Source organism: Dasypus novemcinctus, chromosome 27 (genome assembly GCF_030445035.2).
Source record: "Dasypus novemcinctus isolate mDasNov1 chromosome 27, mDasNov1.1.hap2, whole genome shotgun sequence".
Classification (NCBI taxonomy): Eukaryota; Metazoa; Chordata; class Mammalia; order Cingulata; family Dasypodidae; genus Dasypus; species Dasypus novemcinctus.
Window position 1 is genome coordinate 31,654,200 of NC_080699.1, and position 60,948 is coordinate 31,715,147.

General features: G+C 36.3%; 1 protein-coding gene and 2 pseudogenes across 1 annotated transcript; all 3 read right to left on the minus strand.

The window, feature by feature from the left end:
• Positions 1-3,854: 3,854 nt before the first annotated feature.
• Positions 3,855-4,772, minus strand: LOC101420649 (olfactory receptor 8B3-like; annotated as a pseudogene).
• An 18,780-nt stretch (positions 4,773-23,552) lies between these two features.
• Positions 23,553-24,485, minus strand: LOC101446666 (olfactory receptor 8B3-like). The gene has a single exon (XM_004475953.4). The coding sequence runs from the start codon at positions 24,483-24,485 to the stop codon at positions 23,553-23,555; it is 933 nt and encodes a 310-aa protein (XP_004476010.2).
• A 30,634-nt stretch (positions 24,486-55,119) lies between these two features.
• Positions 55,120-56,183, minus strand: LOC131276279 (olfactory receptor 8B3-like; annotated as a pseudogene).
• Positions 56,184-60,948: the final 4,765 nt, after the last annotated feature.

Below are 60,948 nucleotides of genomic sequence, written 5' to 3' on the forward strand. Positions count from 1 at the left end.
AAACATTTTCATTACAATAAGGAGAAATTGGAAGGGAAACATGAGTCACAGTTTCTCTGCAGTTCAGCAAACCTGCAGGGCATCATCTATTCGACTTCAAAATCTGAGAGTCATTCTTAAAATGATGGTTTCTTCTCCTTGGTGCCTCATGCGAACCCACCCTTCCCACATGCTTACCTAATTGCCATTTTCTTGGTTCCACCCTCATCAAGCATTTGGGTGTCCACCAAGCTCCAGACCTCACCCTCCAAGAGTGTTGGTGTGATTGCCATAACTTACCCAAACTTTGGGTTAGAGTCTTAAGCCCCCTTGTACAGTGATGTGAAGAGAAAATTCACCCTAAACTTTGGCAAACAGGCTCAATCCTCTCAGATCAATGAGTGGACCACCTGGCTGTTCCTAAACTTTGGCATACAGGCTCAACCTTTTCAGAGCAATGGATTGACCACCTGGCCTTCCCTAACCTTTGGGGAACAGACCCACCCCTCTCAGACCTGTGGGATGCTGACCTTAATTGCCCTAATCCTTGGGGAATGTGCACCACCCTCTCTGTACCTGGGACAGCAAAACTCTCCCAGAACATTGGACAGGAACACCCACCCTCTTCAACTGCTGGGACAAACTCTTCTTCTCCGTACACATGGGTGGGGTTCCTATCTTGAACCAAGGTGATGTCCGAATTCTAGATCTCAGCTTCCATGATTTTCCTCTTAAAGCTCTTTCTCCTTCAGTCTCTCCTTTCCATGACCTTTTTATTCCAGGCTGATGGTGGTTTTGTTCATACAACTCTCTTCTAATCCTTGTTGGTTTAGCATGCAGGAAGCAGGGGTCCAAGCCATCAGACAGTAAGACTTTCCACAAGTCTTTCTGACATAGCTGCATCTTTCATCCCGATTTACAAGTTCCAAGTTTACTTAAGTCCTCCATGGGGCATTTTCATCAGGGAGCCTGATTTCCAGAGGTTTGGAATTTCCACAATTTGTTTTCTTTGTGCCCAATTCTAACTTACCTTGCTCATCTAGCATTTTGCTATAAACTGCAAGGAGAAGCCAAGCTTCATTCTCTGAGTTTACTTTGGAAAGTTCTCCAGCTAAATGCCCAGGTTCACCATTTTCAAATTATACTTACAAAAAACACCAGGAGTTAATTTTGATAAGTTCTCTGCAACTTTAAAACACAGATTGCTTTTCCTCCAGTTTCCAGTAATAGTTTCATCATTTACTTCTAGGCATCATTAAAAAATCTCTTAAGCATCCTTATTGCTATCAACAGTCTCTTCAAAGCAATCTAGGCCTTTTCCATCAAGCATCTCACAATTCCTCCAAAAAATAACCCATAACCATTTATAAAACCAATCCAGCATTTTGGTAATTGCAAAAGCACTTCACCACTCCTTGATACCAAATTCTATATTAGTCAGCCAAAGGGTTGCTGATGCAAAATACCTGAAATCAATTGGTTTTATAAAGGATATTTATTTGGGGTGGGAGTTTACAGATACCAAGTAATAAAGCATAAGTTACTTCCTTTACCAAAGTCTATTTCCACATATTGGAGCAAGATGGCTGCCAGCGTCTGACAGGATTCAGGTTTCCTGGGTTCCTCTCTTCCCAGGTCTTCTCTCTGGGCTTAGAGTTCCTCTCTTCCCAGGGCTCCAGCTTCAGCATCAAACTCCTACATCAGAATTCCAACATTAAGAACCCTCAAAGCTGGCCTTGGCCATGGCTTTTATCTTTGAGTCCCCATCCACCAAACGGTAGGGTTCAATGCCCTATTGGCACAAGAGATTTACATAATTACTTAATCAAGCAAACCTATGAATCCAATATAATCTAATATGCCCAGAGGAAAAGATCAGTTTACAAACATAATCCAATATTTCTTTCTGGAATTCATTAATAATATCAAACTGCTACAACATGTAAGAAAAAGACTGAAAAAGCATCCCATATTGAAGAAGACTTTTAAAAAAACATAGCTAAATGAAACATGAGAACCTGGACTGCCTTAATTGGACTGCCATAATTAGAGTGATTGGTAGTAGTTGAATGGTATAATATTAAGCAACATAAATATTCTGGTTTTGATAATGGTACTGTAGTTAAATACGCTTGGAATTCTGTACACTCTTTTTGCAAATATTTATGGAAATAAGTTTAAAATGAAAATGAATGTAAATAAACATTTCAACTGATATTATTTTGGTGACATATTAGATAGGAAAAATCACAGAACTCCCAAGTTACCTATATCTTAATTATTGTTCAAGGTGTTTTTATTGTGTTTTAGTATTATTTGCAATAATAAACATTCTATTTTTCCCAAAATATAATAATTTCAACTACCATTTCTGGTTTACCCAGAATTGTGACTTTCTAAATTTATAAAAATTTATAAAAATTTTAAAAATTTAAAATGTTTTATTTAAAGAGAAGCACTGCAGAAATAAGGAACACAAGCCTCTACCCTAAAGATACTTGTTATCTTATTTAGGTCTAATTAAGCAAGTTCACAAATGTTTATAGGAACATAGGTAATTAACATTAACATACAACTATTTTTTTCACAATGAATCTTACTAAGTAAAGCTAAACATTTCACCTAACTTAAGGTGTAGTTTTCTTTGTGCAAATAACAAAATTCAAAGTGAGAACTATATGCTCTTCTGAAAAATGTTTAACATTTTAATTAGTAATGAATGCAATTTTTAGGATATAAATCATCATCTGCCCTCCTTATAGCCTGAGATACATAATATTTATCCTGAGCAACCTTATTACTCCTGTAATCATCCTCTGTTAATGCTGTTTTTTCATTGTCTCAATCATCCTTTATTTACTCTGGAAAAAATGTGGTGTAATAAGACTCCTCTTCAAAATGAATGCACTGGGATATTAGAAGCTTACAAAGGAGGTAGCACGGGGTACATTTTATGCAGAAGTCAGTTTATATTAGAGTTAATAATCTCCAAACTATACTAATCCTATAACCTCTTCATTTCCACAAAATAAATCATCAACCTGTTTTTAATTTTTAAGAAACTAAAAAAACAAAAATACCAAAACCCTGGAAAGAAATTCATGTAGCCTTCTGGAACAAATAATGGTCAAATTTAGAATAGAAATATATTCTTATATATCTTGTCCACTGAAAAAAAAAAGGTGAAAAAAAAGAGGCCTTGAATTCAAGTCCTTAGAGTTTACTCCAGGCTTTATCATGAAGAAGCTGTGGGTGTGATTTTAACCTCTTTGGATTTCATTTTCCTATGCAAGTAATAAATGTATATTAAGCATCTATTATAGTTTGTTTGGTATATTTTTTTAAAAAACTACTTGAAAAGAAGCATAGTGCATGAAATTCCATGTACAAGTGGTATTAGATTTTATATTCTTTATGGAACCTTGTATCTTAGAGCATCACTGGCATTTGAAAGAGACATACTCCCATACAGTGGAGGATGACAGGCATGAGTGGTAACATATTCTTTGATTCATGCTTCCAAAGGCACATTACAACTGGCAGACAAGAGTTCTCTCCTTTCAATAGCAAAATGTCACCCTTGTGTTAGTCAATCAATTTTAAACCATTTTTTTCCAGAGTAAATAAAGGATGATTGAGACAATGAAAAAACAGATATGATAAATTCCTTCCTTAATGTTATTCTCAAACAGGAATAAAGGTCAGAAGAAGAAACTGCTCAACGGTAGAATGAAGAAGGTGTATGCTAACAAAAGTGGAAATAAATAGAAGACATCTTTAGAAAGAAAAAAGGATAAAGCTTCTTAAAAAATTATAATTAAAAACCCTGAATCTCCATATCTTGAGACTACCCACAGAGGCAATCTTTCTTATAATCAAAATATTCTCCTGCTTAGGGATTTTTTCAGAGCAAGGTTAACGTCTTTACTCCTCATGCTGTAGATTAAGGGGTTCAACATGGGAACAACATTGGTGTAAAAGACAGAAGAGGTTTTTCCTTCACTCATAGACTCTGCAAAAGATGGTTGGAGATACACATATGCACTTGATCTAAAGAAGAGAGAAATAGCAATTATTTGTGAATTGCAGGTCCTGAAGGCTTTGAACTTGCCCTCAGTGGAAATGATATGGAGGATGCTGCAGACAATGAAACCATAAAAGATTGTGAGATTGGGCATGATGAGTTTGATGCCCAATATAATTAACCCCATCAGCTCATTGACAAAGGTGCTTGTGCAGGAGAGCTGGAGCATAGGGAGGATGTCACAGAAATAATGGTTGATAGTATTAGCATCACAGAAGGTCAGTCTCAGCATGCATCCAGTATGGGCCATAGCACCAGAGAATGCCATCAAGATTGAACCAAAAATATGGTTGGAGCACACTTTAGTGGACATGGCAATGTTACACAAAAGTGGATTACAAATGGCCACATAGCAGTCATAGGCCATTGATATCAACACATAGCACTCAGAGATGCCAAAAAAAGCAGAAGTGGAACTCTGTCATGCAATCCTGGTAGGAGATAATATTCCTCTTTAATATGAAGTTGATTAATATTTTGGGTGTAAAAACCAAAGAAAAACAGAGGTCTATGAAGGATAAGTTAAAGAGGAAAAAGTACTTGGGGGTGTGAAGGTGGAAATTCAGCACAATTGAGTTATCAAGCCCATGTTTCCCGTGATAACATATATTGCTAGCAAAAAGAAAAACAAAGGAAGTTGGAGATCTGGGTCATCTTTTAATCCCACCAGTATGAATTCTGTCACAAAGGAGCCATTTCTAACAACCATTCTGCCCTGGGACATCTGTGCAATAAGAAAATAAGGGTTATATCAGAGTGTAAACCACAGCTTCCCACAAGATCTTCTCCTCCCACTGGAGTGGGCTAAACATTGGGAATGTGTCAGACTCTCTCAACATTGACCCATAGAATCTGCTTTTATTGCTGATACCAAATGATAGAAATCTCACAGTCTTGAAGTTACTTATTGTATTGTGTACCTACAATTTACCCCAAAGAGTGAAATCCAATTATGCCAAAGAAATCATGACAGGTGGAAAAAACAAAGAAGAAATCAGAACAAAAGTACACCAGGACAGATATATTCTCTCTCATCTCCTCATCATTTTATTCACCTATGACCCTCTAATCAGTAAAATGAAGCTAAGTCGTTAACAAACTAGAGCTGCCCTTTCTTGCAGATTAGAACCTCCTTGGATGGGAATTATGAAAAATGTACCAGGATCCAAAATAAGGAACCAGACTCTAGGAGAGTTACAGTAGCTGTCTCAATCACAGAGTAAAAGCCATGAATCTATGAGAGAGTTCCCTCCATGAAGAGGCAATGTACACACTGAGATATGGGTATTCTTCTACCATAACCATTTGTGTGTCAGAACTGCACAAAATTGGGGAGAAAGTGGCATGCCTTAATGTCTGGAATTCTATCTCAAAACGAGGAGGACATAATATAAATAAAGTTTAGAAACTCATCCTCCTTATACCAGAAAACCTCAGTTCTTCCTGATCTCAGTTATTCTCTCCCTGTGTTCCTGGAAGGGCAATCAGAAGCTGTGAGACTGGTTCCTTTCATTCTAATTGGAAGACTACCAGATAATTTGTACCATATCCTAGAAATTGTTCTAAGCTTTAGATCATAATTTCTAATTTTAACTTTGAGTTGCTGTGAAGCACCACAGCAATAAATATGCATTCTTCATTATTCACACATTTTCAAATTGATAAGCCCAGAAGATTTAATGAGTTTAATGATAAAATCAATAGGTATAAAGAAGTGAAAATCCTGTTCAGTCTCTTTCCCAAGGAATAGAATCTGTGAGTAATAGGGATATAAGGAGATTGTGTTTATACCCTGGATCATATAATAGCTTTATTTCTTCAGAGACTCAATATTTTCCTCATGATTTCAGTTTTCTCTGGGGATTATACCTCTCCCATAACAGAACTAAAAGTGAAGTCCATGTCTGTTCCCTTTTGTCTGAAGGAAAATCTGTCTATTGCATTGTTCCTTTCCGTAATTTTGATGGTGGGGAGAATGTCACAACTCTGTGAATATACTAAAAATTATTCCATTGTATACTTTAAATGGGTAGATTGTATGGTATGTGATTACATCTCAATGAAGTTGTTACCTGAAAAGACGAAAAGAGACTCTTTATAAAAACTTGGAACAAAAATGGAAATAAAGTTATTGAAGTCAGTGAAACTTAAATAAAACATCTGAAAATATATGCAAATTTGTTATCTCAGTGTTTACAGGGAAATTTATAGCTCCTAAATGCCTGTATTGGAAGAAAGGTCTCCAGTGAAATTCATTAATTAAGTAAGCTTTCTTCTCATATTACATGTATAAATAAATGCAGGTTGAGCCCAATGTAAGCAAAAAAAAAAAAAAAAGAAAAAGAAAAAAAATCCTAATTACAACAGAAAACAATAATATAGGAACCAAAACCAGTATATACAATCAATTAACATAAAAGCTGTCTTTTTAAGATTAAAAGAAGTGATAATGCCCTATATAGATTGACCAGACAATAAAGAGGAAAGGCAAATTATCAGACATCTAAGGCATTACAATGAAGTTAAGGGAATATTATGAACATATTTATGCTTATTATCCAGTCAGCAAATGAAGTAGATTATTTGAAAGTCACTAATTGCCAAAGCTCACTTAAGAAGAAATAGGTAACCAGAATTACCATATATCTATTAAGGAATTGAAATTTCAGTTTAAAAGCTTTCACAATGAAAACTTTAGGCTCAGAGAACATTACTGGTGAGTTCCAGAAGGAACAATACCAATTCTATATAAATTTCCACAGAAAATTAATGAGGAGGGAAATTATTACAAGTATTTCCAAGAAGCAAACATTATTCAGATACCAAAAGCAGGTATTGCATTTAACAAGAAATAAGAACTAAAACTAATTCACTTCATGAATGTAAATTCAAAAATTAATAACAAACTTATACCAAAATTAATCTACCAATAAATAACAAAAATTTTACATCTTTGAAATTAAACTATATCTCAGGATTGACAAATTGGTTTAATTTAGGAACATAAATCAGTGTTATTCATATAATGAAGCATAGCTACAATAACATCTACAGATAATTTGACACTTAAAGGAGAAAGACTGAGTCCTTTACAAAACAAAGTAAGGATTTTCACCCCAATATTTATATTTGGCTTTTTGCCAAAGGTCATAGACAGTGTGGTAAGGCAAGAAAAAGAAATAAATATCATACAAATTATAAAGAAGAAATAAGATTTTATTTATTATCAAATGAGAAGACTGCTTATGAAGAAAATCCTGAGAATCTGTTTAAAATCCTACTTAGTAAATCAGTATGTCAAAGGGACAGAGTATTATATCAATCTTATTTCTATATATTAGTAATGAGAAATTTGAAACTTAAATGTTTAAAAAGCAGTACTATTATAACTGCACCAAAATATGAAGAACTTAGTATAAAATCTAATAAAGTATGTGCATTGCCTGTATACAGGCAATGTTCTACAAAATGTTAATATAAGAAATCAAAGAAGATTTAAATAACTGGGAAGAAGATTATGTACACATATTGAAAAATTCACTATTGGTAAAATGTCCATCCTCTCTAATACACACATTCCATGCAATTACATTAAAATTGTAGCAGGATGTTTTATAGACAGTTGATTCTCAAATTTGCATATAAAGCCTAAGGAACAAGAATAGCCAAAACAATTCCACAAAAGAAAAAAGTTGGAGGACTTACATCACCTATTTTTAAAAACTTAATATATGACACAAAAACCAAGAGAAAATAGCATTAGCAAAAAGATAGATACATGAGGGAGTACTGTATATCGTATATATGAATTACTGTGATCTAAAACTTTTGTGAACACAAGCTTAATAATTAGGGGGAAAAAAGAAAAAGAAAGGACATAGACACTGAGGAAAAGATGGAAGAAGTTGCCTTTCCAATTTGCATACAGGGCAACACTTATTGCAGTGATGAAAGGCAAAACATCAAAAACAAAGCTTTTGCTGTATTAAATTTTTTGATACCCTAATTTATTTTTACCTTAATTTTTCCAAATTAATATGTATTCTATATCTAACCTTTAAACTCATCACTATATTCCATTTTACTATTAATGGAACCTGGCAATATATTGGGTTTCACTTTTGAAGAAGTTTTGGATCAGAGAGAGGTTCAACAATGCAGAGGAGCAATACTAGTGTGGGAAGTTATTGACAGGGGACACATGGTTGGCAGGGAGTTCTACAGGGCATATATCCAGGGTACATAAAAATGTTTGGATATTTTCATAGTGGATACAATTAAAAACAACAACTGAGGGAGTGCTGAGTTCCTAGCCAGGGGAGCTCTATCACAGTCCCTGAAGGAACAGCAACAATCCCCCAAGTGCAATGGCAAAGACTGAAAAAGAATAAATGTCCAACAATGAGCCCTAGATACTAATGACTATGCTTGTGAGCTGTGCACCTGAAATAAGAACACAGCTTAGAGCTGCAGGGTGCCTAAGAGTTACCTCTTGAGAGCCTCCATGTTGCTCAAATGTGGCCAGTCTTGAAGCCAGACTCAGCATGTAAATGCATTGCTTTCCCCTCAGCGTGGGGCATGACTCCCAGCGATGACCCTCCCTGGCACCGAGGGTGCGGCTGGGGCGGTTTGCACCTCGATGCTGACGGGGGGGTTTGGAGGGGTCAGACTAGACCGCAGTGGCGTCTGATGCTACGGCAGACAGCATCAGAGGGGCTCTCAGGAGTGGAGGACGCACGGCAAGGGGAGGAAGAAAGCCGCGGAGACCAGGTCTGTGCGCAAGTCTAGTTTATTGCGGAAGGGGACACAGCTTTATAGGGTTAGGGACTGTGTGGAGGGATTTGATAGGTGCGGGCGGGTACTGCTTCTTGATAGGTGATTGTAAGCGGTTGCTAGGCAGAGGGCTGGCTGAGAGGTTTGGAATAGGGGAGGGGAAAGGGGGAGTGAGAGCTGGCCGGATGTTGGGCTAGGCGGGAGATAAAAAGGGGGAGGGCAGCGCCGGCCAGCCGTTAGCAGCAAAGGCCTAGTCAGGCGTGGTCACCTTATCTAGGCCCAGTGGGCAGAGGCGGTATCACTTTTTGCCGCACCGTTTGCTACTGTGGCAAGCTGGGCGCCCTTCCTCCCACACGAGGGATTACTACCAAGTACCAGCTGATGATATAACTAGAAAATGACCTTGAATAAAAGGGTCAGCTTGGACCAGCAGAATATCTCAATCGATATGTAATACCAGGAGTTAAAAATGCTTTTTGACCTGAATCAAAGAGGGAAATGGAAAGGACAAATGAGTTTATATGGCTATGAGTCTCCACAAAGAGCCAGGAGGTTATCAGAGGGGTTGCCCTTAAGCACACCACAGCATCGTCCCAGAGACAGATAAAGTAGCTACAACCCCGGGTATTGGTTCTTCTGAGGGCTATGGAGACCCACAGGTTCTATGATCATGGCAGATAGAGTTCAGTGCCATGTCATTTGGCCCTCCTTTGAGTTTGTGTTTCTGTGTGATGGAGCTGGACTCAGATGTGATCTTTGTTCACAAGCCTCTCCTGTTAGTTTTACCAGAACTGTAGTTGGTGCTGGGGTTTAATGTATACCCAGGGGACCTGAATCTCTGGACTGACCATTTGATAGCCAGGCCCTGAGCCTCAACAAACTTGCAACTCCTAAACTCTGGTTTATTGGACTTACCCCACTCAGCTAACATGGAGTTGAAAAAGGTCGACCACCACACCAGGGAGGCAAGAATGCCTACAACTGAAAGCAGGGGAATTGCATCCAGCATCCATGTGGAATCTAAGCTCCCTCTTGATATAGATGTGGAGTGGACACAACCATTCCAGGGTCCACAGGATGGAGGAATAGAGTATGGATTAGAGTGGACTTACTGATATTCTATTCATGTACTATTGTGATTAGTAATAGAAGAAAATGTGGCATTGGTGTGGAGAAAGTGGCCATGGTGGCTGCTGGGAGTAGGAAGTGGGAGGAAGAGATGTGATGTGGGGGCATTTTGGGGACTCGGAGTTGTCCTGGGTGGTGCTGCAGGGACAGTTACCAGATATTGTATGTCCTCCCATGGCCTAATGGGTGGACTGTGGGAGAGTGTGGGCTATGATGTGGACCATTAACCATGAGGTGCAGCGGTGTTCAGAGATGTATTCGCCGAGTGCAATGAATGTCTCATGATGATGGAGGAGGTTGTTGTTATGGGGGTAGGAGTGGGGTGAGGGGGATGGGGGGTATATGGGGACTTCATATTTTTTTAATGTAACATTAAAAAATAAAGACAAAAAAAATAACATAATAATTTTTTAAAAAGATAGATATTGGAAGGACGGAATATTGAGTCCACACATGAACCCACAAATAGTCAATTAAAAATACAAAGGTAATTCAATAGAGAAATGACTTGCTTCTTAAATAATGAGGCTGTAACAATTAGATCTCCATAAGAACAATAAAACAACCTAATAGGAGGAGGAGGACAGGAATGTAGACAATAAGGAGTAAGACAACAAAAACAACCACTTTGTGCTTACCTAACACCATTAACAAAAATGATACATAGACAAATGGGATTGAATTGAGATTTCAGAAATAAACCCTCAAATCAATGGACAATTATTTTTTGAGAATGGTGCAAAGTCTGCTCAATGCAGAAAAACAGATTCTTCAACAAATTATACTGGGAAAAAATGGGTTATCACTATGCAAAAAAAGGAAGGTGGACCACTACCTCACACAAATTAATTCAAAATGTAAAAAAGCCTAAATATAAGAATCAAAACTATAAAAATGTGAGAAGAAAGCATAGGGAAAGATTGTCAGAATCTTATGTTAGCAATGTGTTTCATAGACTTTATATCAAAAACATTAGCAAAAACACAATAATAGATAATAGGAACTCACCAAAATTGAAAATAGTTGTCCACCAAAGGACTTCATTATGAAAGTAAACGTATAATCTACAAAAAAAAAATGGAAGCCATATACCCTAAAAGGTTTTAATTCAGAATATATAAAGAAATTCTAACTCAACAACAAAAAGATAACACAATTTTTAAAAGTGCAAAAGACTTGAAAAGACATTTTACCAAAGAATTTATATAAATGGTCATAAGCATATTAAAAGAAGTTCAATATCATTAGCCATTTGGGTAAGGCAGATCAAAACTATTTCACACCCACTAGAATGGCTACTATTAGAAAAAAAAACAAAAACAGATATCTATCAACAGATGAATGGATAAACAAAATGTGGTATATACATCAAATGGAATATTATTCAGGCATAAATAATATTCTGATATATGTGATAACATGGATGGACCTTTAAGACATGGTGCTGAGTGAAATAAGGCAGACACAAAAGGAAAATATTGTATAATCTCACTTATATGAAATAATTTGAATAAGCAAATTCAGAGTCAGAAAATAAAACATAAGTTATCAGAGGCCTGGTTGGATGTAGGGAATGATTAGTTAATGTTTAACTAATACATGGTTTCTTTTTGGGTTGAATGGAAAGTGTTGTAATTGATGGTGGGTATGTTACCACAACATTATGAAGGCAACTATCATGACTAACTTGTATATTTTAAAATGGGTAAAATGCCAAATTTTGAAGGAGCCTGTATCCATTAATGGTAAGATCATGCTGAAAAATTCTAATGCCCAAAAAAATGCCCTATGTTCATCAAGTCTATTCTTCCCTCTACCTCCCCTCAGAGCCTATGTAACCACTAAGTTTCAATTTTTGAAGAATAGGATTTTTAGTAGCTTGCAATAAAATTGAGGGTTTGACATCAAATTTAACCGAAACCTATAAAGGTTTACAATCCAAAATGTAAACCATAAAGTAAATCATTGACCATGGTTGGTAGCAATGGTTAAATATTTGTACATCAATTGTAACAAATGTACCATCCACATGTAAAATGTTATTAATAGGGAAGAGGGGAAAAGGGGGAGGGCATTGGGTATATGGGAATCCCCTATATTATCTGTGAGATTTTTCTATATCCTAAAGCTTCTTTAAAGATAAAATGAAAAACATAAGACACTGGGAGATTATTTGGAAGAAAATGTCACTGTATATCCAAGATAACAAATGTTACAATAATGAAAGATACCATGTTTAAAATGTTTTATTATTTGAAATTTTAAAAAAAAATTGGTATTTTATTGATTATTTTAATATTATTTTATTTTCTTATTAAATTTATTTGGTTATTTTGTTGGCTTCATTTTTGGAGAGGCTTTGAATCACAGAAAGGTGGCAACAGTGGCAGGAGAGGATCACTGGCGCAGGATGTCAGTGACAGGGGGTGAACGGGAAGGGGTTCACCTGGGGCATGACTCTAAGGCATACAAATATTTTCAAGTGTTCATGAGGCATTGTCTCAGTGGATGGAGAGTCACACACTAACCAAAAGAAAATTGTACTTTTAGCCTGGGATTTCTGCTACAGTCTCTAATAGGAAAGCAGGAATCCCCCATGGAAAAGGTCAGTGCCTAGAGAAGGCAAACAGACCAGTATGCCAGGCCCTTGATACTGATGATTGTACATATGAACCTTTTCTCATGAAATTGGAAGTTAGCCTAGTATTACATATTGCCTAAGAGTTACCCCATGAAAGTCTCATTGTTGCTCAAATGTGGCCTCTCTCTAAGCCAAACAGCATAAAAAGGCAATACCTTCTGCCTGATGTGAGATATGATTCCCAGGGATAAGACTCCCTGGCACTGAGTGATTATTACCAAGCACCAACCTGCAATGCATCTGGAAAAAGACCTTGACTAAAGAAGGAAATATTAAATACAAATGAGTTTTTATGGCTAAGTGATTTCAAAGTGAGTTCAGAAGTTATTTCAGAGGTTATATTTATGCACATCTCAGCAGAATCTTATTGACTGCCACAGTAAACAGTTCCTCAAAAAATAGTGGGTCTCCTGAGGGCACTAGAGACATCCAGAAACTATAAACAGGGCAGTCAACCCAGGACTTAGCACGCTGTCAGTGGGCCTTACTTTGAAATTTATGCTCCTCAGTGTAACAGAGTTAGACTCATTTATAGGTTCTCTACAAATGGCTTTTTTTGCCCTTTTTATTTGAATCTAATATTACCAATATATTTGATAAATTCTTGTCCCGGAGACTTGAGTCTTTGGTCTGTCCATTGACCAGTTGAGCCCTGAATCTCAGCAGAGTTGTAAAAGTCTACAGTTCATTGGACTCACCGAGGATAACTCACAAGGAAATAACACTGATCCTAAGGAACAGAGAATGTCTGCAACAGCAAGCAAGACATTTCCATCCATCTCCCCCTTGCGAGCTAAGCTTCCTCTCACTTAGAAGTAGAGTGGGCATCACCACCCCAAAATCCTCAAGACTGGGGAATGAACAATGGGCTAACGCAGACTTATTATTATTCTAGCAGCCTTATTAGTCTAGCAATGGAAGAACTCTTACCATTGATATGAAGGCTACCTTTTTATGTGGCTACCACAGGTTCTGAAGGTTGGGAGAGAGAAGAATAAGTGTAATATGGGAGCATTTTGGGGGCACTGGAGTTGCCCTGCATGACATTATAGTGATGAATACAGGCCATTGTATATTTTGTCATAACCTACAAAATTGTGCAAGACAGTCTGTACGTTATAATGTAAACTGTAATCCATGGTTAGTAGCAAAGCTTCATTATGTGTTGATCAACTGTAACAAATGCACCATGTTAATAAAGGATTTTGTTAATTGGGAAAGTGTGGGAAGGGGAGCGATTGGGATATGTGGAAATCACATATATTTTTTATGCAACATTTGGTTAATCTAAAGCTGCTTTAAAAATTAAAAAAAATTAATTAAACATTCCAAATTTTAGCTTGTTTATAAGTTAACAGAATAAGAAATTTAAAAAGTCACAAAATTCTACAACACAGTGAACCCTAATGTAAACTATTGTCTATAGTTAATAGTATAATTACAATGTTGTTTCATATCACACTAATGCAAAGTGTTAATGATAGGGAAACTGTGTGTGGGGGTATATAGGCAATCTAACTTACTGCGATATTTTTCTGTAAAACTACAACTTCTCTAATATTATGAATGAACCATTGATGTTAGTGAAAAATTAAATCTGTAAGACATTTGGCAGCGAAAAAGAAGAAAAGTCTTTGTAACATTTGTCAAAGATTCTGAAAATGAGATGTCAAAAGCACAATTCATTAAACAAACCAAAAATAAATGTTAAATTGGATATTATAAAAATTAAAGCCTATCTTTCTGAGAAAGACAGTAATAAAAGAAAGAATATATAAGCCCTGAGTCCATGGAAATTCACATACATACATACATACTTTCAGAAAGGAAGCCTATGGGGAAATCCTCAATGTGGCCATCGTGGGCTACCTCAGACCAGAAAAAAAAAAACAACAAAACTTTGTATCTTTAGAGTCACTTAATTCAGCAATTCAAGTGGATATTGAAGAAGCAAAGAAACAACTAAAATTACCAGGACATTTGAACCTCAAAGAAGACAATTTCTTCCAGCTTCCTGAATGAAAAGTAATGAATGGCCACTGCTGAAAAATCATCTTATTTATTCATTTGCTGTTTTGACCCAAAATATTGTTGTGTTCAGGGCATTGTTTGATAGATCCCAGGATGATGTTTCCCCTTTGGCTCAATCTATGTCAAAGGTGAGTCTTAGACACTGTCTAAGTTTTAAAGATGCTTATTTAAACAGTGTCCTTACAAAAATAACTACAAGAACATGTTGGTGTCATGAACACTGTACATTCAAGAGAATCTGCAAAGAGGGTCTGATGCAGATCCAGACACAGGGGAACCATTACCCCTGAAGACTCTGCCACACAAATACCCAAACATGATAAAAGCAAATTTCAACATGAGTAATTTCATATTAACCCTGCATGGCTAATTTGATGTGCCAAATAACAAAAACAAACAAAAAAAAACCTTGAAATTAATTTAAATCCAGGTAGGCAACGAATCAGGAAAATCCAATCCATATTAAGGAAAATATCAATTGTTATAGAGATACCCAGAAGAAACAAATATACAGAAGTTAGTAGACAGGGCAATAAAGCACCTATTATCAATATAGTCCATTTTCAAGGAGATAGAAGAAATATGTAGTATGCTGAGTAGTGAAAGAAAGTAAAAATCCAAATTACAATTTCAAGTGATGAAAAATGTCACGTCGGAAATTTAAAAATACATTGAGTAGGGTTAAGAACACTTTAGACACAGCATAATAAAATGTGCAATTTGAAGGAGTAGCAATAGGAAAACAAAGAAAAAAATACTAATCTTGAACAGAGCAATGTGGCAACTTCAATTGGCCTAATATATGAGTATTTGAAACACGAAAGGAGGACAGACTTATTATTTAGAAATAATAACCATGTTCAAAATAGATTAAAATTAAAATATTACAGATTTAAGATTCTCAAAGAACTCCATGTAGAAAAGAAACATGAAGAAAACTTGCCTCAAGTTTTCAAACTGCTTAAAAACCATGATAAAGAGAAAATCTTAAAGTGAGCCAAAAGGAAAACAAAAGACACTTGACATAGAGCATGAAGGTAAGAATGACAGCAGAATTATCAAAACAAGGCAAGTCAGAGGACAGTGGAGTAACATCTTTAAATTACTTTAATGAGAAATACCTGTCACCCTAGATTTCTAAAACCAGTACGAATTTTTTGAACAGTTAAGAATAAACATTTTTAGATGTACAAAATGTGACATTTATAAAACCTAGCCAATAGATCATATAAAAATAAAATGGTACAGATGAACGGAATTGATTCATTTTGTATTCAGTATCAAAATGTTCAAAACTCTGATGTGATAAAATGTGAATACATGAAGTTTTCTATTACTTGGTTATGTTAAAACTGTAAACTGAAAGAAGTATAGAGAATAGATTATACCCTCAAGAAGCCTTGAAATAGTACCAAAGGGTAGGAATAGCTTTAACACTATAAATCGTTTTATTATTAACAATGTAAAATTTTTTATTTGAATATTTTACTAGTTGTAAATAAAAATTTTTGCTCATCATCTATTTCAAGGAAACAGTTATTTTGCAAGGGTAAGCCATTGTTTTTGCTGAATAATTCTGTATAACATAAGCAAATATTTTCAGAGAGCTGGGCATTTCATTGCCACAGTTAGTAACTAGTCAAATTATTGTAAATAGAATTACATTTAGGAAGAAATAGCTTAAATGATAAAATAAAGTTATTTCTTCATTAGATAGAACATTCAGTGTTTTCCTGGATTCAGGTCAAGCCTGACCAAGCATTTCAGATTTTTAGACGATGTGAACAGATTTTTAGATGATGTTAAAGACTGGTTTCTCTCAATCCTTTTCTTGGTCCTGCTACTTCAATGAGGGATCCTATCAAAATATGTTTTCTTAATATGATCACAGGATTGGTTCTGACAGGTCCAATGGTTGATAGCTACCCTTAGGCAAGGGTAAACAAGTGAAAAGCACCATAATCAGGTTTGGTGGGCTTGATTGCCAAAACCAGAAAGGGCCAATTCACTTACAAAGATCTTAGAAACGCCTATGTGACTGTTCTTGAAAATCAGTAGTTAACTATTGGAGTCTATCAGGCTGAAACATAGAAATGAGAAACCAGTGGATGGAGACAAATTAGGAAAAGGAAAATTTCAGTTTAGTAAAGAAGAAAAATTGGAGTTTGCAGCAAATACACAAGCTGAGAAGATGGATGGATTAATTTGAGGAAAATAAGATGAAACCAGTTCATCGCTGAGAGACCAAAAAACGATGGGACATGCAGAAAGAAACTGAGATGAAGAAAAGCTTTCTAGGTACTTTCAAAGCTGGAATAGCCATCGGCGCCTACAGAAAAGCACCGAGTTTAGAAAAACTGATTAACTTATGTTGTATGTATTTTTGTTTGCTTCTCCTTATTGCTTCAAAGTTTCCTTTTGAAATATCATCATGAAAAATCTGTTGGATAGTGAAAATAATAATAATTGGATAATCCAGAATTAGAACAAAACAGAGGTAAATCCAACAAATATAAGAAAATTTAGAGGAAAGAATATACACTACAGTATTACGTCATCTCATCTATGTATTTTCTCCACAAAATATTTGTATACATTATTTAAATGATTCTGCATAAAGTTAAAATATTATCAAATATTTAATGAAAGTAATCCTGGAAAAAAGCTAACAAAGCTACAATAATCACCATCTCACAATTTTAACATTATGGTGGTACTACAGGGACAGTTGCTGGACATTGTATTGTCCTTCCATGATCCACTGGGTGGACTGGGGGAAGTGTAAACTATAATGTAAACCATTATCCATGTGGTGCAGGAGTGCTCAAAAATGTATTCACCAAAATGCAATGAATGCCCCATGATGTTGAAAGATGTTGATATGAGAGGAGTGGGGGGAGGATGGAGGTGGGGACATGGGAACTTCATATTTTTTTAATGTAACATTAAAAAAAATAAATAGAAAATAATTTTAAAAAGACTATTTAAAAATATTTTTCCACCTATGAAGATATTCACCAAAATTTAACTGTATACTGAGTGCACACAGCCTACTTACCCCAATTTGGAGCACATTTGATTCAATAAGCTATTTAACATTTTACCTATCTGTAATTGATAGGCTAGATTATTGAAACATAAACAGCTAAAAATACCAAATAAAATGTTCTGACAATCTTTTATTTCATTTCTTCAGTGGAGATGCCATTGAGTTTTTGCATTATTCATTAAAATATATATGTATGGTTCATGAAATTTTCAATGTGTATATTAGGTTAGATGGTAAAGTAAGAAAACTAACTATTTCATTATGTGCCATATTATTATTAATTATTCAAAACCCCAAATTACTCATTTTGTATTTGAAACAAAATTGTGAATATTTTATTTTTTAGATATTTCCAAATCAATCATTATCAAAATTCTTAACAAAAATTTGTTTTGTTTCTGGAACACGTTTGTTTTGAAAACAAATGTTCACATTTTCTGAATTAAACAGTGAACAGTCAATAGTTCTTAATATTATTACTACAACTTTTTTTTAAGGAGGTACCAGGGATTGAACTCCCAATCTCGTCTGTCAGAGGCAAGCACTCACTGACTGAGCTGTATCCATTCTCCCAAACCACAATATTTTTAAAACTACCAACGATAAGTAAGATTAAATGCAAAGGTAAGTAAATTGTTCAAAATCATTTTTTAAAAATCCAGAAATTTAAACAATTGATATCATATTTAAATAATATAATAGCTCTTTTCCTCCTTGGAAATTTTCATGTTGAACCAATTTGGAAACATATTTCACTTTTCAATTTTGTGTATTTCAAAAGAACGAAGAAGCTCTAAATTGCAGAAACCTTGTCCAATGTTAGAGCAGTACACTGCAACTAGATTAGGTGCCACTGAAAGGATATATCAGCTGAAAAAGGAGAGAAGTGCCTGGTATATATGATGGATACTGGGAACTCTGTGCAGAGCAGGGTCATTTGGATCCCCGGCCCAATGCGCATCACTAAGACTGCAATACCTAAGGCTGTGGCATCTGAGGCTGCACAATGAGTTCTTTGAGCCCCTCAGCAGCCCCATGGACCCTTGCCTGCTCATGTGCTGTCCCTTTGTGTGCCTCCTTCAGTTGTGGATTAGCTCTTTGGTTTCACTGTTGAAAGGAGGAGAGAATGCCTTGCTGTCTCATTACTTTTGTTTTTGAAGAATGGAGTGTACTGTGATAGCAGACCACCTCCACTCTGGACCTCCCAGGGGACTTTTTCTGGAGTAGAAAATGCTGGAGGAATCAGACTAGAACTCCTGCTCTACTTAGCCAAACCTGATTTCTTTGGCACCATTCCATAAGAATCACTGTAACAGCTTTCTGAAATTTCTAACTTCACATTTTCCCTGAAAGTTAAATCTAGAAATAATGTCATTTAATGTTATTTAATCTATTTTAAAAAATTATAATTAAAGGAAATAAGCTTTAATGTAAAAACATTTTATATGCCTTTGCAATATGTTAAGATGTGTTTGAATGTGAAACAGAGGTTTTCCAATTTGAATTGTTTATGGAGTAGCTATGATATAACAAGAAGATTAGAATGTACCACATTAATGTAAGATGTTATTAATAGGGGAAAATGTGAGGAGGGGAAGGGGTGGGTTATATGGGGATCCCTATACTTTCAATGTAACATTAGTCATCTAAAAGTTTCCTGAAAATAAAGTTTATTGTTATAAAAAAAGAAAGAAGATATATATAATACTCTTGTCTTTCAGGAATTCATTTATTTACAGATCCAAAACTTCAAGCAATCGATAATTATAGGTAAGCTTATATATTCTAAATTTTTACCTCTAATTTTATTTTATATTAACTTAAAAATCAAGTTTTGATTTGAACAATCTTAGTTATAACTACTATAATATATGACTTTAATAAAAAATTATAAGTGATTAGATTTGCTAGGGCAATACAAGTATGTAAATACAAGCTGTAAAATAAGCCTATAAACTTTGCAGAACAAAGCCAGGTTGTTTGCTGAGTCATACACCACCAGGGAGGGTTTTTGAATATTATATAGGACTCAGATCATAACATGTCTTCTATGTCTGCCATTCACATTATATTTTCAATTACATACCAAGAATTTAGTGCCATACCTTATTTTATATTTTTATTAAAAGGGGGAATTTAAAAGTATGCACTTTAGAGCAAAATTCAACCAAACAATTTTAAGCTATTTAAGCAGACAATTTAATGGATATAGGCAAAAATGAATAGATGTAGATACTGTGTGTTTGAATTCTACTTGGAGAATAAGAATTTTAAAACAATTATGATGGTGACAAAAATATTACAGTACATGTAAATGTCAGAAAATATCTGCTTTCATAGTAATAACTGCAATCAGATTTAACTAATATTCTTAACTGGCATTATTATAGTCTAAGTAGTTTTCATACACTAATGTTGTCAAATTTTTCAGGGCACAGGATTCTGGAACTCAGTATTCAACTCCTCATATATTTAATGGGAGAAATTCCTGATCCCTAGCGCAAAGCATGCATGGCTCCCTTGCCACTATGCTTAGTATTCCCTGGAACCAAAGCACAGCTTTAAAAGAATAAGGTCATGGGCTCCATGGGTATATTCATTTGCCATTTGGCTATTCATATGTGGGTCGAGCCCTGAATCTCAGCAGGGCTGCAGCCAACACCTACTCTCCAGTTCACCAGACTCACCCAGGACAACTAATAAAGTGATAATGATGGATAACCCGAACCCAAAAAGCAAAGCACTCCTATAACTGCAAGTTAAACAGTTCCTTCCATCTGCTCCATAAGATTTAAGTTCCCTCTCAAAATGAATTTTCAAACACTGACTAGCATCTCAGGGTAGGTGGTTAGTGCTCATAACCTGTGAGCCTCACTAAGATAGTAGAGACCTGGTGGCAATTCCATCAGGTTTTATAGTGGGATGATTTGATTACCCATGGAATGGTCTTTCCATCTGCCCAAAGGTTATAAAGCTGGGCTTTTAGTGTATCCTGAGCTAAAGCTGAACAGAGGAAATAGGCTGAGAGTGTCAACATTTATTAGGTAAAACTTCTACTGAATTATCCCATCTTAATGTGTTAAAAGTACCCCCCAAATATGCACCTAATTAGTTTTTAATTAATATTGTTAGAGAAGTTGTAGATTTACAGACATATGCATAAAATATATAAAATACAGAGTTCCCATACATCATCCTATTAGTGAGGTATGTTTGTTATAATTCATGAAAAGACCATTTTTATAATTGTACTGTTAAGTATAGTCTATAATTAATAAAATTCAGTGTGTTGTACAGAACTAGGTGGCTTCATTTAATGCCTATTCTAGTAAAAATATGTGACCTAAAATATCCCGTTTTAACCTCCTTCACATATATAAGCCAGTGCTGTTTATTACATTCACAATATGGTGCTACAATTGCCTCTATCCACTGCCAAATCTTACAATCGACCCCAAAAATTCTTTACAATTTAAGTTCTCTTTTCCCAAGCTGAACCCAACCCCTAGTAACCTATATTCTAGTTTTGGACTCTATGAGCATGTTAATTCTAATTTTTAGTGGTTTGAAATGGTACCTTAATGTGGTAATGTGGTGCTTTTTCTTGTTTGTTTGTTTGTTCTTGTTGTTTCTGTTATATTTTAGGAAGTACCAGGGATTGAACCTGTGACCTCATACATGAGAAGCATGAGCTCAACCACTGAGCTATATCCACTCCCACATTAAGGGGTGGTTTGACTTTTTATATAGGATTTCTTTATATATTCTGGATAATTAACCCTTATCAGATACATGGTTTCCAAATATTTTACAATGTATAGGTTGTCATTTTAACTTCATGATACTATCCTTTGAGGCACACAAGTTTTAATTTTGATGATGTCCCATTTATTTTTTTTTTCATTTGTTGCTTGTATTTTGGATGAAAAGTCTAACACAATGTCCTGAGGAAAACATACAGAAACCAATTAAAACAGGCATGATTTACTTGTTTCTGGATCTCCCAGCACAATTGGTTCAACCTTTCCACAACATTAAATAACCAAAACCAAAATCCTACCCAGATCTCCATGATAACCATGATATTTCTAGGATCTCCGAGAAGGGAAAGGGCATGAGTGGAAAGGGGATTTTGTTTTCCTAGAACTTTATAATCAAAATTCTAACTACAGTTTATTACTATTTTATCTCCTGAAGTTGCTCCCGTTTTTCTGACTACCTCAAAATGTGATCCTCCATTCCCCACGACACTACTAACAATGGAGCTGTTGTAAACTATAACATTCTCACACTTTATGTACACTGGCAGAGAATGGCAGCATGTTAGTACACCAAACAAAAATTCAGGGCGAAATGTGGTTTCTAAACCCTCTTTGACCAGCAATCTCTTATTAATGACCATGTTTCCTTTTGGGTCCTGGCCTAAATACATTGCTATTCTTTTATCACCCATCCTATTATTTTCTAAAATAGAATTACCAGAAAACATTCCAAATTCATTTTACTTTATTATGCAAAATAATTCATTTTTATATTTTGGCCAATCATTTCTTTACTATATTAACCCTACAATCTTCTTCAGTCCCAGAAAAGGAAAGTACAAACTGTTTGTATAATAAAAAACAGCAAAATGGAGAGTAATTCATGTAACTGCCTGGAAGAAGTATAGTCAATTTCAAAATAGAAATGTTTTATCCTATGTCATATCTACAGGAATATAAAATAATATTAAAATTAAAGTATACTAGGAGAAGCACCACATTTGAATTCAGGACCTTAGATTTACTCTAGGCTTTTTCACTGAGAGCTGCGTGACTTTAAATAAGGCATTTACCTTATTTTCACTTTACAATAAATATATATTGACCATCTACTATGTATTTGTTTAAGTACAAATTTAAAAATAATTAATTTGGAAAAGAAGCAAAGTGCATAGTATTACCTCTGCAAAATGGGCTGACTCCTGAAAAGCTTTATGAAACCTTCATTTCAGTAAATCACTGGCATTTGAAGGAGATATATTCCTGCTTAGAGAAGGATGGAAACACAGGAATGGAGGAATATTTTTTGATTCATGCTTTGAATGATACATTACAACAGGCATACCCGAGTAGACCGGCTTCAATGACAAAATGTCTCCCTAGTGTTATTGCAATCCATCATTGCAGAATGATTAATCATAATTCAGGAGATAAAAAAAAAAAGTTCACATAAACAATGAATAAACGGATGAATAAATTCATTACTTAACATTATTATCAAACAGGAATAGAAGAAAATATTGTAAAAATGGTGAGGAAAAGAAGAATAGGGGAAACGGACTTTGGCCCAGTGGTTAGGGCGTCCGTCTACCACATGGGAGGCCCGCGGTTCAAGCCCCGGGCCTCCTTGGCCCGTGTGGAGCTGGCCCGTGCGCAGTGCTGATGCGTGCAGGGAGTGCCGTGCTACACAGGGGTGTCCCCCGCGTGGGGGAGCCCCATGCGCAAGGAGTGCACCCATGGGGAGAGCCGCCCAGCGCGAAGGAGGGGGCAGCCTGCCAAGGAATGGCGCCGCCCACACTTCCCCTGCTGCTGATGACAACAGAAGCGGACAAGGAAACAAGGCGCGGCAGGGAGACGCAGAGAACAGACAACCGGGGAAGGGGAGGGGAATTAAATAAATAAAAAATAAATCTTTAAAAAAAAAAAAAAAAAAAAAGAAGAAGAATTACACCAAAGTATATGGAAATAAATTAGTGAGGTAATTGCCAAATTTTCCTCAGCATGATAATAAAGAAAAGCATATGAAAACTGTAACCTAATATACTATAATAAACACAGTAAATCTCCTTGTCCTGAAACTACCTAAAGAGGAGATACTATTTGTGATCAAAATTTTCTCCTAATCAGGGTTTGGCTCATGGCAAGTTTAACATCTTTATTCCTTAAGCTGTATAATAAGGGGTTCATCATGGGAACCACATTAGTGTAAAAGACAGATGAGATTTTCCCCTCATTCATAAACCTGGAAGAAGATGGCTGGAGATACATAAATGAAAATGACCCAAAGAAAAGAGAAATAGCAGCTATGTGGGAACTGCAAGTGCGGAAGGCTTTGGACCTACCCTCATTAGAATTCATGTGGAGAATGCTGTAGAGAATGAAAGCATATGAAAAAAAGATGGTGACACTGGGCACAAAGATGTTGATGCTTCCCACAATGAACACCACTAGCTCATTTACATAGGTGCTCGTGCAGGAGAGCTGGAGTACAGGGAGGATGTCACAGAAATAATGGTTGATGATATTAGCATCACAGAAGGTCAGTCTCAGCAGGCATCCCGTGTGAGCCATAGCACCAGAAAATGCCATCAAGTATGAACCAAATATAAGATTGAAACACACTTTAGGGGACATGGCAATGTTATACAAAAGTGGATTGCAAATGGCTACATAGCGATCATAGGCCATTGATGTCAGCATATAGCACTCAGAGATGGCAAAAAAGCAGAAAAAGAAGAACTGGGTCATGCATCCCTGGTAGGAGATAATATTCTTCTTTGATAAGAAGTTCATCAGCATTTTGGGTGTGAAAACAGAAGAATAACAGATGTCTATGAAGGACAAGTTAAAGAGGAAAAAATACATAGGGGTATGAAGGTGGGGATTCAGCCCAATTAGAGTTATCAAGCCCAAGTTTCCCATCAGGGTGATAATATACATTGTTAGAAACAGAACAAACAGAGGGAGTTGAAGATCTGGCTGGTCTGTTAATCCCACCAGTATAAATTCAGTCACAAGAGAGCTATTTCCTGAAGCCATTCTGCTGTGGGGGATCTGTGGGAACAAGAGAAAAGTTTCACATTAGAGGCGGACCCAGTTCTTCCCAGGATGTCTCCTCCCACATGAGTTGGCTATGTGTTGGGAATGTCTGAGACTAGCCCCGCATGGAACGATGGAGTATGCTTTCACCTTTGTTACAAAGTGACACTGAATTCCCCCTATTTGAGTTCTTAAATCTATTTATAGTTTTGAGCACCTACATCTTACCCCACATTATGAAGTCAAGTGCTGCCATAGGAAAACAAGTCAGTTGGAAAAGCAAAGGAAAACAGAAAAGGAAGATATGCCAGGACAGTATCCTCTCTCATATAATCATTCCTTTATTTATATAAGCCCTCTCCTCAATGGTAAACTGGATGCAGAGGCACTGGCATACTGGATCTGACCTCTCATGCAGATAGACACTTAGTATATGAACCAGGAACATATTTTCCAGTTCAAAACTAAGGGTCTAAGGGACCTGAGTCTAAGCTGCTAGATTAGCTCCCCATGTCATAGAGAAAAAGCAGTATATAGAGAAGTGAAAGTCTCCATAGAGAGGGAACTTATATACCTAGATATGGGAACTAAGGCTCTACATCTATGAACACTCTCTGCTGCCCCCTCACACAGATTGTTCCACCAGATTCGCTTGCATTTCAGGAGTACACCATGTGGGAGACAAAGCAGCATTTCTTAATCCCTGAATTTCCCTCTCAAAATAAGGAGGACATATACAAATGGAATTCAGGAACTCACCCTCTCTAGAATAGAAAACCTCTGGGTTTCCTGATCGTGTTTTTTTTTCAATAGCAATTTCAAACTGAGATTCTGGTCCCTTTGATTCCAAGAAATGCAGGACAGATTAATTACCAATTTGCCTTGGAAATCATATGGAGCTATAGAGCAAACCTTCTCGTGTTTTCTGTGAGACCCCTCAACCATCAGATGAAAATGAACATTCCTTTAGCGAAGATATAGAAGGTTTAATATTGGCTTAATAATACAATGCACTTGATTATAAACAGGTTGGTAACTTGCTCAGTTTCATCTTTAGGGAATAGATTCTGTGTGTAATGGGGAAATAAGGGGATTGTAGTTACACCCTAGACTATGACATGTCTTCAGTTCTTTAGGGAGTCAATATTTTCCTCAAGTTTTCATTTCCCTCTAGGGATTATACATCCCCCAATGCAGAGTTAAAACTCCCATATCCCTACAGTTTTCTATGTAACTATTTTCTTTCCTTCTTTCTTCCCATTAAATATGTAGTATTTTCACATCAGTTCTACCAATATTGTTCTTTATTTTTTCATTAGAATGTTCTCAAGGATTACAGTAACTGACTTCAATGTCTCTTTTGGTATATTTCCAAATATTTTAAAATTCCTTGTCTTCCTTCCAGTGTCATCATTTATAAATACCTACTGGATAGTTCTACCTGAATTTCCCATGAGTTCTTAAACACAACATTTCAGTAACTGTTGTCAACAATTTCTTCTCAACATAATAGTTAAGAATTTGGACTGTGGAGATAGAGAATGTGTTCTTGATTCTTACCCCCATAATTAGTATCTCTATCACTTTAAGCAAGCTACTTAAATTCTATCTGCCTCAGAGAGTTGGTAAGATAGGGAGAGGAATAATTGCATCTCTTTCATTATGTAGTGATGTTAATTGAGCTGATGTTAGTCAAGTGCATATGAGGGCATATGGTAAATAGTTAATAAAAATCACCTGTCACGATTTAAGTTCTCATACCTTCCACTAGATGTTCCATCATAACACTCAACAGACATTATTCTTTCTTTTCATCTTTGTGCTCTTCTATAAACTATAAGCTATGTAAGTAGAAATATCTATTCTGTCTTATTTAGTATTTACTCCTGGTGCTAACTCCAGTAGAGGTACATAGCAGGGACTCAATAATATTTGTGAAAATTAAGTTTTTCTTTGCTTGAGAACCTTTAGCATATATTCCCATATCTCACAGACTAAGCAATAGAGTCTAACACCACAGGATCCTCCATCCATTCTCACAGCTATCACCCAAATTCAGGAAATTTTTGGTTTTAGCTGACCTGCATTACTGAACTGCAGTGGCTTCTGAACATTACTCTAGAATTTCCCACATACTCTACTTCAGTGATATAGGCACTGCTGCTAGAATAATCACTGAAAATGCAGCTCTGTCTCTTCCTAGTTCAAGACCACGCAGTGTTTTTATTATCAACTTTGTAGTTGAAGCTTATAATAAAAGTGTAAGTCTCCAAAACTATCATTTTGCTTTGATTAAACTTTAAGAAGAAATTAAGAATTCTGGGAAGTTGGAGGATTAGAGAGACACAGAACACACTTCTCTCCCAGAAAAATAGAGGGACAGGCAGAACCTATCCAGAAAGCTGTTCCAGGGCTTAGAGTACCACTGGAGGGCTGAACACCACCCAGAATAGAGGGGAGAAAAAAAGGAGATTCGATGGGAAGGTCTGTGAGTAAATGTGAAGCTGCAGCTGCTGTCACCCAACCTCCCCCCGCCCCCCCAGAGCAGACAGTATTGAGTCCTCTGGCCCTGGGCTGGTGGCTCCAGGGTGTCACAGGAGTCCATCTCCCCTGGCCTATGGCCAGTTTAGCTCTTGGTAAACAAATTTAGCTACTCTGTCCCATGAGACACAGCCTTCCAGGCAAGTGGGGCTCAACCATTGTTTGCCCTGGGAGCTGGCAGGGAACTAAAGAGATCCTACCTTCTCAAACACCCTCTGTACAGACATGGACTGATTGCTGATAATGCAGAGGAAAATGGAATATTTCCTTCCCAGGAAAAGGGAAGGGGTGGCCAGTCAAGTGAGGAGAGCAGTTTCTGAGAAAGTTTGACTTGTCAGTCTTGGCTCTGAAGAGCTGATGAGGGAGAAATCTCCATCACATTGTTTCCACACTCCTGCCACATCTGAGTTACAATATGCACATTCCAAACAGGGATTCAGCAGAGAGGTCTACAAAGAGTACCACCTATTGGCTGATCAAGGAAATGCATGCAAGTCTTATAAAAGTAAATTTTAAAATAAAGCATTTTCAAGCCTTAACAGCCTCCCACCATAAGGCCCTTAGAAACTGGTCTGCAACTTGTTACTGAACCCATGGTCCTGATTTGAGCAACTAAACAGGGACACTCCTAAAGACCTAGAACAAGTTGAACCAAGAATCAAAGAACAGTGGTAACACACAGCCACCCACCACTATATCCCTATGCAACGGAGAGAAACTGAGCATTAGAGTAAACTCACCATGATAGATGAACAGACATCATAAAAAAGTAACAGCCATACTAAGAAAAAGGAGGACATGGCTCAGGCAAAGTATTAATAACAAATCAAAGTATGAGATGAGACACAGGATTTGAGATAACTAATCAATGATGTTTATACAAATCCCCTAAATCAAATCAAGAAGTTGAAAGAAAATATGGCTTAAGAGATAAAGGACATCAAGAAAACATTAGGCAAGCACAAAGAAGAATTTGAAAACTTGAATAGAAAAATAACAGAGTTTATGGGAAATACAACACAATAGGTGCAGTTAAAACATATTAGAGGAGAACCAGCAAGATGGAGGCAGAGTAAGAATCTCCTAGAGTCAGCTCCTGCTACAGGGCAGTAGCAAACACCCACTGCTCTCTGGAGCTAGCTGAAGCACCTGTTTGCATGTCCCAGAAGACCAGAAGAGCATCCTGCAACATCCTTGAAGGAGTGGAAGGAGTCATCTGCAGAGAAGACTCATAAGTAGAGTGCTCCACACCCCAGAGGTCCGTGCCCATCCTCCACTGGAAGCACAAGCCACCTCGAAGCAGTTCCACAGCTGGAATTGAAAGCTCTACTTCCCCAAAATGGGGGAGGAAGAGATGGTTGGGCACCAATTTCAGCTACTGATGAGTAAATTCAGTGGGCTACAGTATAATCCTGAGAACACCTAAAGTTTGAGTCTGTCCAAGTTAGAAAGAAGCTGGGAGCCACCATCTTAACTCCGCACCTGGCATGAGGGGAAGTGGGGCAGAATGAAAATCCCAGTGTTGGTGGTGGCTGGTTTCTTTCCATCCAGATCATACTGCAGCTCTAGCCTAGGCCCCAGTGCCGCCTCCAGCAGGGAGGAAGTTGCAGGGACCTGAGGCAACCTCTCTGGGATTACCATTCAAGCCACGGAGGCTGGTAATTATACTAGGCACAAGCCGCCCCAGGAGTTGCTCTGTGATGGGAATTGGAAGCTCCATTTCCCAGAAACAGGGGAGAAGGAGATGGATGGCTGCCAATTTCAACTATTTATTGGGAGACTTTGCTGGCTAAGAGATAACCCTGGGAACAGCTGGGGTGAGAACCAGCCCAAGTCAGAAAGAGGCCGGCCAGTAGCCACCACTCTGACTCCACCACCAGCTGAGGGGAAGTGGGGCTGACAGTTTTTTTCCTGCAGATCAGCCTGCAGCCTGCCTAGGCTTCAGCCCTGCCTCTGGCAGGGAGAATGCTGCAGAGCCCTGCACAAGCCTATACATGTAATTGCAGTTAATTTTGGCCAGCATAGAGTGAAAATCAGAAGTCTAATAGGGCAACTGCAGTTATCTTGGACCCTCACTGTGTAGACTGCTGTCCACACCTGGAGCTCCACTCCCATACCAGGCAGGGGAGGATGGGGTATGAAGCTTCATCAGTCTCTCTGGGCAACTACAGTTGAGGCCTGCACTTGGATTATTACACACAGCTGTGACTCTGTCCCTAACCCTGGCAAAGGAGAAAGTTGGAAGAAGCTTCATTGGTCCCTGGTGCAATGAGGGCAGCTTGAGTCTCCACAGCTTATAGCACCAACTACATGTTTGGCTCCTACTGCACAAACAGGAAGGGAGAAAGGATAGGAAGCCCTAAATTAAAGAGAAAACTGCAGCCAGATAAAATACTCTATTAAGCCAGATGCAAAGACATCAACAAAAAATTACAATCCACACCAAGAAACAGGAACCTATGGCCCAGTTACAGGAACAAGATAAGCCTCCTGATAACATAAAGGAGTTGAGACAGCCAGTCATAGGTGTTCAAACAAATTTCCTTAATAAATTCAATGAGATGGCTAAAGAGATCAAGGATATTAAGAAGACACTGAATGAGCACAAAGAAGAATGTGAAAGCATACATAGAATAAAAGCAGATCTTATAGGAATAAAAGGTGCAATCAATGAAATTAAAAAACGATGGAATCATGTAATAGCAGATTTGAGGAGGCAGAGAAAGGATTGTCAAGCTTGAAGAAATTGCTTCTGAAAGTGAACATACAAAAGAAGAAATGAAGAAAAGAATGGAAAAAGTTGAACAAGGTCTCAGGGAACTAAATGACAGCAAAAACATGCAAACATATGTGTCATGGGTGTCCTAGAAGGAGAAGAGAAGGAAAAAGGGGAAGAAGGAATATTTTAAGTAATAATGGTGGAAAATTTCCCAGTCCTATTAAAGGACATAGATATCCCTGTCCAAAAAGCACAATGTACTCCCATCCAAAAAAAAAAAAAAAATCCAAATAGACCAACTCCAAGAAACATACTCATCAAAATGTCAAAAGCCAAAGACAAGAGAGAATTCTGAGAGCAGCAAGAGAAAAACAATGTATAACATATAAGGGATATCCAATAAGATTAAGTGCTGATTTCTCATGAGAAACCATGGAGGCAAGAAGACAGTGGTCTGAATATATTTAAGATACTGCAAGAGAAAAACTTCCAGCCAAGAATCTTATATCTAGCAACACTGTCTTTCAAAAATGAGGGCAAAATCAGAATATTCACAGATAAACAGAAGCTGAGAGAATTTCTAAGCAAGAGACCAGATTTTCAGGAAATACTGACGGATATGCTAGAGTCTAAAAAGAAAAGACATGATAGAGGGGCCTAGGAGAGAGTCTAGAAATGAAGATTATATCAATAAAAGTAACTAAAATGTCCAAAGAGTGTTGAAAATAAAATATGAAAGATAAAACTCAAATAGCCAGGAATAAACTTAAACAATTATGTAAAGCACTTGTATTCAGAAAACTGCAACTCAATGTTAAAACAAATAAAAAAAGCCCTAAATAATTGGAAGACCATTCCATGCTTATGGATTGGAATACTAAATAGCATTGAGATGTCTATTCTACTCACATTGATATAGAGATTTAATGCAATTCTGATAAAAATTCCACCAGCATTAAAGAAAAAATTGAAAACACAACCATTAAATTTATTTGGAAGGGCAAGGGGTCCCAAATAGCCAGAAACATCATAAAAAGGAAAAGTGAACCCTTATCTCCAGAATTTAAATCATAGTATCTACCTATAGTGTCAAAAACAGAATGGTACTGGCCTAAAGAGAGACACAATTGACCAATGGAACCAAATTTATGGTTCACAAACAGATCATCAACGTTATGGTCAAGCAATTATTGACTAGCCTGCCAAAGTCACACAGCTCGGGCAGAACAATCCATTCAACAAAAGGTGCTGAAAGAATTGGATATCCATAGCTGAAAGAAGGAAAAAGGATGGCTATCTCACATCTTATCCAAAAAATTAACTCAAAATGGATGAAAAAAATAAAAATAAAAGAACCATAAAACTTCTAGAAGAAATTATTAGAAAATATCTTCAAGCCTCGGTGGTAGGATGTGGATTCTTAAAGGAGATATGAGGAGGACTGAGTGGACTACTGATATTTAACGTATGTATACATTTTAATTAGTTTTACTGTAAAATTGTGGAAATATATAGAGTGGATGGTAACACACAGTGAGTAACAGCTAGTTTATAAATGGGGATGTGACTGAAAATGGTAGTCTAATTATTTAAATTTCAATTGACAGAATGCTAGAGAATAATCTAGGAACTGGATAGAACAGTAAACCAAGAGGTGGATGAGAATTCTGGTTGATGGTACAGATGCAAGAGTGTCCTTTGTTAGCTAGAGCAAATGTATATCACTACTGCAGGGTGTTGGGAATGTGGAAAAGCATGGGAAAAATACAGCTGGAGTGACCTATGGACTGTGGTTAGTAGTAATAATATAATATTTTTGCATCTATGTGAAAGATGTACTGTATTGATACTGAGGCAGTATGGAAAATGTGAGCCAAATGTACACTATGGCCATGGTAACAATCAGAGGATATTATTTTATCTGTAGCAAATGACACACCACATTCTGGGGTGTTGATGGAGGGGTGTTGTTTGGGAATTCTGCACATGTGCATGATTGTTTTATAAGTTTACAACTTCTGTCATAGAAAATATATTTAAAAAATAATAATAGGGTGGGATGAGGAAAATACACACCAAATGTAAGAGAAGGACTATGATTAGTATTAAGATTTTGACAAAATTCTTTAATAATTTGTAACAAATGTCTCATGACAATGCAAGGTGTCAGTGGAAGGTTGATGTATGGGACCCCTGTATGTTATGTATGTTTGTTTTTTAAGTTCACAACTGTTACTACACACTTAATTGTCTATGTATGCTCATATATAAATGATATAAAGATAATAATAATAGGATTGTTTGGGGGAAATACTTCATTTAGTAGTAATATTTTGACAATGGTCATTAATCATTAATTAAAAAGATTTAACAACAATGCAAGTTATTGGTGGTAGGGTGAGTTATGAGAGTCTTGTATGATATTATATATGTTTGTTTTGTAAGTTCACAACTATTATTATACATTTATTGTTTATGTATGGTTATGTATGAGTGATATACTTCAGTAAAGTAAAAAAAAAAATTTAAAGAGACTAACCAAGAAGATGGCAGTGGAGTAAGGAGATCGTAGATTCAGCTTCTGCTACAGGGCAGTTAATAAATACCCAGATCTATTTGGAGCTAGCTGAAGCACCTTTTCTGGGGCTCCAGAAGATCAGAAGACCATCCTGCAACATATTAGAAGGAGAAGACTGCCCATCTGCAGAGAAGATTCATAAGTAGAGTACTCCATGCCACAGTGCCCATCCTCCACTGGAGGCATAAGCTGCCTCAGGAGCAGTTCCACGGCTGGAATGGAAAGTTCTGCTTCTCAAAAATGGGGGAGGAGGCAGTTGGGCATCAAGTTCAGCTACTTTAAAGTAAATTCAGTGGGCTGAAATATCATCCTTAGAACAGCTAAAATTTGAGCCTGTCCAAGTCAGAAAGAGGCCAGGACCCATGATTTTAAAACTGCACCTGGCAGAAGGGGAAACGGGGTAGACTGAAAATCACAGTGCTGGTAGGGACCGGCTTCTTTCCATCCACATCAGATTGTAGCTCTAGCCTAAGACAGAGCCTCAACACTTTTGCACCTCAAAGGACTTTGTCAAAAGGGTGAAAATGTAGTCAACTTGATGGGAGAAAATATGTGACAAGCACACATATGGTAAGGTTTTAATATCCATGATATATAAAGGATACAACCCAAAAATAAAGATAAATTATGCTATTAAAGATGGGCAAAAGACAATTGTCCGAAGAAACACAAATAGCAAAGAAACACATGAAAACATGAAAAAATATTCCAACATCACTAGCGATTACAGAACTGAAAATCAAAACTACAATGAGATATCATTTCATACCTTTTAGACTGGCTGCTACTAAAAAGTGAGAAAAGTGTAAATGTTGGAGAGGATGTGGAGAGATAAAAATGCTTATTCACTGTTTGGCAGTTGCTAAGGAAGTGGAATATAGACTTGCCATGAAAATACCATTACTAGATATATATATGCAGAAGAACTGAGTACAGAGACATGGAGAGACAGCTGCACATATTGTTCATAGCAGTGTTATTCATGATTGCCCAAACTTGGAAACAACCCAGGTGTCCATCAAATGACAAATACGTAAACAAATTGTGGTAAATACACAAATTGGAATACAGTGCAGCAGTAAGAAGAAATGAAGCTGTGAAGCATATAACAATATGGATGGCCCTCTAAGACATTATGTTAAGTGAAGCAAGGCAGGCACAAAAAGACAAATACTGTATGGTTGTGCTATTATGAACGAAATATATAATGTAAACTCATGGAGTTAATGTTAGAATATCAGTCAGCAGAAAATAGAATAAGAGTTTAGAATGGAAAGCTGAGGTTTGATATGTGCAGATTTGTAAAAAGTTTGTTTGTAAATCTTTGGAAATGAACAGAAATGGTGAAAGCACATCTGGTGTTTGTAACTAGCAGAGCTATTATATAGGCATGACAGTGGTTGAAAGGTTAAAAGGGAAAGTCTAAGGTCATGTATATTACTAGAAGGAAAGCTTAAAACTGTAACATGGGACTGTATAAGACAGTCAAAGCTCATGTAAAACACAAATATGGGTGACTTTGCATATATAAAACTGTTTTTAAAAAATATATAAATACAAATATTTGAGAAAGTAGGAAAAAGTATAGCAGCTATGTATGGCAGGAAAGCATAGTGAGATTGGGAGATGATGAATTTTGTTTGGTTGTTTTTTATTATTATTATAGTAATAATGAAAGTGCTCATAGAATACCTGAAGTGATGAATGCACAAATATGTGATTACACCAAAATCCATTGATTGTATACTTTGGATGGATTTATGCTTTATTACTATTTCTCAATAAAATTGATTTGATTTAAAAAATTAAAGTCATCCAAATCAGAAAGGAATAAATTGTCACTAATTGCAGATGGCATGATCCTGTACCTAGAAAGTCCTGAAAAACCTACAGAAAAGCTATGAGAGGTAATAAACAATTTCAACAAAGTGGCAAAATATAAAAGCAAAATGCAAAAACTGGTAGTGTTTCTATATACTAGTAATGAGCAATCTAAGGAGAAAATGGGGGGGGGGGGATTCCATTTACAATAGCAATTTAAAGAATCAAACATCTCAGAATAAACTTAACCAAGGATGTATAAACCCTGTATTCAGAAAAAAAATACAAACATGGTAAAGGAAATCAAAGAAGACCTACATAAATGGAAGGACATTCCTTGTTCATGAATTGGAAAGACTAAATAGCATGAAGATGTCAATCCTATCCAAAGCAACTTTGAGATTCATCAAAATCCAAATTGAAATTCCAACAATCCACATTGCAGAAATAGAAAAGTCAATTATCTAAATTTTTTGGAAGAGTAAGCAGCCCTGGATAACCAAAGACATCTTCTAAGAGAAGAATGAAGTCGGAGAACTCTCATTTCCTGACTGAAAAGCATATTACAAAGTTACAGTTGTAAGAACAGCATGGTACTGGCATAAAGGTAGACATACTCACCAATAGAATCAAATTGGGAGTTCAGAAATAGATACATCTATAGCCAATCAATTTTTTTAATACTTAAAAAATTTTAATGCTGTAGACTACATAAATGTTACAATAAAAATATAGGAGATTCCCATATGTCCCACTACCTACCCCTCCCACACTTTCCCACATTAACAACATCCTTCATTAGTGTGGTAAATTTGTTACAATTGATGACACATTTTGGAGTATTGTCACTAAACATGGATTTTACTTTACACTCTGTCCTGCACAATTTTGTAAGTTATGTCAAAATATGTAATGGCCTGTATCCATTATTGCAATGTCCTTCAGGACAATTCCAATACCCTGAAAATGCCCCCCATATTATACCTATTTTCCCTCTCCATCCCCTCAGAACCCCCAGCAGCCACTGCCTCCCCATCAATGATAAAAGTTCTTTCATTTCCAGAATCAAAATAAGGCCATAGTAGAATAACAGTGTCTACTCTAGTAAATTTTTAACAAGTCTGCTAAGACCACCCTATTGGGACAGATGAGCCTTTTCAACAAATGGTGCTGGGAAAACTGGTTATCCATACCTAAAATTATCCTATCTCACATCTTTTACAAAAATGAACTCAAAGTGGCTCAAACACATACATATATTAATAAAAGCTAGATTCATAAAACTCATGGAAGAAAATGTAGGGTAGCATCTTAAAGATCTTGTGGTAGAAGGTGGTTTCTTAGATGTTGTACCCAAAGCATGAGCAATGAGAGAACAAAAAATAGATAAATGGGTCCCTTCAAAATTCAGTGTGCTTGAGCATCGAAAGACTTTGGCAAGAATGTGAAAAGGCAGCCTACTCCATGGGAGAAAATATTTAGTAATCAAGTATCCAATAAGGATTTAATATCCAGGTTATATAAAGAGATCCTACAACCCGATGATAAAAAGACAAGCAACCCATGTAAAAAATGGGCAAAAGACTTGAACAGACACTTTTCCAAAAAGAAAATACAAGTGGTTAAAGAGCACATAAAAGATGCTCCATATCACTAGCTATTAGGGAAATGCAATAAAAAATACAATGAGATAATATTTCATAACTTCTAGAATGGTCACTATTTAAAAAACAGGAAACTACAAATGTTGCAGAGTATGTGGAGTAAGAGCAATGCCACTCCTCAGGAAGCTAAGTATAGAACTGCCATATGGTCCAGCAATCCCACTACAAGGTATAAATTCAGAAGAACTAAAAGAAGCAATGTGAACAAACACTTACACACTGATGTTCATAGAGACATTATTCACAATTGACAAAAGATATTTTATTGCCAACTTTATTTCAAATTCCTCAAAATGAACAGAAAAAGGCAGCTTAACAAATTATGGAAACATGACTCCTAGAAAGAAAGGTCTTTGTCAGGTACTTTTAATTCATCTACTTCCAATTGCTAAACTCAGTTTGTTCCTCTAGTGTTCAGAAAGATGCACAGATGAACAAAGATTAGTTAAATTACATAGTCAAGATCTCCTTATTAAGGAAACAAAGATGGAAACAACTCAAGGGTCCATCCACACATGATTGGATACACATAAAGTACAAAATGTAGATACATACAATTGAATTTTATTTGGCTTTAAGAAGAGATTTAGTCTAGAGGCATGCAAATATGAGCGAACCTTGAGAAAATTATGTTGAGAGACATACTCAAACACAAAGTATGGTTTCACTAGTGTATGAACTATATATAATGAAGAGGAGAGGGAGGAACAAGATGATATTGGTTTAAAAAAGCCCAAATTTGCTCTCTCACAAAAACAACAACAACAACAAACAGCTTAGAAGGGGCAAGATCCTGCCTGAGTGAGCTCTTTTGGGAACCCACAGAGCAGGAGTCTTTGGGACAGGAGTCCTGGAGGGAACAGGACAAAAAGATAAAAAGCCCAAGGGTAAACCGGTGAGTTTCTAACCCCAGCGGCTGGAAGGAGAGGCAGCTAAGCCCCACCCTCAAGGCAAAAAGCCTCTGTGAAATCCCTGACTCCCACCAGCCACTGAGCAGGAGGAAGCGTTCTCTGAAAGTAAGAAGGTTCTGGTGAAGGGTGAAGAGGGGTTCCTTTCTGTGGGTTTGGTTACCTGGACCCCCTTTGAACTTTGGGGAACATATCAGCTGGCAAGAGGTGACTTCAGGTAGAGCAGAGAGGTGAACCTGGGCAGGAAGCCTGATTTACCTAGCTGATTTATGAGAGAGGAACTTTGGCTGTGAGAGGGTGGAGTCAGACAATTCACGAATCCAGTGCCGTAAGTTACCAAAATTCCAACTCTGCTAAGGGAGGTGGGCAATAAGAAGCACTTAATAGCCTTCCAAGGACTATTTGGGGTCACCTGGGCAGAGGGGGAAGTCTGGAACAGGGTTGAGAGTCGTTTCTCTGTGGCGAGTTCAGATACAAGGGTCCCATTTGCATTTCAGGAGGGAACTCAACCTGACCAGGAGAGGTGAGGGGGGATCCAATTACACAGGCTATCACATCCTGCTGCCCTGGGAGAGAAAGCAATAAGATTAGAAAGGGGGCAGGGACAGACAGGCTCCTAATCTGCAGAAATCTACCCAACAGCAGAGTCAAACCTGATGTAGGGAAAGTGACTGGATAGCTCTCTAGCTAACAGGCTCAATGAGAAAGTTTAGTTCTGTGGAGGAGTCTCTGTTTTGAATATATGAGGTCCTGGTTTGACTCCTGGGTCTCCTTAGAGTAGTGATCCAACAGGTTATCAAACATCCAGTTGATACTTTAGGACAGGGAATATATAGACATAATTTTTTTTGTATTAACTTCTCTTAGGTGTCTTATTTTTCTTAAGAAATGTTCCTTTTTAAAATTTAATTTAGTTTACTTGCTAAAACCCAGTTCAAAACCTGCAGAGGGTACCAGCGCAGGGTAATCGATTGATGAACACCAGCAGCCTGAGAAGCTCGACAAGGGCTCACGAGGGAAGGCTGTTTTTCTGAAGTTTTTGTTTCATTGCTTGGATGAGTGGTTTTTTTTTGCTCTTTTCCCCCCTATTTCTTCTGCCACCCCATTTTTAAAAAATTAGGTGCTGCCGTCTTGTTTCTTCTTTGCTGTTTATTCCCCCTCCTTTGTTTCCCCTGTTTTCTCTATACCAATGTTGTCACCCTATGCTATTTCTTTTCCTTCCTTCATCTTCCTATCTTCTGCTTTCTGTTTTTGTTCTTAAATTCCAACTCTATTTAGTCTTCAATGCTTCTCATTTTTATTTCAATCTCCTCAATTCTCTGTTTTCTTTCTTTCTAAAAATTTTTTTCTTACTGTCTTTTCTCTTTCTCTTCTTATTATTCTGGACTTTTAATTCATTCTAGACATTCTCTCTATTTGTTTGTTCATTTCATTGTTTGTACTCCATATTTTTATTCTTATTCCTCTGCACTTCTTATGTAAGATAATTATTCATTTTCCTAGGTCTTACCCAGTTCCTCTTCTAACTTTTACTATTATTATTGCTATTATCCCTTTTCTCTTCTTACCTCTTTCCCTTTCTCCAGACCTAATACTTTTCTTTCAAGGGAACATAGACAACAGCAAGGAAATAGAATAAGAGGAATAAAGTGTCAAAGAGAAAAATTATCACACATACCAAAAAAGCAACTAAATAACCTTAAAGAGAGAAACTAATCAACTGAATAAACCCACCGAGATAAAGAGATGCCTAAACACCAACCAAAAATTATAAACATACTAAGAAACAGGAAGTCATGAACCAGTCCAATGAACAAACTAAAAACCAGGAGAGATTGAGAACATGGAACAATTAATCAGAGCTATCCAAACATATATCATGAGCCAATTAATGAAATGAAGGAAAAGATTGAGGACATTAGGATCACACTGGGAGAACATACTGAAGAAATTGTAAACTTACATAAAAGAAAACAGATACAATGGTGATGAAAGGCATAATCCAAGAAAAAAATACACTGGAAACACATCACAGCAGATTTGAACCAGCAAGAAAAGAATTAGTGATGTGGAAGACAGTACATTTGAAATCAAACAGATAGTATAACAGATAAAAAGATAGAAAAAAATCAAGCATGTACTTAGGGAATTTTTAGTATTACAACACAATACACACAAACATATGCATTATAGGCATCCCAGAGGGTGAAGAGAAGGGAAAGGGGACAGAAGGAGTGTTGGGGGAAATAATAGCTGAAAACTTACCAACCCTATTGAGGGGAATGGATGTACATGTCCAGGAAGTGCAGCATACCCCAAACAGTATAAATCCCAGCAGGGCTACTCCAAGACATATACTTGTCAAATCATCCAATGCTCAAAAGAGAGAATAATAAAAGCAGCAAGAGAAAATAGATCCATCACATACAAAGGACACTCAATAAGATTAAGTGCTGATCTCTCATCTGCAACCACAGAGGCAGAAATGCAGTGGTATGACATAGTTAAGGAGCTAAAAAAAAAAAAAACTGTCAGCCAATAATTCAGTATCCAGCAAAACTGGCATTCAAAAATGATAGAGAATTCAAAATATTCACAGAAGAAGAGAAATTAAAAGAGTATGCCAATAAGAAACCTGCCATTCAAGAAACACTAAGGGGAGTACTGCAGGTTGAAAGGAAAATACATGAAATACTTGGAGGGAAGTGTAAGAAAAAAATTTAAAACACAAAAAGAGAAATAAAAACAACATATGACATACATAAACCCAATGAAAATATGGTTAATATAAGTAATTCCTTGTTAATAATACTACTGAATGTTAATGGAATAAACTCACCAATCAAGAGATACAGTTTGGCAGAATGGAAAAGGAAATATGACCTATCTATATGCTGTTTGCAAGAAACCCACCTTTGATCCGGGTCAAGGAGGCTGAAAGTGAATGGTCATAAAAAATTTTACTAGCAAACAAAAACCAAAAAGGATGGGAGTAGTTATACTAACACTGGGTAAAATAGACCTTAAACGCAAAACTATTTTAAGACACAAAGATGGACACTATATATTAGTAAAAGGGGTACTTTTTCAAGATGAAAGAACAATCATAAACATTTATGCACCTAAGCAGAGAGCCTCAAAAGACATGATCCAAACACTGGTAAAACTGAGTAGAGAAATAGATGTATCTACAATTATGCTGGGGGACTTTAATACACTATTATCACCATTAGACAGAACATCTTGACAAAGAATCAATAAAGAAACAAAGACTTTGAATAATACATTAAAAGATCTGGAACACAACACCCAAATACAGCGGGATACACTTTTTTCTTGAGTAAACATGGATCATTCTCCAAGATAGATGACATGCTAGGCCAAAACAACTCTCAATGAATTCAGAAAGATTGAAATTACATGAAGTAATTTCTCTGACCACAGTGGAAAGAAGCTGGAAATCAGTAAGGGTCAGAGAACCAGGTTAGGCACAAAGATGAGTAAATTAAACAACACACTCTATACAAACACTTTGTGAAGGAGTGAATTACACAAGAGATTAATGAGATTGAATTAGTCATCAAAAACCTTCCAACTAAGAAGAGTCTAGGACCAGAGGGCTTCACAGGTGAATTCTACCAAACATTCTGGAAAGAACTAATAGCAATCTTTCTTAAACTCTTTCAAAATATAGAAGTAGAAGGAACATTGCCTAACTTATTCTATGATGCCAGCATTACTCTAACACGAAAGTCAGGGAAGCCACAAGAAAGAAAAATGACAGACTAATCATTCTAATGAACTTAGATGCTAAAATCCGCAACAAAATACTTGCTAATCGTATTCAACAACATATCAAATGAATTATACACCATGAACAAGTAGGTTTTATCCCTGTTATGCAAGAATGGTTCAACATAAGAAAATCAATCAATGTAACACACCACAAAAATAGATCAAAAGAAAAAAATCACATGATCACCTTCCTAGATGCAGAAAAAGCATTAGACAAAATACAACACTCTTTCCTGATAAAAACACTGCAAAAGATAGGAATAGAAGGAAGCTTCCTCAACATGATAAAGGGTACATATGAAAAACCCACAACTACCATCACATGCAAAGTTGAAATACTAAAACCTTTCTAAGATCAGGACCAAGACAAGGATGTCCGCTATCACAGCCCATTTTTAACATTGTGTTAAAAGTAAGTGCTTGAGCAGTTAGACAAGAAAAAAAAATATAAAAGTCATCCAAATTGGAAAGGAAGAAGTCATAATTTCACTACAAAAACAGATGACATGATACTATACATAGAAAGCCCTGAGAAATCTATATCAAAGCTTCTAGGGATTATAAATGAGTTTAGTAAAGTGGCAGGACATAAGATCAACGCACAAAAATCAGTAGCATTTCTGTACACCATTAATGAGCAATCTGAGAGGAAAATCAATAAAATAAAAACCCTTTTGCTATAGCAACTAAAAGAAACAAATAAATTTAGCTAAAGCTGTAAACTACTCATACACAGAAAATTCTACAACACTGTTAAAGGAAATCAGAGAAGACTTAAATAAATAGAAGAACATTCCCTGCTCATGGAATAGAAGTCTAAACATCATTAAGATGTTTATCCTACCCAAACTGATCTACATGTTTAATGCAATATCAATAAATGCAACACAGCATTTTTTTTTAACCAAATTGGAAAAACTAACTATGAAATTTATTTGGAAGGGCAAGAGGCCCCAAGTAGCCAAATATATATTGAAAAAGAAAAATGAAATTGAAGGAATCACACTACCTGACTTTAAAACACACTACAAAGTTACAATGGTCAAACCGCATGGTATTCCCACAAGGATAGACATACTAACCAATGGAACCAAATAGATCCTCTCACATACAGTCATCTGATATCTGACAAGGCCACAAAGCCCACTCAACTGGGAGAGAATGACCTCTTCAACAAATGGTGGTTGGAGAACTGGATATCCATATGCAAAATAATGATAGAGTATGGAAAATTGGATATCCATGTGCAAAAAATGAGAGAGGAACACCATCTCACACCTTATACAAAAATCAACTCAAGATGGATCGAAGAGCTAAATATAAAAGCCAAGAACATAAAGACCTCAGAAGATAATATAGGAAAGCAACTATAAGACCTTGTAATAGGAAACAGTTTCATGAACTTCACACCCAAAGCAAGAACAGTGAAAGAAAAAATAGATAAGTGGGATCTCCTTAAAATTTAAAAAAAAAAGCACTTCAAAGGAGTTTATCAAGAATGTGAAAAGACAGCCTACACAATGGGAGAAAATATGTGGTAACCATATATCTAATAGGTGCCTAATATCCAGCATATATAAAATATCTTGAAAATAAAAAGTCAAACCACCCATTTTTTTTCATATCCAAAATATAGAGATTTATTTAGGAATGTAGCATTGTCATACAAAGAAATATTTAGCAACTGTTTGTTTTGATATAGGAACCAAAAGCATTCTATGCAGCCCTGAGGCAAGACTGGCCAGACAAAAGTGCCTCAAGTTTTGGTGCCAAACTCCTATAAAATATCTTACCTGATATTAACTGAATATCAGGTAAATTAACTGAATCATTGAATAGAGGAAAAATATATGCCTAGGTCATATATAATTTGAGTTTTTGGAGATATATATTATGTATATAAATTATATATGTGCATTCTTTCTTTTCGAGATATATAGTTATGTTAATATATATCGTCAAAAGCTGAAATTACAAAATCACATCCAATCAGTGTCTTTTTGAGGAATGCTAATGATTTTGGATTCTGTCTCACGATAAAAATTCTTCACACTGATAATACAATTAGTGATATTGGCTGAAAAGGTGCATGAGATGTGGAATCAGACAAACCTGGGTTCAAACTTGGTCTCTGCTGCTTACCTGATGTGTGACTTTGGGTCAATTATTTATCAAGGTCTCTGTGTTTCCGCTATGAAACAAGGATTGTTAGAATTAAATTCTATGATATATTCCAAGAAATTATGCAAAGCCAAGTAAAATTGTCAATAAAGCTGACTTTATCATTTTTATAACTATTGCATGGTTTCTACATAAGATTTGAAGGAAAATTCTTCGAATTATTTCCTTAGCTAGAGCCACTTGGATTTATTTATTTTTTACTTTACTATCTGTTTTCTTTTTTATAGCAACTTTTCTTTTTTAATTCTTTTTTTAAAGATACATAGATCACAAAAAAATGTTACGTTAAAAAATATAAGAGGTTCCCAAATACCCTCCACCCCCCACTACTCCCACATCAACAACCTCTTTCATCATTGTGGCATATTCATTGCGTTTTTTTAATACACTTTGGAGCACTGCTACACCACATGGATTATAGTTTACATTGGAGTTTACACTCTCCCCCAGTCCATTCAGTGGGTTATGGCAGGATATATAATGCCCTGCCTCTGTCCCTGCAATATCATTTAGAACAACTCCAAGTCCCAAAAATGTCCTTACATCACACCTCTTCTTCCCTCTCCCTGCCCCCAGCAACTCCCATGGCCACTGTTTCCACAATAGATCTATAGTAGAATATCAGTAAGTCCACTCTAATCCGTATTTTATTACTCCATCCTGAGGGCCCTGGGCTGGTGATGTCCACTCCACCTCTAAATCAAGAGGGGGCTTAGATCCCACATTGCTGATGGATGTGATTCTCCTGCTTGCAGTAGTAGACACTCTCATTTCCCTGGTGTGATGGTTGACTATCTTCACCTCTATGTTAGCTGACCTGGGTAGTCCAATGAACCAGAGAGTAGGTGCTGCAACTCTACTGGGGTTCAGGGCCCAACTGGCATATGGACAGTCCAGAGATTCAGGTCTTCTGAGTATACACCAACCCCAGTGCCAATCCAAGGTTCAGTAAAAGTGACAGGAGAGGCATGTGCATAAAGGTCACATCTGAGTCCAACCCCATCACACTCAGGAGCAAAAATTTCAAAGTAGGCGCCACTGACAAAGCACCAAACCTCAGAGCCATCTGCCATGACCCTAGAAGGTGTGTGGCTCTGTAGCCCTCAGGAACACCAGGACCTGGGGCTGTATCTACCATGGCTGACTCTGGGATCCTGCTGAGACATACATAAGCATGACCCCTCTGATGACCTCTTGACTCATTTTGAAATATCTTAGCCATATAAACTCATTTGTCTTTACTATTTCCCCTTTTTATTCAAGGTCTTTTTCTAGTGGCATCACCAGTTTGTGATTAGTAGTACTCCCTTAGTTCCAGGCAAGCTTATCCCCAGGAGTCATGTCCCATGCTGGAGGGAAGGCTTACATGCTGAGTTTGGCTTAGAGAATGGCCAGATTTGAGCAACATGGAGGCTCTCAGGAGGTAACTCTTAGGCACCCTGCAGCTCTAGGTTAGTTGAAATTTCAATCACACAGGCTCATAAGCATTGTCATTAGTATCAAGGTCTGATCATTGGACCATCCTTCTCTTCTGGTCTTTGCCCTTGCATGTGGGGGATAGTTGCTGCTTCATTGTGGGATGTGACAGAGCTCCCCTGGCTAGGAACTCAGCACTCCCTCAATTGTTATGTGTAACTCGACCTACTTTGACAATACCCAATGAATATCTGAACATTTTTATATACCCTATAAACATGCCCTGGAGAACTCCCTCCCAACCATGTGTTCCCCATCAATGATACCCCATACCAGTACACCTCCCCTGCCATAGTTGAACCCCTCTGTGATATAAAAATTCTTAAAAAATGAAGTATAATATATTCCCAAACTCAATTAGTAGGAAAATGAAATAGTAATGATAGGTTTAAAATTAGAAATAGAATACATACTAATTTAGAGAAACTAAAATAAAGTAAAAATAAATTTAGGTACTAAAAATATGAAAAATACCATGAATTTTGTTTTTGATGTTTTCCCTTTCATCACTGAAATAGGTGTTGCTCTGTATGTACAGTGGCAAGGCGATCTCTTCCATTCTTTCCTCAGTATCTAAACTTTAATTTTTTAATTTTGTCTTCAAAAAGTTTTAAATCACAGTAAAGTCACACATGCAATATAGGGGACTCCCATATACCCAACATCAAACCCTTTCCCCCCCTCCCCAGCAATGATATTTTTACATGTGGATGTTACATTTGCTACAGCTGGGGACAGATATTAAAACATAGCTACTAACCATGGTCCATTATGGTTTCCATTATGGTTTATATTTTAGACTGTACAATTTGCTAAATTTTTAGTTACATTATGGTTTGCATTATGGTTTACATTTTAGATTATATACATTTATAAATTTTTAGTGAAATTTAACATGGCCTATCTTCACTGTTGCACAATATTGTGGAACATTTCCATTGCCCCCCCCAGTGACCCCCTTTTCCATCTATTTTCTTACTCTCTCCCCCTCCCTTGGGGCCCACGGTAATATCCAAGCTTCACTGCTTGAAGGTCAAGATTCACAGATAACTTGCAACAATGCTGAGGGCTTGACACACTAATCTGTATTCCCCAAATAGGAGCCACCAACGCTCTTGAGAGTCACACTTCCCTTTGTTTGAGAACATCAGGCCTCCACAGAATGGGGGTAAAACACGTTCCCACTCTTTTATGGTTCTCCACCCAATGATATAATACACTATGATATGAAAAACCCTCACACACACCCTAGAAGCCTGCTCCAGGTGAACCCTGTACCAGATTCCTTAACAAGAACCTTAAATAAGTAACCTTACCTTATGATATTTTCTAAAGAGTTTTCTCAACATTATAGTTTCAACCACATACCTGATGATCTCCCACGTTCATCTGCTCCCCTAGCCACTCCACCACCCCCCCCCCCAAGATTCCATGGACCATCTGACCATCATCCCAAACTTAGGCCCCCTCAAGCCTGCAAAGCCCCACCCAATATTATCCCCATGCCCCCGTCTTATTGCTTCACTGTACAACTACTTACCTCCATATTATCATAGATTTCACCCATGTAGGCATCAGCTCACAACCTTCCTCTCCCCCTCAATTTCCTGTAAGCCTATTGTCCAGTCTCTATTTCTCTGAGACAACTTGATTTGCTTAATTCATATCAGAGGGGTCATGTAGTGTTTGTCCTTCAGTGCTTGGCTTGCTTCATTCAACGTAAGGTCCTCAAGATTCGTCCTTGTTATCCCATGTGTTATTACTGTGTTCCTCCTTACAGCTGAGTAGTATTCCATTGTATGTATATACCACATTTTGTTTATCTATTCATCTTTTGATTGTAATTTGGAAACAGCCCATGTTAAAAAATGGGCAAATGACTTGAACAGACACTTCTCCAAAAAAGAAATACAAATGGCTAAAAAACACATGAAAAGATGCTCAACATCACTAGCTATTAGGGAAATGCAAATCAAAACTACAATGAGATATCATCTTATACCCATTAGACTGGCAGCCATTAATTAACAGAGGATTACAAGTGTTGGAGCTAATGTGGAAGAATGAGAACACTCGTCCATTGCTGGTGGGAATGTAGAATGGTGCAATCATTGTGGAGGACGGTTTGGCTGCTTCTAAAAACTAACTATAGATCTGCCATATGACCCAGCAATTCCACTGTGGGTATATACCCAGAATAATTGAAAGCAAGTATGTGCAGATAACCATTTTGTTATAGTGTGTTGTATCAGTAGGTGGAGACCCACATAATGAGCAGGGAGAAATTGGACTGCCATCCTGGGGAGGCTCAATATTTTCTCAAACAGAGGTGTGGGCTTCTCTCAAGAGCATGGACAGTTCCTAATAGGGGAGGACAGACTAGTGTGTCAAGCCCTCAGTGTTGTTGCAAGTAACTATGAATCTTGTTCTTCAAGGAGTGAAGCCTTGTGGTCACTGTGGAGACTGGAGGGAGGGGGAGGAAGGAATAAAATAGATGAAAGAGGGTATTTAGGGGGCAATGGAAGTGTTCTGCATGATCTTACAATGATGTATGCAGGCCATGTTAAAGTTCATAAATAATTATAAAAGTGTATGTTCTAAAACGTAAACCATAATGTAAACCATTGACCATGGTTGATAGCTAATTTTCAATATTCATATATCAGTAATAACAAATGAACCATCCACATATAAAAAGGTTATTTATATGGAAAGGAGGAAAAGGGGGAGGATATTGGGTATATGGGAATCTCTTATATTCTGAATGCGACTTTATTGTGACCTAAAATTTCTTTGAAGACAAAATGGAAAAAAGTAAGATACTGGGGAAGAAATGGAAGAAAATGCCACTGTATGTATAGGACAACAGATATTACAGTGATGAAAGGCAAAACATCAAAAAAACTTTAATATTTTTCATTACTTTTTAATATCTCAATTTTGTTATAGTTTTTCTAAATTATTATGTATTTTATTTCTTATGTTTAAACATATAATTATTATTTTATTTTCCTATTAATTTTATTTGGTGATATTCTTGGCTTCATTTTTTAAGAAAATGGATCACAGAAGGTTTACAACTGTGGCAAGGGAGGATCATTGGTGTGGGGTGTCAGCGATGGGGGATATATGGGAAGAAGTTCACCAGGGCATATATGTGAGGTAAATAAATGTGTTCACATGTTCATGGGGCATTGCCACATGCACAATAACTGAAAGAATATTGAATCCCATCCTGGGGACCTCTGTCACATTCTCTAATGGAACAGCAACAATCCCCCAAGTACAGGGGCAATGACTAGTGAAGAATGATGGTCCATTGATGGGCCCTTGATTTTGATGACTGTTTACAAGACTTTGCTCTTGAAATAGCAGCTTAGCCTAGCATTGTAGGGTGACTAAGAGTTACCTCTTGAAAGCCTACATGTTACTCAACTGTGGCCTCTCCCTAAGCCAAATTCAGCTTATAAATGCATTACCTTCCACCCAGTGTGGGACATAATGCCCAGGGATGAGCCACCCTGGCATTGAAGGATTTCTACCAAGCACCAACTAGCAATGCACCTGAAAAGAGACCTTAAATAAAAAGGGGAAAGGCTAATGACAAATGGGTTTATATGACTAAACCACTTCAAAGTGAGTTGGTAGGTCATTCCAGAGGTAATGCTTATGCATGTCTCAGCAGGATCTCTTAGACTGCCAAAGTAGATACTACCCGAAAATAGTGGGCCTCCTCAGGAATCTGGAGACACCCACGTTCTACACTCTTGGCAGATAGCTCCGTAATCTGATGCCTTGCCAGTGGACCCTTCTTTGGAGTTTGTACTACCAAGTGTGACAGAATTGGATTCAGTTGTGACTTCTCTACACATGCCTCTTCTGTTCTTTCTATTTGAACTTATAGTTGGTGCTGGAGTTGGTAGGTGTACATCCAGGAGACCTGAATCTTTGGGTTGTCCATGCACCAGCTGGGTCCTGTGACTCAGTGGAGCTGCAACATCTACTCTCTAGTTCATGGGACTCACTCAGGACAACAAGAAGGTTAGGATGGATAACCAGCATGCCAAGGAACTGAGGGAATCTACAACTGCTAGTAAGTAAGTCCCATCCAGCACCTGTAGGGATCTAAGCAACCTCTCAATTAGAGGTAGACTGGGCATCACCATCCCGGAATCCTCAAGATTGGGGAATAAAATATGGAGTAGAGTGGACTTACTGATATTCTATTATAGACTTATTGTAATTCTAGCAATGGAAGTAATTATATCATTGAATCGAAGATAGTGGTCATTGGAGATGCTGAAGTCAGGGAGAGGGAAAAAGAGGTATATTATGAGGGCATTTTTGGGACTTGGAATTGTCCTGAATGACATTGCAATGAGAGATACAGGCCATTATATATCTTGCCATTACCTATAGAATTGAGTGGGAGAGTATAAACTACAATGTTAACTATAATCCATGCTTAGTGGCAATGCCCCTAGACACGTACATCAATTGCTATAAATGTATCACACTAATGAAAGAAGTTGTTAATGTGGGGAAGGGTGGGAGGTGGGGGAGTGGGCTTATGGGAATCCCTTATTTTTTTAATGTAACATTTTATGTAAATGAAGAATCTTTTTTAAAAAATAAAAAATATATTTTAAAAAATATTGTGAACAAAATCATAAAATTAATAGCTCGAATATAGGTCAACAGAAGATAGAATAATTGTAGAGAAAGGAGAGCTGATGCTTAACTTGTGCAGAATTTTAATAAAGTTGATTATAAATGTTTGGAAATGGATAGTGGTGATGTTAGCATATTATAGTGAATATAATTATTAGTTCTGATATGCAGATGTGATTGAAGTTGACAGGAAATTTTAGGATCGGATATGTTGAGAGTATGAAACATGGGACTGTATAACATAATGAACCTTGTTATAGATGATAAGTGTGGTCCAGTAGTACAAATATAAGAATGTTCTTCCATGATTTGGAGCAAATGTGTGTTACTATTATTGGATGTTAATAATATGGTGCTATATGGGAAAAAATATACCCAAAGCAAACTATGGACTATAATGAATAGAAATATATATTCTTTCTTCAATATTAAGAACAAACACTATTATAGTATGTGAAAGAAAACAGACATAAAGTACTAGGTATTGTTTGCCTCCATTCATTTAAAATGTAAATATAAATAAACTCGTAGAGGTGGAATTAGCTTAGCAGTTATGTATGGCAGGAAAAGGATAGAGGACTGAAAGGTGACTGCTAAGGGGAGGAAAACTTTTTTTTGAGTAATGAAAATGCTCTAAATTTGAATGTGGTGATGAATGCACAATTCTGTGATTGTACTGAATGCACAATTCTGTGATTATTTTGAATGTGATGATGAATGCACAATTCTGATCATATACTTTGGATGGATTGCATGGTATGTGAATATATCTCAGTAAAATTGCTTTAAAAATTATGGGGTACACTAAAACAGATATCAATGGAAAAATAACAGCAATGAGCTCTTATGAAATAAGATGAAATATTGAAAAATATGAATTAATGTTTCAGGTTGAAAATATTGAAAATTAAACCAAAGAAAATAAAGAAAGATAAAAGCAGACTTATTTTATTGTGTGAATAGAAAAATTATAGAAATGTTAAAATATTTTAAAATATTATAATTAACCCAATAATAACCCATTAGTTACCCCAATCGAGGAAAATGGAATCAGTTTAAATGTACATTAATAAATAGGTAAGTAGTAAATAACTTTTAAAATAATAAATTTATCAAAGAGAACTATGGAAATAAATTTGTAAACTCATGCAACTTTAGAAAAAATTTTGGCAGTTTTTCAAAAAACTAGGGAGTTACCATGTGATCCAGTGACTTCAGGCTTAAGTATACACAAAAAGAGTTGAAAATGTCTTCACACAAAAACATGCACACAGATGTTCAAGGCAGCATTATTCATAATAGCCAAAAAGTGGAAAAAACCCAAAGGTCCATAAACAGATGAATGGGTTAATAAAATGTGGTGTATCTATAATAAGCATAATATTCATCTATTAAAAAGTCTTTGTCAAGAAACTAAAAAGTTAGCCTTTTCAATAGTGGAAAATATTCGGAAACTGCATATTGGATAAGTGTCTGATATCCATGTTATATAAAGAGGTCATACAACTCAACAATAAAAAGAGAAGCAACCCAATTTAAAAATGGGCAAAAGACTTGAATAGATATTTTTTCAAAAGGGAAATACAAATGGGAAAAGCACCTGAACAAATGTTCAACACCACTAGCTATTAGGGAAAAGCATATCAAAACTAATCACATCTTAAAGAATGAACATTATTTAAAAACAAAACAAAATGAAAAAACAGAACTACAAGGGCTGAAGAGGATGTGGAGAAATAGGAACATTCCTTTACTGTGGGTGGAAATAACAAATGGTACAGCCGCTGTGGAAGACCGTTTGGCCATACCTCAAGAAGCTGAATACAGAACTGCTGTGTGACCCAGCAATCCTGTTACTATGAAAATATTCAGAAGAACTAAAGCAATTGTATTAGTCCGTCAAAGAGGTGCTGATACCAGAAATTGGTTGGTTTTTAGAAAGGGTATTTGTTTGGGGTAGGAGCTTACAGATACCAGGCCATAGCATAAGTTACTTCCCTCACCAAAGTCTATTTGGAGCAAAATGCTTGCCAAGGTCTGCGAGGGTTCAGGCTTCCTGGGTTCCTATGTTCCCAGGGTTTGCTTTTCTTTGGGTTCAAGGTTCCTTTCTTCCTGGGGCTGTTTTCTCTTTCCTCTGTGTGCTGACTTCCCAGGGCTCCAGCTTAAGTCTTCAGCATCAAACTCTGACATCAAAACTTCAACATCAGAAACCCTCAACTCTGTCCTTTGCCATGCCTTTTATCTGTGAGTCCCCACCCACCAAGGAGTGGAGACCCAACGTCCTAATCATAACTCAATCGTGCACAGGTACAGATCAGATTACCAGCATAATCCGATATCTATTTTTGGAATTCATAACCATATCAAACTACTACAGCAAGAATGAGGACTGACATTTGCAAAACAATGTTCATAGCAGCATAATTCACAACTGATAAAATATGGAAACAACCTAAGTAACCATCAACCTAGGAATAAATAAACAAAATATGGTATATACACACAATGGAATATAATGCAGCTATAAGAAGAAATGAAATTAGGATGCATATGACAATATGAATGAACCTTGAGGACATTAGGTTGAATGAAATAAGCCAGACACAAAAGGAGACTATTGTACGGTCTCACTAATATGAACTAAATACAATAAGTAAACTCATGGAGGTAAACTCCAGAGTACAGGTTGCTAGGAGATAGAATGTAGGCTGAAAATGGGAGGTGATCTTAAGTGTAGGTACAATTTTTAATAAGATTTATTGTAAAAATGTGGAAGTGAATAGATCTGATGGTAACACAGTATAGTGAATATAACTAACACTGATTTATAGATGTGATTGTAGCTAAAAGGAGTAGTCTATGGACGTAAATTTCAATTGAATGGAACCTAGAGAATATTCTAGGAACTGTGTAATACAGCGAGTTTGGTGGTAGATGAAGATTGTGGTTAAATAAATATAAGAATGTTCTTTTAAGAAGTGTAAAGAATATGGTAATACATGGAAAAATTACAACTAATATCCCTTATGGACAAGGTTAACAGAAATATTGTAATATTTTTGCAGTAATGACAAAGAAGATATATAAATTTTAAGCGACAACAACAGTAGGACATAAGGGCGCATGGGAGTTTTCATTTAGGAGTAATGAAAACACTTTAAAATTGAGGTGATGACAGCAAAATTTTGTGATGAAAATGGGAGGTACTGAGTGTCCACATTGAATGGAAGGTACACAGCATGGGACTGTGTAACACAGGGAATCCAGTGGTGGATGGTGGACTGTGGCTAACAGAATAAATATGTGAGAATATTTTCTCATGGACTATAACAAATATTTAATACTAATCCAGGGTGTTAATAATTGGGTGGTTGCGGGGGGGAAATATACCAAATGTAAGCTATGGGCTATAATTAGTGATATTTTGATGATGTTCTTTCATAATTTGTAACAAATGTTTCAAAACAATGCAAGTTGATGGAGCTGGGATAAGGTATGGGATCCCTGTATGATGATATACAAGCTTGTTTTGGAAGTTCAGAACTTTAACTGTACACTTCTTGTTTATATATTTTTAGGTATGAATGATGTAATTCAATGAATTTTTTAAAAAGAGAAATAACAATGGTCATGGACTATAAATCATAATTTAAAATAATTATCCATGAATCCATAAATAGTTTCTAATGAATGAATGGATACATGATTGCTAGACAGATATAGAGATGACAGATACAGGTTTAAAGAGAGACAGAGAGCTCTACAGAGAGAGCTGGAGAGATGGCCAGGCAAGCAGTCAGACAGATGGCAGATAGGGAGAAAGGAAAGACTTCATTACAGTAGAATTTCAATTAATGTATGTAGGTTGACAGGTGAAAATAAAACATCACAATTTGAAAATACCCTAAGTAATAATGAATCATTGGTGGATGCTAAAATTAGTGAGCAAAAATGATGAGAAACATGATGTTTGTTTAGCCTCAAAATATATCCCTACAAGATCATGTAAATTACAAAGAGAAAAATAGGTTTATGGTAAAGAAATCTGACCACCTGACCTAAACCAAGTAATCAATCTAAAATTACTGATATGAACTAAGAAAATCTTTGATTTTTTTGCCAAAAATGCATAAACTAAAATTTTGAGAAACTTCATACCAATCCAAACTGAGGAATATTTACAAAGAGATTAGTTAGTATTCTTTTAATGTGTGAAAATCATGCAAGACAAGAGTCTGAAAAACTGTCCCATATTGGAAGAGAAAAAAATACCTAAAAACCACCTGCAATAAACTGTCTTATGCCTCAAAAATGAGGGATCCAATTGGATGAATTGGTAATAGTTAAAACTGTTATAAAGAGTAAGCATTATTAATATTTGGGTTTTGATAATGGTACCGTGGTTAAATAAGAAAGCAGGGGGGAGAGCACAGAGGAATTCTGTACATTATTTATGCAAAATTTTCTGTAAATAAAAAAGTCTAAAATAAAAATCAATTTATTTTAAATGGCATATTTTGGTGAAACACTGTATACCGAAAATCATTAAATTCTCAAGTTACCTGTGCTTTAGTTATTGTTAGTTGTTGCAGATATATTTTATTAAATATTATTTACAAGAATAAACATGTTATTGTTATTGACACAATATAATCCAATTCAACAACTATTTTCTGGTCCACCCAGAATGTCTGACATTCTAAATATATAAAGCAGTGAAAGCACTGGAGAAATAAACTATAGCCTCTAGCCTGCAAATACTTATTGGCTTACTGAGTCACAGTTAAATAAGTCCACAAATGTTTCTGGCAACATGGTTTATTACCATCAATATATAACTATTTTTAATAATAAACCCCATTAATAAGTAAAACAATGGCTTAACTTTCCATCTAACAATGTATAGTGTTTTTTTTAAGTGACAAAATTCACACTATGAACTATATGTTCTTTTACAAGATATCTGATGTCATTTTAAATAGTATTGAATACAATTTTTATGAGGTAAACCAAACTCTGCCCATCTTATAACCTGAGATACATGTCATTTCTCTTGAGATAGATATTCCTGTAATCATCCTTCGTAAATGCAGTTTTGGCAATAATAGGTGGAGTAATCAGTCTCCTTGTCAAATTGAATGCATGGGAATATTAGAGCACCTCAGCGGCATGGCTCATGCAGTACATTTTAAGAACTTGGCTTGTATGTGAGCAAATCATCTCCAAACTATACTTAATCCTACAAACTCCTCAATTCCCACAAAATGAACCATCAACTGTTCACAAAAGTAAAAAATAGCAAAATGGGAGCAGATGTGGCCCAAGAGGTTGAGTCCTGGCTTCCCACATGCAAGGTCTCATGTTCCAGTGCCTCCTAAAGAACAGATAAAACAAGTAAACAAATGAAAAAACCAACTCAAGGGAGCAAATGCAGCTCAGTGGTTGAGTGCCGGCTTCCCACTTACAAGGTCCTAGGTTCAATCCCTGGCCCCGGTACCTCAAAAAAATAAATAAATAAAAGGAAAATTCCTAATAGAAATCCATGCATCCTCTAAGAAAAAAGCATGGTCATTTTAAAATAAGAAATGCCTGATATTTCATGTCCACTGAAATAAAAATAATGAAATAATACAGGTGAAAAGTATACTAAAAGAACAATAGACTTGAATTCAGAAGCCAATAATTTACAGCAGGATTTTCATTGAGAAGCTGTGTAACACCAAATAAGTCTTTAACCTCTCTGGGTTTCACTTTCCTAACCAAGAAATAAGCATATTGACCATCTATTTTGAATGTATTTAGGTGTAAATTAACAAAAATCTCTTTGAAAAGAAGCCTAATGCATAGAACTATATTTGTAAATGGTACAGATGTAATATAAATAAATACTTTTTTTAATATTCTTTATGATACCTTCTACCTCAGTGATGACTGGTATGTGAAGGAAACATATTCCTGCGCAGTGGAGGATGGAAAGACAGGAGTGGTGACATATTGTCTGATTCAAGCTTCTAAAGAGACATATGACTGGCAGTTCACCACCTTCAAGGACAAAATGTCACTATAATGTTACCTTATTCAATCATTGTAGAATCATTCATGTTATTCAATAGAAATAAATGTTCAAACTGATAATGAAAAAAATCAAACATAAGGCATTCCTTCCTGAATGTTATTCTTAAACAGGAAAGATGTGAAAATAAGAGAAAAATTGAACAAATGGTGATGAAGAATTACTCTAACAAACATGAAAGTAAATTAGTGAGATAAATTTACTTTTCTATGATAAGAAATAGGGTAAAAAAGCTATCAACTTATTGTAATTAGGCATACAAATCCTCCTTGTCCTAAAACTAACTGCACAAGAGATCCTATTTACAATCAAATGAGGGTTTTTCAGGGCAAGTTTAACATCTTTATTCCTCAAGCTATAGACTAAGGGGTTCATCATGGGAACCACATTCATGTAAAAGACAGAAGAAATTTTCTTTCCCTCATTCATAGACCCTGCAGAAGATGTTGGAGATAAATGAAAATGATCCAAAGAACAAAGGAACTGCAATTATGTGGGAACTGCAGGTCCTAAGGGCTTTGAATTTGCCCTTTGTGGAATTGATATGGATGATGTTGCAGAGAATGAAGCCATAAGAGATAAAGATGGTGGGACTGGGCACGATGATGTTGATGCCGGATAGAATTAATACCACCAGCTCATTGACACAGGTGCTCATGCAGATGAGATGGAGCACAGGGAGGATGTCACAGAAATAATGGTTGATGATGTTGGTATTACAGAAGGTCACTCTCAGAAGCATGTAGTGTGGGCCATAGCACAAGATAATGCCATCAAGTATGAACCAAAAATAAGGGTGGAGCAAACATTAGTGGAATGTCAACGTTATACAAGAGTGGATTCCAGATGGCCACATAGTGATCATAGGCCATTGATGGTAACATGTAGCACTTAGAGATGGTAAAAAAGCAGAAGAAGTAGAACTCTGTGACACAACCATTGTAGGAGATAATATTCTTTGATAAGAAGTTGATCAGCATTTTGGGTGTAAATACAGAAAGATAACAGAGGTCTATGAAGAATAAGTTATAGAGAAAAAAGTACATGGGTGTGTGAAGATGAGAATTCAGCCTAATTAGAATTATCAAGTCCATATTGCCCAGTTCAGTAAACATGTACATTGCTAGAAAAAGGAAGAACAGGGGAAGCTGGAGAGCTAGGCTGTCTGTTAATCCCAATAGTATGAATTAAGTCACAAAAGAGCCATTTCCGTAGCCATTCTTTCCTGGTAGGTCTGTGGGATACAAAAAATGGGTTACATCAGAGGGCATCCTAGAGCCCCCTCAAGATCTCATCCTCCTGGAATGGCCCAACACAGGGATCTCTCAGAACACCCCAACATTGACCCACAGAATCTGCCTTTACCCCAGATACCAAGAGACAGAAATTTCCCCTTATTAGAGTCCTTAAAGCCAAAACAGGGAAGATCAACTATAACTTACCCACAGAGTAAAGTCCATTGCTGCAATAGGAGACTGTGAGGGGTGGAAAAAACAAAGGTAAAGAGAAGAAAAATGGACCAGGAAAGATTCGTTGTCTCCCATGTCCTCATTTTTTTATTCACCCTAAACAGTAAAAATGGAGACAGAGACTCTAACAATCTTTAGCTTGTTTTTCAAGCAGATTTGACCCTCATGGAGTGGGAAACATGAAAAATGTATCAGGATCCAAATTAAGAAAGAGGCTCTAGGTGATATTCAGTAGCTGCTCCAAGTCAGAGAGTAAAAGCCATAAATCCGCAAGAGTAAGAGTTGCCTTCATGGCAAGGCAGCTTACACATTGAGGCATGGAAACTCTGAGGCACCAGCATTTCTGAACATTCCCTGTTCCTCCTCAAATTCTTCCACCATATTTATTCCAGTGCCAGGATTGCATAAAATGGGGGAGAAAGTGGCATGTCTCAATCCCTGGCCTACATCAATATAAGGAGGACATGATATGAATAAATTTCAGAAACTCACCCTTATTATACCAGAAAACCCTGGTACTTCCTGATCTGTTATTCTCCCCCATGTTCCTGGAAGGGCAATTTGAAGCTCTGAGACTGGTTCCTATGTATCTAATTAGATACACATCAGATAATTTGCAACATGTCCTGGAAACTGTTCTGAGCTACAGATCATAATTTCTGATTTCAACTTTGAGTTCTCTGAAGCATCACAAAAATAAATATGCATTCTTTATTATTAACCATTTGCAATTTGATAAACCCCATGATTTAATGAGAGTTTAATTATATAATTAACTGGTAATAAAGAAGTAAAAACCATGCTCAATCTCTTCCCCAAGGAACAAAATCTGTGTGTAATAGGGAAGGGGATTATATTCACACCCTGGATCATACAACAGCTTTATTTTCCTCGGAGACTCAATATTTTCCTCACACAACCAGTTCCCTCTAAGGATTGTGCCTCCCCTATTGAAGAGCTAAAAGAAAATTTTAAATCTGTACCATCTGGTCTCTAAAGGGAAATCTGTCTGTGCAGTGTTCCTTTCCATCTTTTCTGATTGTTGGGAAGAGTTGTACAAATCTCTGAAAATACTGAAGTTCATTCCTTTATACACACTTTAAATGGGTATATATATAATGATAATGAAGTAGTTACCGGAAAAAAAAAATGAAATATGCTCTTTACAAAAAGATGAAACAAAAAGGAAACAGAGAAAGTATTTGGAAGTCAGTGAAAGTATAAATCCAATGTATGAAAATATGTGTAATATAATTTCAGTGTTTACAGGGATATTCATGTTCCTAAGTTCCTTTATTGGTAAAGAAGAGAGGTCACACATCAAATACATTAAGTTTTAATCTTATGAAACTTGTATAAGCAAATTCTGATTAAACCCAAAATAAGCAGAAAATTAAAATAATACTGCAGGCAGAAATCAATGATATAGGAAAGAAAAATCATTATTTAAATCAATTAATCTAACAAAATGGTATTTTTAGGGTTCATAGAAGGGATAATACTGTATATAAACTGACAATGCCAAAAAGATAAAAGACTCAAATTATCAATATTAGAAATATGAGAGGACATTTGTACAGGTTCAATGGCATTAAAATGAAATTAAGGATACATTATGAACAAATTTATGCTAATTATTCCATCAAATGAAATGGATACATTCTTTGAAACACATAAACAGCCAAAACTCACTTAAGAAAACACAGGGGGGAAACGGACTTGGCCCAATGGTTAGGGCATCCGTCTACCACATGGGAGGTCCGCGGTTCAAACCCCGGGCCTCCTTGACCTGTGTGGAGCTGGCCCATGCGCAGTGCTGATGCGCACAAGGAGTGCCCTGCCACGCAGGGGTGTCCCCCGCGTAGGGGAACCCCACACGCAAAGAGTGCACCACTAAGGAGAGCCCCCAGTGCAAAAAGGAAGTGCTGCCTGCCCAGGAATGGTGCCGCCCACACTTGACCTGCCGCTGACGACAACAGAAGCGGACAAAGAAACAAGACAAGACGCAGCAAAACAGACACAGAGAACAGACAACCGGGGGAGGGGAGGGAATTAAATAAATAAATCTTTTAAAAAAAAAAGAAAACACAGGCAACCAGAATAGCTGTACATATATTAAAGAAATTGAAATTGTAGTACAATTGTAAATGTGCAATAAGTAAAAGAACAATAACATAAGGAACGACATCTATCCATACCATTAACAAAAATGAAATATAGGCAAATGGAATCCAAATATGATTTCAAAAATAAACCATCCAGAGCAGAGATGACTCAAGAGGGTGAGTGCTTACTTTCCATGAGGGAGGTCCCAGTTTGGTTCCATTGCCTTCTAGAAATAAAAAGAAAATAAGCACCAAGCAAGCAAATGAGGGAATCAGTTCAAGGGAGCTGATATATATAAAGAAAGTCTACACTAAACAGCAAAAAGACAATCAAATTCTAAAATGGACATAAGACTCTATACTTACCGCGCGATTTTTCTGTAAACTTACAACTTAATAAACTGAATCATATATGTTAATATAAAACTTAAACCTGAAATACATTTAGCAGGGGACAAGAGGGAAAATCTTAATACTGTAGGATTTTGCAAAGATGCTGAAGGTGAGAAATCAAAAGACCACTCCATAAAACAAGCATACAAATTTTAAATTAGATGTTATCAAAATTAAAGAAAGTTAATAACAAATGAAAGAAAATACAAGCCACAGACTGGGAGAAAATATTTGAATCATATGAGACCTCTGCATTCAGAATATATAAAGAACAGTAAAAACTTAATAAGAAAACAATCTTTAAATACATGAACAATATATGTGAGTCAACTGAAATAAAAATGATTGCAAATAAACATAAAAAGATGCTCAAAATAATTTTTCATTAGAAAAATACAAATTAAAACCACAATGATATGCCATTGTAAAACAGAATGGCTAAAAGATAAAAATAAAACTGAAAATAGAATTATTGTGCATCGCTAGTGAAAATGTAAAATGGTATAGCCAGTTTGGAAAATAATTTGGTATTTGTTCCACTCCAAGGTACTTACCAGAATAAATAAAAGCTTTTATTCACAAAGAACTGCACAATTATATTTAAAATGGCTTTATTATTCTTCAACTGGTTAGGGGATAAATAAACTCTAGTACGTTCATACAGTGACTCCTTTAGAGCAATACAGAGGAAGAATTTGTACATGTAACAACATGGATGAATCTCAAAGTGATTATGCTAAGAGAAAGGAGTCAAAATACTACATACTTTATGATTCAATTTATATGAAATTCAGGAAAAAGAATATAAAGCAACAGAAATCACATTAATAGACATTAATTCAATATTTGGGGGTGGGAGTAGGGTTTAACTATGAAATGGCATGAGGAACATCTTGATTTTGGTGATGATTTCACTAACATGTGTTTCAGAACTGTTAAAAAAGTGTAGATTTCCCCTATTTAAATTTCACCTTAATAAAAAATTTTAAACACATGCATATAATGAATTTCTACTTCAAATCTTCTCATCTATGATAATTACCTAAAATTAGAAAATTAAAATAAAAAAAACTGACAACACAAACTATTGGTGAAAATGTGAAATAAGTTCAATTTATTTATATTAATGTTGGGGATGTAGAATAGTAAATCACCTCAGAAAGAGTTTTGAAGTTTCTTATAAAGCTACAAAAAAACACTTACCATATGATGTAACAATTCAACAAGTGGCTATTTACCAAGCAAAAGGAAAACACAGAATTCAAAAAAGACTTGCACATACATACTAATAACAACATATAATTTTTGCCCAAAATCTGAGCTAAACCCTACTGTCCATTAAGTAGAGAATGGATAAGCAAATTGTGGCGTAGTCATGCAAAACAATATTAATTTGCAATAATAGAAAATAAACTACTGAGAAATGCAACAAAATGGAATCTAAAGTACCATGATGGTTGAAAGGTCAAATACGAAAGAGCATATACTGTATGATTCTATTTTTAAGAAGATCTAGAATAGACAAAAATGAATCAGGATAGAAATTATAATAATGTTGTCTGAAAGGAGGTTGTGAGAAGCGACTCCAAAAAGGGAAGGGGAAACTTTCTGTTATGATAGAAGGACTAACTCATGTTCTTGGTGGAAACTGGATGGTTATATACTTAAAGAGTGATCAGTCTGTACATATAATATTTGTAAATTTTATCATACATAAATTACACCTCAAAAATGAAAAAAATTTAAGTAGAAAATTTATAAGGTCAATATTTTGAGCTATCAATTCAAAACATCAATTGAGAATTATGAAAAACTACTGTGGCTCTTTTTTGTAATCCATCTCTAATCTCTAAAATTGACATCAGAGGAGAAATCCACACCCTTCCACATCTCCATTAGAGGCGTAATACAGGGTTAATTGGGGCATTATTTTTATGTAGAATAGGACTCCAAGGCATCCATAAAATATACTTTGATGTTAATTAAATTCATGACTACAATTTACAGAAAGCCAGTATATCTGAGGAAAACAGAGTGGGAATGCAGAAGAGAAACAGATGTACTGGCCA

Bases quoted from the DNA above. Each gene is read 5' to 3' on its own strand.
- LOC101446666 (XM_004475953.4), bottom strand. From the start codon at position 24,485: ATGGCTTCAGGAAATAGCTCTCTTGTGACTGAATTTATACTGGTGGGA.